Source organism: Sus scrofa, chromosome 7 (genome assembly GCF_000003025.6).
Source record: "Sus scrofa isolate TJ Tabasco breed Duroc chromosome 7, Sscrofa11.1, whole genome shotgun sequence".
Classification (NCBI taxonomy): domain Eukaryota; kingdom Metazoa; phylum Chordata; class Mammalia; order Artiodactyla; family Suidae; genus Sus; species Sus scrofa.
Window position 1 is genome coordinate 24617301 of NC_010449.5, and position 63309 is coordinate 24680609.

The following is a 63309-nucleotide window of genomic DNA, read 5'->3' on the forward strand; positions in this document are numbered from 1 at the left end:
CCTTGTGTCAAGTTGCCACAAACCCCGTGTGAGGTTAAACCGAGACCCTGTTGGGGTAGGGGATCCACGGTCAGGTTTCCGGGTGCCTCTATTTACAACGAGACTGCTGCTGATTAAATGGCAACCTTACTGAATTTGAGTGTGTGTTTTACCTCATGCAGAAGTGCAGCTTTTCTGAATCAAAGCACATGGGTGCTGAATCCAGGAGAGAGAACGTTTCCCCGAGAGAGACTGTTTCTCACCCCATGCTTACTGTGCATCCTCCCATCTGAGAGAAAATATCTGAACGTGCATGTATGAGACAGGTTTTCCGAGCTTTATGAAGAAGGCGTCACCAGAGCGCTACATCTCCGAATGAGTGCTTCTGGAGCGTTTTCAAGTCCCGTCCACTCCTGAGTTAAAGAGGCAGCTCCCGAAACGCCATTCCATTGAAAGCACCACCACCCTTTCCAGAATACTTTGTCACATACAGGCTTATGAAGATTGAAAATATTTCCTGTGTTCGGGTATTACAGAGAGGTGTGGCATCATCTCAGAACACAACTTTGGACTTTAGCTATGTATGATCAGTGTGATTTCCTGAGGGGAAAAGTGCACCCAAAGATGCCAGAGGGCGGTCAACTTGGTGAGATAATAAAGAAATAGGTAACATAAAATGAACGAAGAGTAAGAACTGTGGTTGTAAATTGAAAATAACCAGGACACGTCGGGCAACAATATTTCTTTACACTGGGTCCCTGGAGAGTGTGATGGGCAGACGTGAACTGGCCTGTCTTCAGATAACTTATGCAGGGCATCGGCAGTCGACAGAGTGTGAGCAATCTAAGGAAAAACTCGTCCCTGTAACCAGGGTTGGAATCGGAACCATTCCAGTAACAACTGGGACAAAGTCACATACGACACAGTGGGCACTGCATCTAGATGTCGTGGTGGAGGGCCCAGGTAAAAGGAAGCTTTCTGTGGAATGGAGGAAAGAGCATTCTTCTCAGCCTGATTCTCTTCATTTAACAAACCTCGTAATGAGAGGGTGGCAAGTGCCTGGAAGACAGTGGCTTGAAGCAATATCAAAGGAGACAGAGACAAGAGGGATAAAATACTTCTAGGAAATATATCCACCCCTCCAAAACAGAAAAAAAAAGGAAAGAAAAAAGAAAAATTAAAAGTCGGAAACAAGTTACCTGTTTCTGCCTGAAGTTCTCCTGAAAAGGAAATTTATAAATAGTCATGTAAATGTTCAGGAAACCACGACAGATAGTAATAAGACGAGGACAATTGCCAGGCATGGAGTTTCTTTTTTTTTTTTTTTTTAATTTCCCACTGTACAGCAAGGGGGTCAGGTTATCCTTAGATATATACATTGCAATTACAGTTTTTCCCCCACCCTTTCTTCTGTTGCAACATGAGTATCTAGACATAGTTCTCAATGCTATTCAGCGGGATCTCCTTGTAAATCTATTCTAAGTTGTGTCTGACAAGCCCAAGGTCCCGATCCCTCCCACTCCCTCCCCCTCCCATCAGGCAACCACAAGTCTCTTCTCCAAGTCCATGATTCTCCTTTCTGAGGAGAAGTTCATTTGTGCTGGATATTAGATTCCAGTTATAAGTGATATCATATGGTATTTGTCTTTGTCTTTCTGGCTCATTTCACTCAGGATGAGAGTCTCTAGTTCCATCCATGTTGCTGCAAATGTCATCCTTTTTTACGGCTGAGTAGTATTCCATTGTGTATATATACCACATCTTCCGAAGCCAATCATCTGTCGATGGACATTTGGATTGTTTCCATGTCCTGGCTATTGTGAATAGTGCTGCAATGAACATGCGGGTGCACGTGTCTCTTTTAGGTAGAGATTTGTCCGGATAGATGCCCAAGAGTGGGGTTGCGGGGTCATATGGAAGTTCTATGTATAGATGTCTAAGGTATCTCCAAACTGTTCTCCATAGCGGCTGTACCAGTTGACATTCCCACCAACAGTGCAGGAGGGTTCCCTTTTCTCCACAGCCCCTCCAGCACTTGTTATTTGTGGATTTATTAATGATGGCCATTCTGACTGGTGTGAGGTGGTATCTCATGGTAGTTTTGATTTGCATTTCTCTTATAATCAGCGATGTTGAGCATTTTTTCATGTGTTTGTTGGCCATCTGTGTATCTTCTTTGGAGAACAGTCTATTCAGGTCTTTTGCCCATTTTTCCATTGATTGATTGGTTTTTTTGCTGTTGGGTTGTATAAGTTGCTTATATATTCGAGAGATTAAGCCCTTGTCCGTTGCATCATTTGAAACTGTTTTCTCCCATTCTGTAAGTTGTCTTTTTGTTTTCTTTTGGGTTTCCTTTGCTGTGCAAAAGCTTTTCAGGTTGATGAGGTCCCATGGGTTTATTTTTGCTCTAATTTCTATTGCTTTGGGAGACTGACCTGAGAAAATATTCATGATGTTGATGTCAGAGAGTGTTCTGCCTATGTTTTCTTCTAGGAGTTTGATGGTGTCCTGTCGTATATTTAAGTCTTTCAGCCATTTGGAGTTTATTTTGGTGCATGGTGTGAGGGTGTGTTCTAGTTACATTGCTTTGCATGCAGCTGTCCAGGTTTCCCAGCAATGCTTGCTGAATAGACTTTCTTTTTCCCATTTTATGTTCTTGCCTCCCTTGTCAAAGATTAATTGACCATAGGTGTCCGGGTTTATTTCCGGATTCTCTATTCTCTTCCATTGGTCTGTCTGTCCGTTTTGGTACCAGTACCACACTGTTTTGATGACTGTGGCTTTGTAGTATTTCTTGAAGTCTGGGAGAGTTATGCCTCCTGCTTGGTTTTTGTTTCTCAGGATTTCTTTGGTGATTCTGGGTCTTTTGTGGTTCCATATAAATGTTTGGATTGTTTGTTCTAGTTCTGTGAAAAATGTCATGGGTAATTTGATAGGGATTGCATTGAATCTGTAGCTTGTTTTGGGTAGTATGACCATTTTCACAATATTGATTTTTCCAATCCAGGAACATGGAATATCTTTCCATTTCTTTACATCTTCTTTGATTTCTTTGATTAAGGTTTTATAGTTCTCGGCATATAGGTCCTTTACCTCCTTGGCCAGGTGTATTCCGAGGTATTTGATTTTGTGAGGTACAACTTATAGGGTATTGTATTTTTGTATTCCTTTTCTAATGTTTCATTGCTGGTATACAGAAATGCAACTGACTTCTGAATGTTAATCTTATATCCTGCCACTTTGCTGAATTTATTGATCAGTTCAAGGAGTTTTGGGGTTGAGTCCTTAGGGTTTTCTATGTATAGTATCATGTCATCTGCATACAGTGACAGTTTGATCTCTTCTCTTCCTATATGGATGCCTTTTATTTCTTTTGTTTGTCTAATTGCTGTGGCTAGGACTTCCAGAACGATGTTGAAGGGCAGTGGTGAGAGTGGGCATCCCTGTCTTGTTCCAGATTTGAGGGAGAAGGCTTTCAGTTTTTCCCCATTGAGGATTATATTTGCTGTGGGTTTCTCATAAATGGCTTTGATTATATTCAGGAATGTTCCCTCTATACCCACTTTGGCGAGGGTCTTGATCATGAATGGATGTTGGACTTTGTCAAATGGTTTTTCTGCATCTATTGAGATGATCATATGATTTTTGACCTTTTTTTTGGTAATGTGGTGTATGATGCTGATTGATTTGCGTATGTTGAACCATCCTTGTGAACCTGGGATGAACCCAACCTGATCATGGTGTATAATTTTTTTTTGGTATGTTGTTGGATTCGGTTGGCTAAGATTTTGTTGAGAATTTTTGCATCTATATTCATCAATGATATTGGGCGATAGTTTTCTTTTTTGGTGGTATCTCTGTCTGGTTTTGGAATGAGGGTAATGGTGGCCTCATAGAATGTCTTTGGGAGTATTCCTTCTTCTTCAACCTTTTGAAAGAGGTTAAGGAGGATGGGCAGTAATTCCTCTTTATATGTTTGATAGAATTCACCTGTGAAGCCATCTGGTCCTGGACTTTTACTTGTAGGGAGTGATTTTATGACCTCTTCAATTTCATTTCTAGTGATCAGTCTGTTCAGTTGGTCTGTTTCTGCTTGATTCAGTTTTGGCAGGCTGTAAGATTCTAGAAAATTGTCCATTTCTTCCAGATTGTCAAACTTGTTGCCATACAGTTGTTCATAGTATTCTCTTATGGTTTTTTGTATTTCTGTTGTATCCGTTGTGATTTCTCCTTTTTCATTTCTAATTTTGGTGATTTGGGTTCTTTCTCTCCTCTTTTTAGTGAGTCTGGCCAGGGCTTTGTCAATTTTGTTCACCTTTTCAAAGAACCAGCTCTTGGTTTTATTAATTTTCTCTATTGTTTTTTGAGTCTCTATTTTATTGATTTCTTCTTTGATCTTTATAATTTCCTTCCTTCTGCTGACTTTAGGACTTCTTTTTTCTTCTTTTTCTAATTCGTTTAGGTGGAGGGTTAAGTTGTCAATTTGGGATCTTTCTTCTTTTTTGAGAAAGGCCTGTATTGCTATAAATTTCCCTCTGAGCACTGCTTTCGCAGCATCCCATAGATTTTGAGAGGTTGTGTCTTCATTATCATTTGTTTCAAGGTAGTTTTTAATTTCCTTCTTGATTTCCTCATTGACCCATTGGTTTTTTAGTAGCGTGTTGTTTAGTCTCCATGGAGTAGGTTTTTTCTCTTTCCTTTTCCCGTGGTTGGTTTCTAATTTCATGGCATTGTGGTCAGAGAAGATACTTGAGATAATTTCTACGCTCCTAAATTTATTGAGATTCGCTTTGTGTCCCAATATGTGGTCGATTCTTGAGAATGTTCCATGAGCATTTGAGAAGAATGTGTATTCTGCTTTTTTTGGATGTAGTGTCCTGAAGATATCAATGAAGTCTAACTTTTCTATTGTTTCCTTTAGGATCTCTGTTGCTTTATTGGTTTTCTGTCTAGAGGATCTGTGCATTGATGTGAGGGGGGTATTTAGGTCTCCTACTATGATTGTATTCTCATCAATATCTCCCTTTATGTCTATTAATATTTGTTGTATGTATCTGGGTGCTCCTATATTTGGGGCATATATGTTGACGATAGTAACATCCTCTCCTTGGATGGATCCCTTAATCATTAAGTAGTGTCCTTCTTTGTCTTTCTTTATGTCTTTTGTTTTAAAGTCTATTTTGTCTGATATGAGCGTTGCGACTCCTGCTTTTCTATCATGTCTATTGGCGTGAAATATTTTTCCCCACCCTTTCACTTTCAATCTATATGTATCTTTTGTCCTAAGGTGAGTTTCTTGTAGGCAGCATATTGAAGGTTTTTGCCTTTTTATCCACTCAGCCACTCTGTGTCTTTTGATTGGGGCATTCAGTCCATTGACATTTAAGGTGATAATTGATAGATGATTATTTATTGCCATTTGAACCTCGTGTTCCAGTTGATTCTATGGTTCTCCATTCTTCCTTTCTTTTTTTTTTTTTTGGTTGGATGGTCTCCTGTTATTATCTGCTTGAGTGTATTTTTTTTTCATTTTTTGCAAATGCAATATTTGGTTTTGGCTTGTGGTTGCCCTGTTTTTTAAGTATGCTAACCCCTTCCCATACATGTGTGTTTTAGCCTGATGGTCCTGTAAGTTTAAACACTTCATTACTATATTAAAATTAAGAAGAGAGACATACATCCTAACAAAAACTGTTATTTACCTCCTAATATCCCTTCCCCACATTTTATGGTTTTGATGACTCTTTTTTATTTTTTTCTTTTTAATTTTATTTTGTTTGAAGCATGTTCATGATTAAATCTGTATGCTGGCTTATTTGAGTGACTGCTCTCTGATTGCGGTTTCCCAGTCCTAGTTCTTCCTATTCTTCTTCTTTTTTTTTTTTTCTTTTCTTTTTCATTCACTTTCCTTCCTTTCTTCTTGGTTTAGAGAAGCCCTTTCAATATTTCCTTTAACCTGGGTTTTGTGTTGCTGTGTTCTTTAAGATTTTGTTTGTTGGAAAAAATTTTTATTTCCCCTTCTATTTTAAATGATATTCTTGCTGGATAGAGTATTCTAGGTTGCATATTTTTTCCTTTTAGCTCTTTAAATATCTCTTGCCATTCCCTCCTGGCCTGTAGTGTTTCTGTAGAGAAATCAGCTGATATTCTTATGGGGGTTCCCTTGTAGGTAACATTCTGTTTTATTCTTGCTGCCTTTAGCATCCTCTCTTTATCAATAACTTTTGCCATTTTTATTATTCTGTGTCTTGCTGTGGGTCTGTTTGGGTTCAGTTTGTTTGGGGCCCTCTGTGCTTCTTGTATCTTGAATGCATGGAGTTTCTGACTCAGAAGACATAGCTAATAAAATGAAGTAATGTTATTTCAGGACTTCCCACTGTGGTACGGTGGGTTAGGAACCTCACTTCAGTGGCTCGTGTTGCAGTGGAGGTGCGGGTTTGTGCTCTGGCTGGACACAGTGAGCTCAAGGATGTGGCCTTGCCCCAGCAGTAGTCTTGGTTGCAGCTGTGGCTCAGATTCAGCGACTGGCCTTGGAACTTCCACATGCCACGAGTGCGACCACAAAAAAACAAACACCAAAAAAAAACAAAAAAAAATTATACCCATTGCTCTCTTGGTTGTAGATCGAGGTTACATCTCTCGGTTTAGACAAGTTGCCAGATTAGATAAGTTGTCTTCCAGTGAAAGCACTGCTTTCGTAGTTCGTGTGAAACACACGTGTCACTCCCGAAACAGTCTTTTCCGAAGACACCACAGTGCCTGAGCAAGTGGATGACGTATGTCTGGGTACTGGCTTTTGCAAGTGTGATGGTGTCTAATGCTTTGCATGGCACAAAGCGATGCTAAACTTAATGTAGTTGTCAAGAGGGCTTTCAAAATTGCCTCTGAAGGTGTCGTCTCCTGCAGAAAGGCAACGACCTGGGCGACAAGGCTCTAATCCTACGCTTTCCATTCTTGTCAACTGACATGGTCGTAAGGACGTTCTCAGCGACAGATCAGTTTTATACTCGAAGCGCACAGAAATGGAATCAAATCGATGTTGAGACGGACTCGTGCATTTCGGGGAAATGCAGTTTTCGAAAATGCGTTGGTGGAGGGAAACGAATGGCACGACTGAATGAGCAAGGTGCCAGAAAGCCATGCTCTTGTTCTCTCTCTTTTCTTTGGTGTGACTCGAGGCTTTCCTGGGAGTTCCCGTCATGGCTCAGTGGAAGTGAATTGGACGAGTATCCAGGAGGACACAGGTTTCATCCCGGCCCTCGCTCAGGAGGTTAAGGATCTGGCGTGGCCATGAGCTGTGGTGTGTGGTTCGCAGGGGTGGCTGGTACCCGGCCTTGCTGCTTCTGAGGTGTAGGCCAGCAGCTACAGCTCCCATTCAGCCCCTAGCCTGGGAACGTCCCTGTGCCGGTGGGTGTGGCCTTCACAAAACAAAAAAAAAGGCTAATAATGCCATCTCACCCAACCTCTGGGGAGGAAAGCTAATCATTCTAAAAGTGAGTAACCCAAAAGGACCGAATAGAGGTGTTACGTGGAACTGAAGATTGCTCTAACTTTCCAACAGCCTACGTCAGGGAGAACTGACCTTTCAGAACTCTGAGACACACAAAATGACACAAGTGGTAGGCCTGGCTTTAGCTTAGAACATCAGGCAAACTGAAGAAACATGTTTATACCTGGGAACACTTGGTTCCCAGGGGTAAGGCCAGTGGAAGAGGGGCGCCCTGGCACACTCTTGACCGATGGATGATAGCATATGCTACTTAGGCTTTGAAAGGGCAATGGGCAGAGGGCGTTTACTGAGCCGTTTGGGGGCCATCTCCCATCACTTAAGTCTTTGAAGAGCTATCGCTTGTGGAGGAGTGGCCCCTCTGACTTGGAAGTCCCGACAGAGCCCCTGTGTTTGGATGTTTTTGAGAAACACATGTGGAAGAGAAACCCTCTCCCTCTCAGCGTAATGCTTTGCATCTCACCAACTTCCTGAAACTGTGGCAAGTGCCTGAAAGACCAAAGAAAAGCCAGTCCTTATCGGGAGGGCATGGCGTGCATTGCAAAGAGCAGGAATGGCAGAGCAGAGGAGGTAGGCAAATAGAAAGGGACAGAAGTAACGTGGGACAAGTCCCACGCAAAACATTGAGGTGGAGCTCGTAGACAGGACGTGCAAGAGAAAGACATGCTGACACAAGCGAAACAGATGAAAAGGCAGACAAGATGAAAGGCTGAACCAGTCGCTTCAGAGGGGCTCAAGAGCACTGGGATGATGGGATATCAGAAATGTTACCAATTGTTTTCCAAAGACTGGCTGCAAGAAAAGCAAAAAAAAGGTAAATGTAAACATCATGGGGGAGAACTACAAGGAGAATTCGAACTTATTGAAAATTCCTACTTAAAATGAACCCTCTGCGGTTTCAAGGGACAACCACAGCCACCCCCACAGCCACCCGCACACACATCGGCTCAGAGGACTGCAGTGTTCAGAGATCGTCTCCAGTAAAGGAACAGAGGGGAAATGGGGTTCATTTCGATGAGCTGACGAAAACGAGAAGGATTCGTTCTGGGGTTTAGTTCGCAAAAGCAGTCTGGATCCCTTTGACCATATTTAGGGTCCTGTTGTTCTGCTTGTGAGCTTTAGCATGGCCATGGGCTGGCTGTGCATGTGGAAGTCAGTTCTCATGCTGGTGGTCGGGGGCGCTACCTTGTGTCAAGTTGCCACAAACCCTGTGTGAGGTTAAACCGAGACCCTGTTGGGGTAGGGGATCCATGGTCAGGTTTCCGGGTGCCTCTTTTCACAACGAGACAGCTACTGATTAAATGGCAACCTCGTTGTATTTGAGTGTGTGTTTTACCTCATGCAGAAGTGCAGCTTTTCTGAATCAAAGCACATGGGTGCTGAATCCAGGAGAGAGAACGTTTCCCTGAGAGAGACTGTTTCTCACCCCATGCTTACTGTGCATCCTCCCATCTGAGAGAAAATATCTGAACGTGCATGTATGAGACAGGTTTTCCGAGCTTTATGAAGAAGGCGTCACCAGAGCGCTACATCTCCGAATGAGTGCTTCTGGAGCGTTTTCAAGTCCCGTCCACTCCTGAGTTAAAGGGGCAGCTCCCGAAATGCCGTTCCATTGAAAGCACCACCACCCTTTCCAGAATACTTTGTCACATACAGGCTTATGAAGATTGAAAATATTTCCTGTGTTCGGGTATTACAGAGAGGTGTGGCATCATCTCAGAACACAACTTTGGACTTTAGCTATGTATGATCAGTGTGATTTCCTGAGGGGAAAAAGTGCACCCAAAGATGCCAGAGGGCGGTCAACTTGGTGAGGTAATAAAGAAATAGGTAACATAAAAATGAACGAAGAGTAAGAACTGTGGTTGTAAATTGAAAATAACCAGGACAAGTCGGGCAACAATATTTCTATACACTGGGTCCCTTGAGAGTGTGATGGGCAGACGTGAACTGGCCTGTCTTCAGATAACTTATGCAGGGCATCGGCAGTCGACAGAGTGTGAGCAATCAAAGGAAAAACTCGTCCCTGTAACCAGGGTTGGAATCGGAACCATTCCAGTAACAACTTGGACAATGTCAAATACAACACAGTGGGCACTGCATCTAGATGTCGTGGTTCAGGACCCAGTAAATGAAAGCTTTCTGTGAAGATTGCTCTAAATTTTCAACAGCCTACTTCTGAGAGAACTGACATGTCAGAAATTTAAAATACACAAAGTGACACAATTCCATAGGCTGGGCTTTTTTTCGAACCGCAGGCAAACCGAAGTAACATGTTTATTTCTGGGGATACTTTATGCACATGTGTAAGAATAGAAAACATGAAATGATGACAAGGTAGACAGGGTAGGGCATTACTGAGGCTGGAGGCTTTTCTCCTCATCATTACTGCTAACCAAAAAGGGAAAACACTCAAAAACCATTAAAAATGAGGACCTAAGGGAGGATGAGACAAGGACAAAAAATTTGCAAAACATCCAGGCTTTTCTCTGTGGTTCGACTTGACCCAACTTTCTTAAAGGCTTGAAGCCTTTTCAGAAATCAGAGGAAGCTTGTTTTACCTCCCCTCACCCCTTGGTGAGTCAGAGGAACCAGACTGGAAGTGACAGCATGGGAGGAGGTAGGAAAGGACTTCCCCTGGGATGAGCATGATCCATCACTGGTTCTGCACTGGACTTTCTACCTTCTCAGAATAAACTGCAAACACACAGTCACACACAAGAGAGGTACTTACCAGAGAGAGAGAGAGAGAGAGATGGAGAGAGATGGATGAAAAAGCAAGGAGAAAGAGCATCCATTTTTCCAATCAAATGTACAGCAATCGTCCTATGAAACCTGCTACAGACAGTTAAGAAATGATCCTCAATACTATCCATTTGAAAACAGAATCATAACTGGAGCATTTCCTTAGAGGCAAAGACTGCTATGTTTTTAACGACTCTACCAGTGTGGTAGAAAACAAACAAAACACCACCACCACCCAAAGAACCCTTTGGCTCTCTCTGCTGGGCGGCTGACAGAATTGGGAAGTGCTTTCTGAGCTTAGGCTATGTCTCAAAGGGGCCAATGTTTTTAGAAATGGAAGCCTAGATGTTCACAGGACATGGTGTGAATCGGTGGCAGTGTTGTCTCACCTCCCCCACCCCCTCACCGCTTGAGGCAAAGCTACAAAGATAGAAAGTGATGGCGTGAGAGGAAGAAGAATAGGACTTCTTCTGGGATAAACAGTAGCAATCATTTATCTTTCACTTGGCTTTCTCCTTTCTCCAGAATACAGTGTAAATATGGACACATACGGGAGTCCCATACTTATGAGGTTGTGAGGAAGTCCATAGTAAGAGCATCCGTCTAGCCAAAACTCTCTCCATAGCCGTATTATCTTAGTTTATATCAGTGTTTCATTAAAAACACCGAGGAGTATCCTAGGGCGATAGCCTCTCATGACAGTCATAGAAAATTGCAAGTTGGAGAACTAGAGTATAAATAAATTTTCCCTAGTGTACACAGTGCTTCTACAAACACTTAAAGCTTGTCTCAATGTGATAAATTAATAACTATGTCAATATCATGCAAGAAGATGACAGAGGAAGTGGTATGACATAAAAGAAAAGAAATCCATGAAATGGTGTGTAAAATCTCTGTGCACCTGCGAAAAGACTGCAGGAAATGACCGGGAGCATTGGAAGTAAGAGCCCAAAGCCCACCTGGATCAATGGATTAGAACTGAGTCTACACACTCTTTAAAAGACAAGCTTTGGGAAAACATCACTCAGCAAATTTGCAATCTTGTTTTATTTCATTAGCTTTGGGGAGGCATCAATGGCATGAGAATGGCCCCTTGAACCTTATTATATGACAGAGAGTCTAAGTTAATGGAAGTGTTCCAGAAGCTAAACGTGGAACAGAAGCCACATGTCCATCAGTCTCTCCCCTTCTTCTCACAAAATCAAAACGAACCTGCCAAGACTCTGGATGCCAGAGTAAGACCATGTTTACAGGAAGGGCCCTGTGAAATGAAGTGTGAAGCACCGAGAAGGAATCAGGTCTTGGGTAAAAGAAACGGAGAGAACTTAGGATGGGAGACGTCCATAAACAGAAACCTTGAGGGAGGAGAGGGAAGACATGGAGATGACATGTGAGCCAAAAGATGGCATATAGGTAAGAAGAGAGGGGATGCCGAAAGAACCAAAAACCTGAATGTTTAATACAGGCTGTGGAAACAAAGAGGTTGTCAGAGATACTTACCGAGTTTTTTTGAGGATCATCTGAAAAATAAAAAGGAAAGTCCAGATAATTACAATGGGATTCACAGCACAAGGGGAATTTATGTATTTATTCAGTTATTTTTGATTTTTAGGGCTGCACCTGCGGCACATGGAAGTCCTAGGCTAGGGGTCTAATCAGAGCTCAGCTGCCTGGCTATGCCACAGCCACAGCAACGCAAGTTCTGAGCCACATCTGCAACCTCTGCTTCAGCTCAGGGCAACGCAGGATCCTTAACTCACTGAGCGTGGCCAGGGACCGAAGTCGCAACCTCACGGTTCCTAGTTGGATTATTTTCACTGTGCTCTGATGGGAACAAGTTCACATGCAATATTAATTGCATCCAGATGTAGTGAAAGCGCACCAGACACATAGGCACGCACATATGTACCAGTGTGCCTGGAAACTTCCTTTTGTCCTGAGAATACTGGTCCAAAATTAAAGGAAGGACAATGATGTTACTGACTGGTGGAAAAATTTCAGGATCATTAGTGATGGTGGTTACCTTTGTACAAAGCTCTTAAATTATCTGGACAATGCTCGGGCCCTTACTCTTTGGTTGGATAACTTTAAGGCATTCTTTGTCACTGCCAAATACAAATCACCACTTCTCTTCCTTGTCGTAACTTTGTTTTATAAGGTATCCATGAACAATGGATTAGAGGATACTCAAGAACTGCTTCTAGAGAAAATGCAGGGTTTGGCTCTTGGGAACCTGTCTGCCTTCACATTTCACTCTGCAATGATTACATAACTTTGTTTTTAGCAAATATCTATTTTCACTCATGGCAAAATAAAGCTCATCTTATTTCGGTCCCCTTTTGAGTCTAACATGCAGATACACACTCGCACAAGGCAGAGTTACTTGAAAAGAGAGGAAGAAGCAAAGAGGAAAAACTTCCATTGGTTCCAAGCAAGGCCTGTGGCAGGGGCTACATAAAGCCAGCTACATGTATTGAGAGGTGAATTTGATTCCCTCTGAAAACTAAAGTACACTGACAAAAATGTCATTAGAAAAACAGGATATTAAACTTCTAAAGACTACGTTTGTGTTTTATGAAAAGCCTTCTGGGAACACTGTAGGACAGTAGTCTCTTGTGTCATTTGCCTTAAAAACTTAGAAATGAGAAATGTATTATTATTACTACTACTATTATTATTATTATTATTATTGATCTTTCCTTAAGCTATGAAGTCCTTCTACAAATATTTGAAGTAGTTGGAGTTTGCAAAATTGACAGCTGTGTCAATGAAGTAAAAAAGAATGAATTAAAACTGCTTTCATTGGCTTTCAAAAAAATTCTAGGAAAAACCATGTGAGGTCTTTGAGTACCCAGGGACCTTTGGGTAATGTGCTCAGAGGCAGTGTAAGAGTACCCCTCAAGTTTACACTTGACCCACAGACTATGTTGGAATATACAGGCTTTGCAAGAGCAGAGAAGGGAGGGATATGGGAGAGTCCCTAACTGCAATATTGTGCTAGAATACTAGAGATCTGGGAGAGGGCAAGCCAGTGGTGACACGTTGGTTAAAAGCTGGGATATCTTTACAACACCACAAATGCAGGTGTTCTACAGTGTTTGGGGGGTGAAGGGGTATAAAAGGGGCTTTACCATACTTTTTTTGAACTACATCTGTAAAATGAAAACAAAATACAATGTAAATTTCATTGGAATGAAAAAAATGAAATTCAGATTCACTGAAAAATTTATATGCAAAATTAAATTGTCAAGATGCAGACAAGTATAAAACACAGACACAGACAAATAAACATATGCAAGCCAACATGCAAACTGTATCTGAAAGCTCACTTTTAAGAAATGAATGGTATTAAATACACGAAGAGGGGAAAATGAATACACATTTTCCATTGAGATAGTGAGAAATATTATTTCTGGTAATGAGCCTGATAAAAGTTTTCATGATTCCTTTTGAAAGTATTTACTCTTTTATTACTCAGTTTTTCATGTTTATAAGTCATTTGATTTCTGCTAAATAAATACACTCACTGTTCCTACAGTGGTAGTAGCATTCGTATATAAACTCACCAAACACTGGATTACAGAATCCTGAACTACTGCTTTTATAGGACATTCAGGTCAGGTCAGTTCAGGTTGATGGGTTCCTCTCTTCATGTCATTTTTCAGGAGATTAATGTTTAACTGTGTTTTATGGGAGTTTGATTTCTAACCTTTCTTCAAGGATGCTTACTTTCAGGAAGTCAGAGAAAAGGAAAAGAAGTGAACTGTTAATTGGCAGTGAATGGGCTTCTCAATCAAATGAGTCAACCATCTTAGACAAAGAACTTTAAAAATAGCAAAATTTTTACAAGTTAATTTGTATCAATATATATTTGACAAAAAGGAAATTTCCACATGAATAGGAAGGATAGGATAAATCAAAGGAAAATGGGGCATTGAATAACCTACGAACATGATAAATTTCAGTTGAAATAACATTGAAATGAAAATATTATGAGGTAGTGTTATATATGTCGGTTGGAGTTGAGAAAGAATACCGCGGAGCATCAAAGACACATGGTGAAGAAACAGACAAAACATGAAAAAATATAAGGTGTAAAATATTTAAAGGAACTTGCCGTTATTCTGTTCACTCTTAGCTGAAAGATAAAAAGAAGAAATAGCCATTTAAACTACAAATGAAGGCACAACATCAGGAAAAGGAAAGGGCAATGATTTGAAATCTTTTTGTTGTTCATTTTCCCTTAAATGTGACCCACATTCCTAAGAATTGGAATCAAAGGTTTCCAAATGCCATGTACCCCATGAACGGCAATGCTGTTTTTTATATGGCTTCATATTTTGTGCCAAAGGATTTAGGAGAGGAAAGGAAATAATGAGAGAACATAGAGTAGAACTTCCTCTGGTATAAGTTAAGGCCCATCTTGCCTTGGGCCTTCCTGCTTTTTCACCATAAAAGACCAAGTTGCTCACATATATGGGACAAGTATCCAAAAGGTAATGGAAAAGTGTGCAGAAAAGTACCCCCTCTGACAAAAACTGTTATCTGTTGCCATAGTCCTAAGAAGTCTGCTTGATGCATTGACTAAATGTCTTCCTAAATTCCATTCAATCTATAGACCAAAATGTAATTGAAAATATGATTATAAAAAGGGATGGTAAACTTTGAATAGTTATTCAACTATATTAGTGCCTTATTAACATATTTTGGATTTATCCTAGGATAATACCATCTCTTTTCATTCATATTCATATAAAAAATTCTGAACTGAGATATGTATTGTACACAAACTTTCCTTAAATGGTACTGTTCTGTGCAAACATTGAAACAGCATAGCAGTTTTTAGTATTAACAATTGTTTGAATAAAAAATGAAAAAGAATAAAAAATATTTAATGTAGATGGGAAAAAATCCAGGAAAATATGATGAAGTACTTGTAAAATTAGCAGCACTTGGTTAATATGATAAAGAACACTTAAACAGTGAGACTAATGTCATCTTTCACCAGTGGATGGCATCTGAATTTATACATTCTTTGACAGTGAGATGGAGGGAGAAACTTAATTCCACAAACTTGGAATCCTCTTTTCTTTTCAGGTTTGGGGAGGTATCAATAGCATAGTAATGGCCCCTTCAACCTGGATACTTTAAAAGGTCCTAAGGTCATGGGCAGTTTCCGGAAAAATACATAGAATGTGAAAATCCTGTGCCTATTAGTCCGAACCCATTTAGTCTACAAATTCACAATACAAATGTAGCAAGTCTCTGGAAGGTAAAGAAAGTCAATGTTGTAGGGAAGGAAAGGTATGGATTTAAAAAGATGCAATGGGAGTTCTTGTAGTGCCTCAGCAGTTAAGGAACCCGGCTAGTATCCATGAGGTCTCAGGTTCAATCCCTGACCTCTCTCAGTAGGTTAAGGATCTGGCGTTGCCATGAACTGTGGTGTAGGTTGCAGAAATGGCTCAGATCTGGTGGTGTTGTGGCTGTGGCATAGGCTGGCACCTGTAGCTCTGATTTGACCCCTAGCCTGGAAACCTCAATATGCCACGGGTGTGGCCCTAAAAACCTAAAAGGAAAAAAAAAAGATGCAATGGGAATTGATGGGACACTGGGGAAAAGAGTGGAAATAAGAGAATAAGGAGGAAGTTCATATCCAAAAATTGGGTAGAGAAGAACGGACATGCAGGGGAGGAGGAACCAATGGGTAGCATAATGACAAAAAAAAGCACAAAATGTTAAAGATATCATAGAAACAGTCACTGGAGGTGTAACTGGAGTGGAGACTTCTAGAAATTTACCATTTTTTCCCTGGAGATCATCTGAAAGATAACATGGAAAGATTAAGTTAAATACCTTTGAAAACAAGCATGAATAAAAATCTAATTTTTTGAAAAACATGAAAGCAAAATACAGTATATTGGCAGCAGACAAACACATTTACACATTTAATGAACCTACCAACAATGGCTGAAGACTGCTCTGTTCTATTCAGAGAATATCGTACAAATAAGAGGGGAGGGAAGACATCAGGAGAGAAATACAAGTTAATTCTGTAACCAAAAATTTGAGTTACAATAGTAGATATCTCAAGAAAGTGTAAGCCAATGAATAACGTATTGATAAAAGGCTGGGAATATTAAAGACAACAGAAGAACCATCATTACAAAGTATTTTGAGGCTAAAGAATATCGGAAATAATTCACCAATGTTTTTTCTGAAATATTTCTGAAAATTGAAGAGAAATACAACAAAAAATCACTGCAATGCAAAATTTATACATAAATTAAACCCATCAGGAAGCAGATAAGTATCAACACAAACATTCAGTGCAAACACATATCTTATCATCACATAAACACTCACAAATATACACAAATACAGTGCTCGAGAGCTCAATTTTGTCCAAAAAATTGTTCTCCTCAGATGGAAAATGGGCATAAAATGAATGATTTCACTGAGAAAAAATTTAGGAAGAGTAGTTTTCTTAATCGCCTTTTAAAAATGTTACTGATCCCTTGGAGTAGAGGCATTTATTATTGTTTGTAAGATTGAATCAATTGATGGCATTTAATTAATATGTATAGTTAAATCGAGTTTTGTGATAGTCAAAGGGTATAAAGTAGCAACAGTAACTAAATTAGAGCATCCTGAGCACTGCTTCCAAAGGCGCACAGGGACATGTTTTCTGGGCTCTTCCATCTGCAATATTTTCATCCATTGACAATATATAACCTCGTGTTTTGTGAATTACTATTTCAGCTAATGCCCAAGTGAAGGTCTTCTCAGTTAAACCCCATGAAAGGAAAGGAAAGTAAGCTTAGCTTGTAGGGAAGCAGGTCTAAGTCAAACGATTTTTTATTTTTTAATTTTTATTTTTTTGTCTTTTGTTATTTCTTGGGCCGCTCCGCGGCATGTGGAGATTCCCAGGCTAGGGATCCAATCGGAGCTGTAGCCACCGGCCTACACCAGAGCCACGGCAACGCGGGACCCGAGTCGCATCTGCAACCTACACCACAGCTCACGGCAACGCCGGATCCTTAACCCACTGAAGGAGGCCAGGGCTTGAACCCACCACCTCATGGTTCCTAGTCAGATTCGTTAACCACTGAGCCACGACGGGAACTCCTAAGTCAAATGATTTTAATCTTGGACAAAACCTTCACACAGGCTACAGAGAAAATGCCAATACCCAGAGGTGTGTGATTAACCCTGAGGATTTCCTGAAACATAAAAAGTAAGGAGATCAAAGAAAATATAATGGGTAAATACAAATAAAATATGAAATGAATACAAAATTGATGTTTAAAATAAAATTAAACTTTTCAGAATTCAGATGAACATACACTCACACACACACACAAATACTTTGCATTTTGGCACATGTACACAGGCACACATAAGTACAGTGTTTAAGGTCTCAATTTTGTCCATAGTGTGTATTCTTCCCAAAATGAAAATTGGCACAAAAAGAGCGAATTTACTGTTGAGAAAAAGTTTCAGGAATATTACTTCTCATGTTCAACTTTTTTGTTTGTTTGTTTGTCTTTGTCTTTTTAGGCCAACACCCATGGCATATGGAAGTTCCCAGGCTAGGGGTTGAATTGGATCTGCAGCTGCCTGCCTACACCACAGCCTTGTCTATGACCTGCACACACAGCTCACAGCAATGCCAGATCCTTCACCCACTGAGCAGGGCCAGGGATTGAACACACATCCTCATGGACAGTAGTTGGGTTCATTACTGCTGAGCCACAATGGGAACTCCCTCATGTTCACCTTTTAAAAATGATCCTGATCCCTTTTGTCATTAGTTAGGCTTTTTTTATTTGGTTGTGATATTTAAATAAGGTTTTTTTTAACCAATATGAATATACAATTCTGTATTGCAAAGGCTATGTGGTATAGAATTTCTACAAAACTATATTAGAACATATTGAACCACTGCTTTTAGTAGTATTACAGGGCAATTTTCTTGTGCTACCCTATTTAGAAAATTTTCATCAACTGATGGATATATAAAATTGTGTTTTATAAATTTATTTTTTAACTAATGCCTAAATTCAGTTCTTTATAATGAAATTCCATGAAAGGAAAGGAAACAAAGTCTTCAATGGCAGTAGATCAGATCTAAGTCAAATGTCGTGAATATATTTTGGACAAAACATTCACGTCAGCCACTCTGAAAAGGCTTGGTACTTCGGAGGTGTATGAGTAATATAATTCACTTGATTCAAAAATGTATCTGGGAGTTCCCATTTTGTACAATGGAAAAGAATCTGACTAGTATCCATGAGGACATGGGTTCGATCCCTGGCCTCCTTCAGTGAGTCGAGGATCCAGCATTGCCATGAGCTGTAGTGTAGGTCACAGATGTGGCTCAGATCTGGCATTGCTGTGGCTGTGGTGCAGGTTGGCCCCTGCAGCTCTGATTCGATCCCTAGCCTGGGAAATTCCACATGCTCCAAGTGTGACTCTAAGAAGAAAAAAAAAACAGTAGTATCTGCATAAATTGTAGCAACATAACAAATCAAAGAATCAATAACTTGAGATAATAAATACATCAACTATTGATCTTGCATTGAGTCTTCTACCTTTTTCAGAATAAAAGGAAAACCTCTGCTCATACATGGGAGAGGTGCTTAAAAAGTGATGACGAAGAACAGAGTAAAGGCACTCATGTGTCCAAAACTATTTGAGCAGTATTCGTCAGGTAAATTCCCCTATATACATTGATTGACTTCCCTTCAAATTAAAAAAAAATTGTTGAAAAAAATGCCTCCTTGACATTACAAGGAGGATACTATAGTTCTAAGGATTGTATTCTTGTAAGAAAAAAAAAAGGCAGCATTCTAGAGTAATTGCTTCATGCATCTTGCTGGTACTTGCAGGAAAATTTAGTCACAGGACACCCAACGTACTTGGCTCCTCCTTTTTTGACCCACAACTGATAAAAGGAGAGATGCATTAGATCATCATCCCAGCCAGAGTATATTATCTATCTCCATTGCAACATTATTTGGCAATATAATTAGCTCTTGCCAATGGAATGTGAATAAAAGTTATTGAGGAGGTTATTTCTTGCCTGAAACAGGAATCCCCTGTGACTTTCTCATGATCTCTTCTCTTTCTGCAGTAAAAGTGAAAAAAAAAGAGAGAAGAGTTATGTACTTCATAACTTTTGCTGAATTTATTCAATTTCCCCAGTTTTTATTGTGATGAAATATACACAAGATTTACTATCTTCACCATTTTTCATGTGTAGCGCTTAGTTGTATTCAGCACATTCCTATTGCGCAAACGTCATCAACAACCATTTCCAGAGCTCTTTTTATCTTGCAGCCCTGAAACTCTGTACCCATTAAATAATAAACTTCCCACGGTTCCCTCTCCCCACCTCCTGCAAACAGTCACTCTCCTTTCTTTTTTCTTTTTCTTTCCTTTTAAAAGACATGTCTCCATTTTCCCCATGCTCCAGTTTCTGGTAGCCACCATTCTACTCTGTTTCTATGGGTTTACTTTTTTCTTTCTTTCTCATTTTTTGTGTAAGAGTCCACATATAAATCAGATCGTGCAATATTTGTCTTTATATGTCTGGCTTATTTCCGTGAGCAAAATGTCTTCCATGTTCATCTACCTTGTCACAAAAGCTAGGATTTTATTCCTTCTTTTTCTTTTTCTTTTGGTCATTTTGCCATTTCTTGGGCCGCTCCCGCGGCATATGGAGGTTCCCAGGCTAGGGGTCAAATCAGAGCTGTAGCCACCGGCCTACACCAGAGCCACAGCAACGCGGGACCCGAGCCGCGTCTGCAACCTACACCACAGCTCATGGCTATGCCAGATCCTCAACCCACTGAACAAGGCCAGGGATCGAACCCGCTACCTCATGGTTCCTAGTCGGATTCGTTAACCACTGCGCCATGATGGGAACTCCGGATTTTATTCATTCTTAATGCTGAATAATATATCATTGTACACCTATCCACATTTTCTTTGTACATTCATCTGTTGTACACTTAGGTTTTGCAGTATCTTGGTTATTGTGCATAATGCAGCAGTGAACATAAGAGTGCAAATATTACTTTTAGATTCTGATTTTAATTCCTTTAAGTGCATATACAGAAAAGGGATTGGTGGATCATATGATAGGGGGTTGTTGTTCTGTTTGTTTTTTGCTTTTTAGGCCTGTACCCATGGCATATGGAAGTTCCCAGGATAGGGATCCAATTAAAACTGCAGCTTCTGGCTTATGTCACAACCACAACAATGCCAGATCCAAGCTGTGTCTGTGACCTACAACAGAGCTCGTGCAAAGCCTGAACCCATTGAGCGAGGCCAGGGGTCAAACCCACATCCTCATGGATGCTAGTTGGGCTCCTTACCACTGAGCCATGATGAGAAGTCCTGTTACCTGACTTTTAATTTTTGAGGTACTTCCATACTGTTTTCCACAAGAACTGCACCACTTTACATTCCCTCTAGCACACAAGGGTTTCCTCACCCACATTTGCTATCCTTACCCACATTTGTTATTGCTTGTCTTTGTGATGATAGCCATTACAGCAGGTGTGAGGTGATCTCTTATTGTGCTTCGTTATCTGGATGATCAAGGATGTTGAGTACCATTTCATATATTCCTTGCACATTTCATATCTTTCTTGGAGAAATGTTTATTCAGGGACTTTGTCCAATTTAAGTATAAAGTGTTTTTTGTTTGTTTGGTTTTTGTTTATTGTTTTCCCTTTTGGATGTTTGGTTTGCTATGGAGTTGTTTGAGCTCTTTATATGTATTCACTATACTAATCCCTTATCGGATATGAGTTGCAATTTTGTATCCCAATTTTGTATCCCTTTTCATTGTGCTGATTGTTTCCTTTGATGTACAGAAACTTTTTAGTTTGATGTAATCCCATTACGTATTTTTGCTTTTGGTGTCAAATTCAAAAAATTACCACCAAGACCAATGTCAAAGAGCTTTTCCTCTGTCTTCTTCTAGTGGTTTTGTGATGCCAAATCTTATTTTTTAGTCTTTAATCCATTTGGGGTTGATTTGTAAGATAGATTTCCAATGTCGTTTTTCTGCATGTGGTTATCCCATTTCCCCGATGCCGTTTATTGAAGAGCCCCTTGTGTATTATGCACATCTTCATCAAAAATAATTTAACTTCTTTATGGGTTTATTTCTGAGTTCTAGGTTATGCGCTGTTGGTCTACGCTTTTGTTTATATGCCAGTATCATACAGTTTTGATTACTATAGTTTTAGAATGTAGTGTTAAATCAGGAAGCATGATGTTTCCTGCTTTATTCTTCTTTCATGAGATTGCTTTGACTATTCAAGGTCCTTTGTGGTTCCATACAAATGTTAAGACTATGATTTCTCTTTATGTAAAAAATCCCATTGGAATTAAGATAGATACTACCTTGAATCTGTAGATTACTTTAGGTTATATGGACATTTTAACAAATTAATTCTTCCAACCCATGAATATGGGCTATATATTTTATGTGTGTCTTTTTCAAATACTTTCATCAGTGTCATTATAGTCTTTAGTGTACAGATATTTCACATTCTTGGTTCATTTTATTCCTAAGTATTTTATTCTACTTGAGGCTATTTTAAATGGCAGTGCTTTCTTAATTTCTCTTTTAGATAGTTTGTGGTTAGGATACAGAAATGCCACTTATTTTATATGCTGACTTTGTTCCCTATAACTACCGAATTTATTTATTTTTTAGCTCTAACAATGTTCTTATGAAAGCCCCATGGATTTCTACATATATTTTTATGTCATCTGAAAACAGACACAATTTTAAGCCTTCCTTTTTGATGGGATACCTTTTATTTTTCTTATTGCCTTAATGCCCTGGCTAGGATTTTGAGTACAAACATACCTTGGCGATATTGCAGCTGCAGTTCCAGACCACCATAATGTAGGAAATATTCAATAACATATGTCACATGAATTTTTGGTTCCCTAGTGCATATAAAAGTTATGTTTCCACTATTCTACTGTCTATTAAGTGCACAATAGAATTATGTCTAAAAATGTGCATATCTCAATTAAAAAATACTTTACTGCTGAAAAGTGCTAACCATCATCTGACAAGGCAGGGTTGCCACAGATGTTCGGTTTGTACAAAATGTGATATCTGCAAAACACAGTAGAATGAAATGCAGTAAAAAGAGGTATACCTGAACTATGTTGAGTGGAAGTTGCAAGAGTGGACACACATCCTTTCTGATCTTAGAGGAAAGCCTTTCAGCTTTTCTCTATTGAGATGCTATCTGCACTTGTTTGTATGACCAATATTATATTTATATTAGCCTATTGAGGTACATTCCTTCTTCATCGAATTTGCTGAGTTTTTTTTACTATAAAATATGTATTTTTACATTAAATCCATATTTTCAAATATTCTTAACTCCATCATCCATCGGAAGAATGCAAATTAAACATGTGATAATGCTATGCATTCTCTAGAATATCTAAAGTCAGATGCTGATAATGCCAAGTTTTGGTGAACATGTGGAGTAACTGGAATTTTCATATCCTGCCAACAGTGTAAATCACTGTGAACATTTAGGAAATAAATTTGACAGATATTAAATGGGCTGGTATGTTTTTAAGCCCTAACAGTTTGCCTCTATAGAGAGAAATTAGCCTGCTAACAAATTGACCCTCCTCGTAGAAGGTAACCATAAACTTTGGATGAAATATACGAAGCAACTACTTGAAGCCCTGGAGAGTGAACAAATGCAGACCAAATTTGTTGGCGAGTCAAACCGTGAAGCAAGTGACCAGCATAAATCAGGCTTCCTAATTGTTGTGCGTTTACCCTGAGGGCACCCAGTTAACAATGTTGCATATAGTCTAATAGAAAGTCTCTTATTTTTGTATCTAGGGACCAGAGAAAGAACTAAGAACACAGGAGAATGAAAGAGGAATGCAGGAGAGGAGAACCAAAAAAGAGAACCCCAGAGAGACATACGAACTTGTCCTAAATCCCTTTGAATTTCAGCCATGAGCTTATGGGGATGACTTATAATAAAACCCAAACTGAGACCCAATTGTCAACCACCACAGGCATTGTAGTGCTTGCAGTTTGAGTTTAAACAAGTTAAGTGTCCGCTAAAGCAAATAATTCCATACTGTTTAAGAATATACAAAAGATTTCATGGAGTTCCCGTAGTGGCTCAGTTAACAAATCTGACTAGGAACCATGAGGTTGCAGATTCAATCCCTGGCCTCACTCAGTGGGTTAAGGATCCTTCGTTGCCATAAACTGCGGTGTAGGTTGCAGACGAGGCTTGGATCCCGCATTGCTGTGGCTCTGGCGTAGGCCAGCAGCTGTAGCTCCAATTGGACCCCTAGCCTGGGAACCTCCATATGCCGTGGGTGCTATGCTAGAAAAGATGAAAAGATTAAAAAAAAGAGAATATATAAAAGATTTCAGTGTTTCTGTGACATATAACATTCAAACAGTCCAGGTTACAGTCCAATATTATGTGATAAATGAAGCACCAGTAAAGCACCTTGACTGAGAAGGAATGTCTGCATATATTGCAAATATAAGACTAGTCAAAGAGCAATATTTTGGGATAATTCAATAGCGAATAAAAGTGGAAACCTACCGTTGTAAAGATAAGATTCAGATTTGACAGAAGAGCATGTAAAATATGCAGATGTTGGAGTTGAGAACTATAATCTTTGGAAGTGAAGGGAAAGGCACAAGTAACAGATGAAACCATGTTTAGGTATACAAGGAAATGCAATCATGGGACTCACCCTTTTCTTCTTCATGTTTATTAGTAACTAAAAGAAAGAAAGGAACAGTTCATTGAAAGGGAGGGCACAGTGTCAGAAAGGAGAAGGTCAAATCTTTCAAACCCTTCCAAAGTTGTTTCTGAGAACTGTCTTCTGAGAATGAAAACTGCCAAGTTCAAAGACCACCTCACTTCAAAGGAAATGAGATTTCACTTTCGTGTCCTTCCTAATGGCAAGGAGGCTAAGCTGCACATCGCAGAATGCAAGGCAGTAGAATTGGCACGCCCTCTGGTTTAAAGGATATGGAATGTGCCAATCACTGGTGTGTACTGGGTCTCAAACCTTTTCCAGAATAAAAGGAAAAGACACACTCATACACAAAAAGAGGTACTTCAAAAGAGAGAGAAAGCATAGATTGACTAAAGCCACCATTGTGCAATACCCTGTGACTTATATACAGCTTCAAACAAACATTAAATCCAAATATACTTAAAATGTATTCTCTTGAAATAAAAATTATCGTTTAAAAATAACGTTACTTGGAATAAACACAGACACCCAGGAGAAAGACAAGACAAAGAAAAGCATACAGATTAAGCGATTTAGAATGTTAAGCCCGCGAGAAATCAGTCATATGAATGAGGTTTGAGTAACGAGATTTTAGAATACTTACCATTTCTTTCCTGAGGTACTTTAGAGAAATAAAATGGAAAGTTTAAGGTCAATGTCATAGAAATGAAACATCAAGAAAAACGTTTTCACAAAATTCATCTTTTAAATTAATAACTAACTCAACACACACACACACACACACACACACACACACACACACACACGACTCAATATGGTTGAGAGCTCATTTTGTTAGGGGACTATTCTCCCAAAGGGAAATAGGATAAAAAGATAAATGTATTGTCTTAATTGAGAAAAAATGACTACAATAATAGCTCTGAAGTTTAACTTTAAAATATGTTCCTTACCTTTTTAGACATTTAGGGTGAATATTATTTTTATTAGCTCCAATAAGTTCTTCGGCAGTTACTAACTAGGTGGAGTCAACTTCATTATTGTAAAACATTAAATGTACTAAGAAGACATGAACAATGAAATAACATCATGAAGCACTGTGTTACAGAAAACGCAGGGTTCATTTCCTGGATAATTCAATTCACACTTTCGTCAGCTGATGAATATATAGACCCCTGTAATGTGACTTCTTATGTTTAGCAAAAAACCTAAGTGACTCATGTCTTAACAAAACCACATGGAAAAAGGATTTAATTACTACATGATAGTGGAATTGGTTTTAAAACAAACAACTGAGCACATATAAATGTCACACTTCAGAAGCTTGAAAATGGCAAAACTTTGAAATATATCATTAGTAAGCTTTAGACACAAAAGTAATGCCTGCCTGTATTGAATCAAGAAGAGAAATCATGGAAGAACTAATGCAGGATATTGAATGACAAATGCAAAAGGCAAACTTCTAATACTCACTTTAGTACCCCTCCTCTGTACAAAAATCCTAATAAAATCAGGGCACATTACTGGGGACATTAAAAAAATGAAGCAAACCCTACTGTTTACAGAGAGGAAAATGTATGCACTGACAAAGAAGAGCCAGAAAGGGATGGAATTTGGAAGAAGGGATGGGGAAAATTAATATGGTGTAGACCATAGCCAAAACACTGGGGAGGGGAGAGGGGAAGGGTGAGCCAATGGGTGGCATTCACATAGAAAGACAGGAAATGTTAGCATTCCTTTAAAAGGTTGTGGGCCAAAGGCTGTCAGAAAAATTTACCAATTTTCCCCCCAAAATAGGAGAAATAAAATGAAAATATCCATGTTAACACTTGTTAATATCAAAAGAAACAAAGGAAAAGATAGTTCAATTTTATTGAATGTTTTGCATTTATAATAAATTTGCTAATGGTCAGATACAAACCCTAAATAGGAACACAATTATAAAACATGCAGATATACGAACACACACACACACATGCTCACACATCCACATTGTTCAAACCTTACTCCTGTTCATTTCTTATCCAGAAATGGAGAGGAGCATTAACTGAGAAATTTATTGTATTTGTAGAGATATTTAGACTCTTAGTCCTAGAGTTTACTTTTAAAAATTTCTCAACTGACTTGTCATTAGTTTGGTTGTCATTTTCAGTTTGTACGATCCAATAAGCTCTTTGGCTGCTGGTACACATGATCGGGGTTTGGGGAAGCCATGGTCAGTAAACTGGACACAAACACTGAATCAGAAGATTAGAAACCATGTCTAGAGGTTACTCTTGGTTATGTACTGGATGTCTCTGTTCACATTTATATCAACTGAGGAATACTTGATCTTGTTTTTGTATTTCAACCCAAGCCTAAATGAAGATGTCCAAATTAAATCTCATGAAAAAGAGGGAAATAAAACATTCGATGCCACTAACGCGTGTTTAAATAGCAGGACAGGAACTTTTCTTGGACAGACACATTACACACCATCCACACTGAAAATGACAGTGCTTCAGAGGGATGTGATGACTAGCATTACTGTATAGGAAGAAAATGCCTGCAGATGTTGCAGCAGCAGCACAAATCACAGAAATACCAATGCGGGAAAGTGAATAACAAAGGAACGTGCAGTATACCTTGAAAAGACAAAGAGCTGAGAAAGGAGTCATGTAAGAATGTTAGGATACAGTTTTTGAAAGAGATGGTGATGAGTGTTCCTATTGAGGCACAGTGGAAAGGAACCCATCTAGTGTTCATCAGGATATAGGTTTGATCCCTGGCCTTGCTCTCTGGGATAAGAATCCGGCATTAAGGAGAGCTGTGGTAATATTAACATTAATAATATGTAAATAAATAAATTTATAATAAATAAATAAAAAAGAGAAAAAAGAAAAAGATGGAGATTTTCATTAATGACCAAAATACTGTATCAGATGGAACCATGGCTAGGGACACAGGAATACACATTAACGGGATTTGCTTGTTTTCTTTTCACATTTACTCATAAAAGTCAAAGGAGCAAATAAGTTCATGGCCAAGCAAGGAAAAATAACAGAATACACACAGCTTTGAAGGGTCAATGAATTGGCCAACTTCACTCAGCCCACTGGACATGCTATCTGATTTCTGTGGGTTTGGGGACATCTCATTGGCATAAATGTGGGCCCTAGAAATGGGCATATGATGGAAGTCCTAACTGGGCATGTGTCCTGGAAGAGAAACAGAATGGAACCCTCTGCCTTTTAACATAATGTCTATCTCTATGTGTGCCTATAACTTGTATCTGGAAAGCAGAAAAAAAAAATGGTAATTTTTATGGGAAAGAATGATCTAGAATGGGAAAAGGAAGAATTGAAATGGACTTTAGATGGGGAGATGAGATGGCAAGAACTTTCCATCAGGAAGTTTATAATTAAATTTGTAGACATAAAGGTACACATTCAAGGGAAGGGAAATACCAGCAAAAGCACAGAAATTAAGAATCTGGGAATGTTAAGACATCAAGAAGTCTGTTATGTTAAAGAGGTTGGTGAATAATGATTTTTAGAGTACATACCATTTCTTTCTTGAATTTCTAAAAAGAAATAAAAATAAAATGGGAAGTTTAAGGTCAATATGGAAATGGAACACCAGTACAAAATTTATTGCAAAATTCATGTCTAAATTTATAACTATCTGAATGCCAGAACACACACAGACACACAGAGACACACAGACATAGACACACACACACACACACACACACACACACACACACAAACACACACACACGCACACACAGTGGATAAGAGCTCATTTTGTTAAAAAAAAATATAAGACAAGATACCATCAAACTCCTCGAAGAGAACATAGGCAAAACATTCTCTGACATCAGTCTTACAAATGTTTTCTCACGTCAATGTCCCAAAGCAACAGAAATTAAAGCAAAAATAACCAATGGGACCTAATCAAACCGACAGGCTTTTGCACAGCAAAGGAAACAAAAAGACAACTTACAGAATGGGAGAAAATAGTTTCAAATGATGCAACTGATAAGGACTTCATCTCTAAAATATATGAGCAACTTATACAACTCAACAGCCAAAAAAGCCAACAACCCAGTGGAAAAATGGGCCAAAGACCTGACCAGACATTTCTCCAAGGAAGATGTACAGATGGCCAACAAGCATATGAAAAAATGCTCAACATCCCTGATTATTAGAGAAATGCAAATCAAAACTACCATGAGATAACACCTCACACCAGTCAGAATGGCCATCATTAAAAAGTTCACAGAGAGTTCCCGTCGTGGCGCAGTGGTTAACAAATCCTAGGAACCATGAGGTTGTGGGTTCGGTCCCTGCCCTTGCTCAGTGGGTTAATGATCCGGCGTTGCCCTGAGCTGAGGTGTAGGTTGCAGACGCGGCTCGGATCCTGCGTTGCTGTGGCTCTGGCGTAGGCCGGCGGCTACAGCTCCAATTCGACCCCTAGCCTGGGAACCTCCATATACCACAGGAGTGGCCCAATAAATGGTAAAAAAAAAAAGAAAGTCCACAAATTACAAGTGCTGGAGGGGGTGTGGAGAATAGGGAACCCTCCTGTACTCTTGGTGGGAATGTGAGCTGATACAACCACTATGGAGAACAGTATGGAGGTACCTTAGAAAACTATACATAGGACTACCATATGACCCAGCAACCCCACTCTTGGGCATATATCCGGGCAAAACTTTTCTTCAAAAAGACACATGCACCTGCATGTTCATTGCAGCTCTATTCACAATAGCCAAGACGTGGAAACAACCCAAATGTCCATTGACAGATGATTGGATTAGGAAGATGTGGTGTGTATATATACACAATGGAATACTACTCAGCCATAAAAAAGAACGAAATAATGCCATTTGCAGCAACATGGATGGAACTAAAGACTTTCATACTGAGTGAAATATGTCAGAAAGAGAAAGACAAAAACCGTATTATATCACTTGTATCTGGAATCTAATATACGGCACGAATGAACGTTTCCACAGAAAAGAAAATCATGGACTTGCAGAATAGACTTGAGGTTGCCAAGTGGGAGGGGGAGGGAGTGGGATGGATGGGGAGCTTGGAGTTAATAGATACAGACATTGCCTTCGGAATGGATTAGCAATGAGATCCTGCTGTGTAGCACTGGGAACTCTGTCTAGTCACTTATGATGGAGCATGATGATGTGAGAAAAAAGAATGTATACATGTATGTGTAACGTGTCACCATGCTGTACAGTAGAAAAAAAATAAAAGGTAAAAACCAAAAAAAAAAAAAAAAAAAGATTGTACTCCCAAAAGATTATAGGAGTAAAATATAAAAATATTCCCTTATTGGGGAAAAGTCTTAAAATAATAGCTCCAAGGTTACTTTAAAAAAATATTCTTTCCTATTTTGGCAATGGTAGTGCCATAATTATTCCATTTATTAGTTCTAATAAGTTCCTTGGCTGTTACTTATTGGTCGAGGTCAACTTCATTATTTTTTTAAAACCCAAAATTTCTTAAGCCATTACAGCAATTAACATCTTGAAACAGTGTTGTAGAGAAAATGCAGGGTTTGTTTCCTGGATGAATCTATTCACATTTTGTTAAATGATGAATGCCTAAAATCCTACAATGCAAATTTCTATCTTAAGCCAAGCCTAAGTGGAGCAGGTCTTATTGAAATCATATGACAAGAAGGTATTACAGTCCTAAAAGCCTGGGAGAGTGTTTGTAAATCAAACAAGTCAGCCCACATTGAAGAAAACTCACACCTCAGAAGGTTGGAAATGTATTATTACTCACATTTAATGGACACAAAAACTAAGTCTGCCTAGATGGACCAAAAAGAGAAATCACAGAAGTGCTAATAGTGAGGAGTTTCCACTGCGGCACAGTGGGATCAGTGGCATCTCTAGAGTGCTGAGATATGAGGTTCATTCCTGGGCCAGGCACAGGGGGTTAAGGATCTGGCCTTGCCACCACTGTGGTGTAGGTTGCAACTGCAGCTTGGAGCTGATCTCTGCACCAGGAACTCCATATACCATGGGGTGGAGAAAAAAAGAAAAAAAAAGAAAAAGAAGTACAAATGGTGGAAACTGAATAACCGTGCTGGGTTCACAGTGAAATACCTTATGAGACATATCATTTTCCTCTTCACACCAATCACTCAATGGAAGGAAGAAAACTCCAATTCATTCCAGGTAATAAGAGGACCATGTTAGGACGGGAGGAGGTCAAAACACTTCCTTTGCTTTCTCTTGAGTTCAAACTGACTGACTGTTATGAGAATTTAAAACATAAGCATCAAAGTCCATCTCACTGAGGAGAATGAGTGTAGTTTTAAGAGTCTGAGACTGGAAACAGCCCCCCAAGAGGAGGTAGAATGGGAGTTCCTCTGGGTTAGTGAATATCAATCACTGGGCTTGTGCTGGCCCAGGATGTGCCTTTTTTTGCCTCACATTTACCAATAAGGCAAAATAACTAAGAAACAATTCACTCAAAAATGTGGGTAACATGTCAGGAAGGGAGGAGGACGAAATTCTCAAACCCTGACATGGTTTTCTCTCCTGGGTTCAAACTGACACACATTTCTGAGAACTGGAATCATGAGATTCAAAGTCCATCTCACCAATTAGAGGGTGATATTATTATACTTCCATATATGCCTGGGTGCAAAAGGGAGTAAGAGACTGAAAATGACACCATGCAAAATTTAGTATAACACTACCTCTGGAAGAAAAGACTTAACAATCATTGGTCTTTCTTTGGGTCTATAACTTTTTCAGAAGAGAAAACTTACATGAACATACATGATATACAAGAGATATATTTTAAAATAGTGTAGTATTTAATAATTACTTAAATGATAATATAAAATAATGGGGAAACCTACAGTAAAGGGGCCCTGCTCTGCATATGGGTTACTATAGCAGTAGCCACTTTAGCCTCTTGCAAACTTCAAAGCAATATATTGCTAAACTCCCTTTCCCCTGAGACAAAAGTGTCAATGAAAATATCAAGAGGATAGATGAGGTAAAACTTTTGGTTTTGAATCAGTGCTTTCTGAACAAATCTTTTAAATTTCCAAGGAAAATCACTTCTCATTTCACTAACATAACATTTTCTTAATGAGAGATATGTTATCAGACAACCCTCTGTTAGCAGGTGAACATACTGCGGAGAAAGTCTGCAGTTTGCAGAACTAATGATTTTGAAATCAAAAAAAGAAAAGGCCACACCATAGTAGGTAAAAAGAAAAAACAAAACAAAACAAAACAAAATACATTGATAACTAGCACTATTGGGTCGTATGATCAATGTGAATGTGAGAGGTTTGACTTAGAGCTCACACTTGACCGGGGAATGACATCTGAAATTTTAGTCTTTGAAAGAGCAGAAGGTGGAAGACATTTATTTAGCAGATTTGGAGCTTTCCACCCAAAAAGGTTGTGGGTCAGTGTCAGTTGCATAATTACTGTCCCTTGAATTTGAAATGTCACAGACATTCTACATCTCTGGTGATTTGCAAGAAAGTATATAGAGAATTGAAGGGAGGTAGTGATCAGCCTAACACTGCTATCCCTCCAAAAGTCATAATTAAAGCAGGGCAATTCTCTGGAGACATAAAAGGTGTTTTTTGTTGTTCGTTTTTACACCTATGTTTAAAGACAAGAAAAGGCATGTAAAGGAAAACAAGTATTAGGAAGGGATGGAATCAGGCAAAAGAGAGGGAAGAAATTAATATGGGAGTAGTCCGTATTCAAAATCTTTCTTCCTTCCTTCCTTCTCTCCCTCCCTCCCTCCCTCCTTTCTTTCTTTCTTTCTTTCTTTCTTTCTTTCTTTCTTTCTTTCTTTCTTTCTTTCTTTCTTTCTTTCTTTCTTTCTTTCTTTCTTTCTTTCTTTCTTCCTTCCTTCCTTCCTTCCTTGCTTCCCTCCTTCCCTCCTTCCTTCCCTCCTTCCTTCCTTCCCTCCCTCCCTCCCTCCTTTCTTTCTTTCTTCCTTCCTTCCTTCCTTGCTTCCCTCCTTCCCTCCCTCCTTCCCTCCTTCCTTCCCTCCTTCCCTCCTTCCCTCCCTCCCTCCCTCCCTCCCTTCTTTCTTTCTTTCTTTCTTCCTTTCTTCCTTCCTTCCTTCCTTCCTTCCTTCCTACCTTGCTTCCCTCCTTCCTTCCCTCCTTCCTTCCTTCCCTCCCTCCCTCCATCCCTCCCTCTCTCCCTCTCTCTCTCTCTTTCTTTCTTTCTTCCTTCCTTCCTTCCTTCCTTCCTTCCTTCCTTCCTTCTTTCTTTCTTTCTTTCTTTCTTTCTTTCTTTCTTTCTTTCTTTCTTTCTTTCTTTCTTTCTTTCTTGTCTCTTGTCCTTTTTAGGGCTGCGCCTGTGGCATATGAAGGTCCCCAGGCTAGGGGGTCAAATAGGAGCTGTTGCTGCCAGCCTGTGCCAGAGCCACAGCAACCGCCAGATCCCAGCCACGTCTGTGACCTACAGCACAGCTCACGGCAACCCTGGATCCTTAACCCACTGAGAAAGGCCAGGGATCAAACCTGCAACCTCATGGTTCTGAGTCAGATTCATTTCGGCTCAGATGGGAACTTTTATTTTTTTCTTCATATTCAAAAATCTTAAATATGGAAGAAAGGAAGGATGAGCTAATGGATGGCATAGAGAAAGAAAGGCAGGGAATGTTAGCAGTTGTTTAAAAGGTTATGGGGCAAAGGGTGTAAGAAAGACTTACCAAATATTTTTTCAGGAACATCTGAAAAATAAAAAAAGAGGTCCATGTAAATAACATATCAGGGTGTTAGGAGGACACAGTTTTCAAACCCTTCCATAGGTTATTTTGAGGAGTCCTAACTGACGAATATTTCTGAGCATCAGAACCATGAGATTCAAGGGACATCTCAGCAATCAGAGGATAATATTGTTCTACTTTCGTGGATGCCTGGTTGCCAAAGAATGAAAATGAACCAGGCAAAGCGGAAAACAAACACAAACTAACTCACAAGAGAGGTACTTGACAATTGAAAATTGCCTGGGAGATAAAATTCATCTACAAGCATTAAAGAAAATTTAGGCTTCCAAGATGACTAATGTGTCGTGCAAAATCCAAAAAAGAAAAAAGAAAGAAAGAAAGGTGATTACTATTGTTGGAAGAAACAATTCCAAGAAAAATACAGGAACTATTATTATACCTGGGAATTACCCCCCAAAGAAGTAATATGTCAGGAAAGAAGTAAGGTAAAATTTTCAAACACTGCCATAGTTTTCTATGGGGTCCCAATCAACACACATTTCTGAGTACTGGAACCGTGCGATTCAAAGACCATTTCACCAATTAGAGGGAAAAGTGTTGTGTTTCTGCATGTCTGTGTTCTAAAAGAATGACTTTGAAAATGATGTCATGCAAAGAGGTATTATAGCCTGTCTTTAGCCATGAAAGTCACATCAATCACTGGTCTTGCCTTAGGCCATTGTCCTTTTTGAGAATACACAGACAACGAGCAGAAACTCATTCACAAGGGAGGTACATGAAAGGACGTAAAGAAGGACAGAGTAAAGATGCTCATCTCTCCACAGATCTGCTTCTAACAGTAGTCATTTCAATCCTGCCAAATACATTAATTTGATATATGTCCAAAATGAATTATATTTTATTATATTGGAATATGTAAGCTTTGAAAGAGCAGAAAAGGGAAGAACATGGAAGAAGTCCGTAAGCAAAATATCTCACTAGAATAGTAGAGATCTGGAAGAGGCGAGCCAATGATGACCTGCTCACTAAAAGCTGGGATATATTTACGACATCAGGAAAGCTGACATTTTACAGTGTTTGGGGAGTAAAGGGATATAAAAGAGACTTTACCATCCTTTTTCTGATGTTCATCTGTAAAATAAAATGAAAAGCCAAGGTAAATTTCATTGGAAAGAAACATAAATGAAATTCAGATTTATTGTAAAATCTGCCCATAAAATTAAATTATCAAGATGCAGACAGATACAAACACACACACACTTACACACATAAACAAATACGTGCACACATTCCATGTCTGAAAGCTCCCTTTTTAGAACTGAATAGTGTGCGATAAATGAAGAGGGGAAAACAAATACATGTTCTTAATGAGAAAACGAGAAATACTATTTCTGGTTATGGACCTGATAAATTTGTTCATGATTTCTTTTGAAAGTATGTAGTCTTTTACTCCTCAGTTTTTTATGGTTATATCTCATCTGACTTCTCCTAAATACATTCTTTGTTCCTAGAGTGGTAGCGTTGGTATATTAACTCACCAGACACTGAATTACAGAATCCTGAACTACTGCTTTTATAGGACATTCAAGTCAGTTCAGGTCAGGTTGATGGGTGCCTCTATTCACATCATTTTCTTGGTTAATTAATGTGTATTCGTATTTTATGGAAGTTTAATTAACTTTACCTCAATGACGCTTACTTTCACAAAGTCAGATGAAAAGAAAAGAAGTGAACTATTAATTGGCAGTTTATGGGCTTCTCAGTCAAATGAGTGCAACCATCTTGGACAAAGAACTTAAAAATAGCAGAATTTTACAAGTTAGTTATCATTAGAATATATTTGAGAAAAAGGAAATTTCTATATGAGTAGCAAGGCTAGAATAAATCAAAGGAAAATAGGGCATTGAATAACATATGAATATGATAAATTTTAGCTAAAATAACAATGAAGAAATGAAAAAATTATGATGTGACGTTATATGTGTAGGTTGGAGTTGAGAAAGATGATCACGGAGCATCAAAGACAAATGATATAGAAACAGAAGAAATGTGACAAAATACAAGGTGTAAAGTATTAAAGGGACTTGCCATTATTCTGTTCACACTTAGCTGAAAAATAAAAAGAAGAAATAGCCATTTAAAATACAAATGAAGGCACAATATCCAGAAGAGAAGAGACCAATAATTTGAAACCCTTCCATTGTTCACTTTTTCCTTAAACTTGAACCACATTCCTAAGAATTGGAATCAAAGGTTGCAAATGCCAGGTAGCCCATGAAAGGCAATGTTGTTTTATACTCCCATACTTTTGTGCAAAAGGAGTTAAGATAGAAAAGGAAACAATGACAGAACATAGAGCAGACCTTCCTCTGATATAAGCAATGACAATCATTGATCTTGCATTGGGCCTTCCTGCTCTTTCACCATAAAAGACCAAGTTGCTCACATATATGGGAAAAGCATCTAAAATGTAATGGAAAAGTACAGAAAAGTACCCCTCTGTCACAAACTGTATCTGCTGCCATAGTCCTATGAAGTCTATTTCATGCGTTGACAAAATGTGTTCCTAAATTCCATTCAATCTGTAAACCAAAATGTGATTGAAAATATAATTACACAAAACAGATGTAAAACAAGAATGTATGTACGTTGACCTTGAAGAAGATGGTGATCGAGCACCGAAGACTAAGATACAAAACAGATGAAACTGTGAAATTACACAGAAAAAATGACCACATAATTTGCCCTTTTGCCTAACATTTGCTGATAAAGTCAGAGGAAGAAATGAAAAATTCACCCCCAAAGAAGTAAGATGTCAGGAATGGAGGAAGGTAAAGTTTTCAAACACTGCCATAGTTTTCTGTGGGGTCCTAACTGAGGCACGTTTCTGAGTATTGGAACCATGAGACCTAAAGTCCTTTTCACCAAGTGGAGGGAAACGTGTTACTTCCATACATGCCTGTGTTCCAAAAAGAATAATGTCAAAATGATACCATACAAAGAGGTAATACAGCCTCCCTTCAGCCATAAAAGTTACGTCAATCATTGGTCTTGCCTTAGGCCATGTCCTTTTAGAGAATAAATAGACAATGAACAAAAACTCATTCACGAGAGAGGTACATTAAAAGAACTGAGAAGAACAAAGACTCATCTCTTCACAAATATACCTCCTACAGAAGTCATTTAAATCCTGCCAAATATATTAATTTGATACCTTTCTGAATTGAATTATCCTTGAAATAGAAATTTTCACTGATAGAATTCCTGACATGGCTCAGTGGATATCAAGCCTGCTAGCATCCATGAGGACATGGGTTTGATCCCTGGCCTCGCTCAGTGGGTTAAGGATCTGGTGTTGCAGTGAGCTGTATAGGTCCCAGACACGGCTTGGATCATGTGCTGCTGTGGCTGTGGCATAGGCTGGCGGCTTCAGCTGCAATTCAGCCCCTAGCCTGGAACCTCCATATTTTGCAGGTGAGGCCCTAAAAAAAAAAAAAAAAAAAAAAAAAAAAAAAAAAAAAAGATAAAAAAAAAACTATTACTGAAAAATATGACTAAAAGACATTAACATTATGAAAATTTTATGCTGTCTTAGGAAAAAAATTCTCGATAACTTCTTAGGGCAATGGTTTCTTTAGGTTTCACATCAAAAGCTGAGAATTGAAAGAACAATTGAACAGTTCTTGAGATTTAAAATTCTTCTACAATTGTTAAACAGAATTCAGGCCACCAAGGTGATCATTCTGTCATTCACAATATAAAACCAAAGACAACAACAACAGCAAATTTCCATAGTTAGAAATAAAATTCCAAAATTAATATTGGAAATATTCTTCTAGCTTGGAGTGCTTGAATTTGGTTTTCAGGCACAGTTGGAAAAATGCTCCTCAAGTTTCTGGATGAAAGAAAAAGCAGGATTTATAAAGGCTTTGAAGGGACAATGAAGAGTCATACTTCAGGTAGGCTGCTGGGCATTTTCTCTCACCTCTGCAGATTTCAGCAAGTCCCACTGGCATAAATGTGGAACCTTGAAATTGGAATGTCACAGGGTCCTAACTAGGGGTGTGTCCTGGATGGTAAACAGGATGGAACCTACTGCCTTTCAACTTAATGTCCTTCAACTCATGGACTTTTTAATGAGCCTGAAACCATTCTCTAAAAAAACATAAAAGTGCTATTATTGATAGTGAAGAAATAATAGAAAGAGCAGAGTTGGATGTGGATTTGAGGCTGGAAAGCTTCATGGAAAGAACTTTCTATGGGGAATTCTATAACAAAACTTTCTATGGGGAATTCTATAACAAAAAATTACAAGTGGAAAGATACACATTCCAGAAAAAGACGAGACAAAGAAAAGCATGATGATTAAGAGATTTGGAATGTCGAGACCTCAAGAAATCAGTCGTGTAAAAAGGATTAATGAGTAACAACTTTTTAGAACACTTACCATTTTTTCCCTGAGGTTCTGAAAAATAAAGTGAAAAGTTTAAGGTCAATATCATGGAAATGGAACAACAGGAAACACAAGTTATTAGACAATTCATATATAAACTTATAACTAGCTGAATAATGATACACACACACACACACAGAGTGGATGACATCTTATTTTGTCAAGAGAGCATTCTCCCGAAGGAGAATAAGAGTAAAAAATAAACGTCGCCTTAACTAAGGACAAAATATTCAAGTAATAGTTCCAAATGTTACATTTTAAAAATGTTCTTTACCTATTTTGCCATAACTACTGCTTTATTACTAGGATTATGAGCTCTAATAATAGATGGAGTCAACATCACTACTGTAATAGCTAAGATGTCTCAAGATGCTCTAACTATTGCGTTGACATCTTTGGCCAGTGTTGCAGAGGAAATGCAGGGTTTGTTTCCTGGATAGTTCTATTCACACTTTTGTCTACTGGTGAACACATAAACTTTTGTGATGCAAATTTCTATGTTAGATAATGCCTAAGGGAAGCCCTTCTTAATGAAATCACGTTCACGTGAAAGAAGGGATTTCAGTCCTAAATGAGAGTGAAAGTGGTTGTAAATCAAACAGCTGAGCATATTTGGAAAAAACCTCACTGCAGAAGCTTGAAAATGGCAGAACTTTGCAATGTATAATTACTAATGTTAGTGACATTTAGCTGACACAAAGAAATGTCTGCCTAGATTGTATCAAGAAGAGAAATCACGGAAGCAGGAATGGAAGTAAACTGAATAACAAATGCAGAAGGCAACTTTGATCTGCAATGACTAAATAACAAGAAAAATCATGTAAGTTTAATGTCTGTAGGTGTTGGGGTAGATGGGAACTGCGTGTTGAAGACAAAGTTATGGGAATCGTATGAAACCTGCTTAGGTACAAAGTGATATAAGTTGTGAGATATACCTTTTTCCTCTTAACTAATCAGTCAAATAAAATGAAGGAAACACCTATCCACTAAAAACAAGAGGTCAATGGCAGGAAGAGAAGAGGTCAAAAATTTCAAATTCAAATGGCCCTCCACTGAGGAGAATCTAAATCATGAGGCTCAATGTCCAAGTAAGTAATGGGAAGTAGTGCAGGTTTTAAGTCCATACTTTCTGGTTCCCACATGAATGTAAGATTGGAAATGGCCTCATCAGAGGAAGTAGAATAGGAGTTCCTCTCGATTAAGCATTTTCAGGCATTGGGCTTGTGTTGGGCCGCCTACCTTTTTCAGAATAAAAAATGTTCCATGAGCAGATATACTAGAGATGTATTTAATAAGGGATGATGGAGTTCCCTGGTGGCTCTGCAGGTTAAGGACCTGGTGTTGTCACAGCTGTGGCCCAGGTCCTAGCGTGGCTTGGGTTTGATCCCTGGCCCTGAAACTTCTGCATGCTGTGGGTGTGGCCAGAAAAAGAGTGATGAGGAAACATACAGTAAAGAGTAAATCCTCCTCTACACATGCGTTAATGGAGACTTAGGCACTCTTAGCTTCCTACAAAGTGTAAAGAGATAGATGGCTAAATGCAATTTCTCCAAAACAAAAATGTAAATGAAAACATATCAAGAGTATAGAGGTTGGAAAATCTTAGTGTTTGACTTAGCGTTTTCTGTAAAAACTCATTACAGTTTGCCAAGCAATACCACTCTTCATTTCACTAACATAACATTTCATTAATGAGAGATCTGTTATCACATGACCTTCCCTGGACAGATGATATCCTTCTAAACACAGTAAGAACATTTGCAGGTTGCAGAATGAGTAATTTTGAAAGCTAAGATGCCACACTATTTTAGGTAAACTATTTATATACCTGGGAACAACTGACTAATAAGATCAAGGTTTGTTGGAGAGTTAGCTTAGAGCTCACTCCATTCTTGACCAGTGGATGACAGGAGAAAATGAGCCTTTGACTGAGCAGAAGGTAGAGAAACTTCATTCAGCAAATGTGGAGTTTGCTTTCCACTTCAAGTTTGGATCAGTATCAGTTGCATGGTTATTGTCCCTTGAACTTGAAAAGTGACAGTGATTCTACCTCAGTGGTCATTTATCAGAAAACGTACACAGGATGGAAGAGGTGTGCTGATGAGCCTAATACCTCTTGTTTTTTACATTACATTTAAAATCAAAGTCAAATCAACAAGTCTCTGGAGATGTATAAATTAGGGAAATAAATCTAATGTTTATAGGAAAGAAGAGATACTCCATGAAAATCAAGGTGTGGGAAGGCATAGAATGGGGAAAACCAAACAGAAGATATTAAAATGGGAGTAGGTCCATATCAAAAAATTGGAGGGCAAAGAAGGGAAAGAGAAGCAGTGGATGTCATGCAGATAGAAATGCAGGGAACATTAGAATCATTTCAAGGTTATGAGGCAAAGAATGTCAGAAAACTTTACCAAATACTTTCCAAAGTTCCGCTGAAAAATAAAATGAGAAGGTCAATGTAAACCTCAAAAAACAAAGATAATTCACTCTTACTAAAAATTTGCATTTAAAGTGCATCTCATTCATAGCCTGGTAACAAAAACACAAAACAGTAATGCACATATGGAACCATTTGTATATGGGAGCACCCAGACCCGCGGAGACACACACACATGCTAACCCATTCAGAGTGACCAAATAGTCACTTTTGCTAAGAACCATTTCCAGAAATGGAGAGGGGCATAACCTGAGTCATTTTACTACATTGAGAAAGGATTTTAGAAATGTTAGTTCTGGGGGTAATTTTTTTCATAAAGTTAGTAATCACTTTTTGTCAGTAGTTAGGCTTTCACTCTTCAGTTTGTATGATTAAGTGAGGTATTTGGCTTTCAGTGGGGAAACTAAAGTGTACAAACTAGAAATGTTGGATAGGGTGTGGAGAAAAGGGGACCCTCTTTCACTGTTGGTGGGAATGTAAATTGATACAACCACTATGGAGAACTATACATAGAACTACCATATGACCCAGCAATCCCACTCTTGGGCATGTATCCGGACAGAACTCTCCTTGAAAAAGACACATGCACCTGCATGTTCACTGCACCACTATTCACAACAGCCAAGACATGGAAACAACCTAAATGTATATTGATAGATGATTGGATTAAGAAGTGGTGTATATATACACACCAGAATACTACTGAGCCATAAAAAAGAACAAAAGAATGCCATTTGCAGCAACATGGATGGACCTAGAGGTTATCATACTAGTGAAGCAAGCCATACAGGGAAAGACAAGTATTAAATAACATATATGTGGAATCTAAAAAAGTAATACAAATGAATTAGTTTTCAAAACAGATACAGACACACAGACATGGAAAACAAACTTAAGGCCACAAAAGGGGAAAAAAGATGGGAGAGGGATCATTAGAAATATGGAATTAGCAGATACACTGTTTTACATCTAAAATAGATAAGCAATGAGGATTTCCTGTATAACACGGGGAAGTATATTCAATGTCTTGAAATAACCTATAATGGAAAGTAATCTGAAAAAAGATTATATGCATGTATATCTGAATCACGTTGCTCTACACTTGAATCTAACACAATATTGTACATTGAGTATAGTTCAATAAACAAAAAGTTTATTCCTGTAGTGTGAAAAATACTTGATATCATATTAGGTAATTGCATGTCATGAAATTTTAATGAAAAGTGGTATTTTAGAGGTATGTTATAATGGACCAATTCCTGAGGTATAAGTGCTATAATTATTTATCAGGAATTTCAATTTGGCTAAATTAATATTGTGTTACTGAAAGTGCAAAAATAGAACAATATGATTTTTCGTTAAAATTTTTCTATGAGAATCAAGTATAAATTTTTTTAACCTGGAAATACTTGGATAACATGTTAAAGAGCAGTGGATAAATGAACCTCAACTTCATATTAACTAATAATTGATATTTACAAATGATAGGACAGTAGATCGACAAATATCACTCACATGATAGACATCTCTCATCTCTACATGTTTGAGGAAGTGTCATTGGCAGGGAAATGGTCTCTTGAACTTGGCATATGTGACAGAGTTCCTATCTTTGGATTGTGTTTCAGGAAGACAAACAGTGTGCCTGTCAACTTAATGCCCTTCATCCCAGCAACTTCTCAGTGAAACAACTGCATGGCTCTAGAAAACAGAATAAGCCAGTGTCCATCGGGAAAGAAAGGTAAGGAATGAAAAGAGGAGGAATGGGAAATTATGGATGGTTGGGAGATGATGCTACATTGAGGTAATTAAGAATGAAATGCATACACATATAATTGGGGAGGGAAGGGCCGACATCCAGGAGAAGAGCAAGGCAGAGGACGGATGTAGATTCAAAGGCAGGAAATGTTAATGCCAGGAGAAAACTGTCATTTTAATGGGTTTGGAAGCAATGGGATTTTTGAAAACTTACCTACACTTTTCTCAGGTCTTTCTGAAAAAGAAAATGGAGATATCAATGTAAATATAATGTAGAAAAGGGAAGGTAATACAAATTTAACGCACTATTCATATTTCATATTAAACCCACGTGGATGCACCCACAAATAAACACATATACACGAAAGCACTCGCACACTCATACACGTATACGCATAGGACTCAGTGTTATCTGAAGAGCGTTCTTCATAAATGAAAATGGGCAGAAAATGAGTGAGTAGTCTGATTTGAGTGAACGTTTTAGAACTGGAACTTCTCATGCTAACCTTTAAAATGTTCCTCATCCCTTTGGATACAGTTAGGCTTTTATCATTCAGTTTATAGGATGTCATAAGTACTTGGCCCTTTAATTAAAGTGTGTATACAATCTGTTTATTATGCTATCTACATGACATATACAGCCACATACGCTGAATTGGAGGATCTTACATCATTGTTTCTAGAGGTACTATAGGGTATATCACCTGGGCTCCATTACTAAGAATACCTTCATTATCCAATTAATATATAATATTGTGGATGTTTCTCTTTTATCCATACTTAAATACGATTTTATTATGTTCAGCAAAAAGACGTGTTAATGGATTTGAAGTAGGTCTAAATCATGTGACTTGAGCATGTCTTGGACAAAATTTTCACTTTGGCCACTTTGAAAAACCATTACTTCAGAGGCGTATGATTAGTAAAAAATGCTCGACTTAAAAGGAATGTCTGTGAATACACTGCAATAACAGGACAAATCAAATAGCAGTATTGAGGGATGATTGAATAGCAAATAAATAGGGAAACTTCAGGTGCAAAGGTAAGATCCTAGGAAAAATCATGTAAAATATGCACGTATTGGATTTGAGAAAGATGATCTTTGGAAGTTGAAGGGAAAGGCACAGTTAACCGATAAAGTCATGCTTAACAACACGGGGAAATGCATTCATGGGACTTATCAGTTTCCTCTTTATATTGGTCAATAAATGAAAAAAAAGAAAGAAAGAATTCATTCAAGATGAGGGCACAATACCAGGAAGTAGGAAAACAAAACTTTCAAACACTTCCAAAGTTATTTCTGATCGTTGTCTTCTGAGAATTGGAACTGCAAAATTCAAAGACTATCTCAGCAATCAAAGGAAGCATCATTTCATTTCCATGCACCTTCTGATGACAAAGGGACTGAGCTGGAAATCACAGAATGGAAGGCAGTAAATAGCCCTCCCTCTGGTTTAAAAGATACAGAATTATTTCAATCGTTGGTTTGTACTCAGCCTTGTATCTTTTTCAGAGTAAAAGGAAAACACGCACTCATAACACAAAACAGGTGCTTGTAAAGAGAGAGGAAAAACAGACTCAAGTCACCATTGAACAATACTTTGTGTGTAGACGTACCTATATACAGCTTCATACAAATGTTAAATCTATATGTACTTGAATTGGATTCCCTTTGAAATAGAAATTATCATTAAAAATATCATTCCATGGAGCATGTTAAATTTCTAATTGCATTTGTATTGTAAGACACCAACTTGGGCAAAATTCCAAAATAAGAGTTTCCATGTCTTTCACATGAAAAATTGAAAATTGAGAGGTAAGTAGCAATTGAAAATTCCCTGTGAGGAGTTCCCATTGTGACTCAGAGGGTTAAGGATCGTCATAGTCTCTTGAGGATTCATGTTCAATCCCTGGCCTCGTTGGGTGGGTTAAAGATCCAGTTTTGCCATGGCTGTGGCATAGGCTGGCAGCTATAGCTCTGAGTCAACCACCAACCCAGGAACTTCCATATGTCACAGGTGCAGCTCTGGAAAAAAAAATGGTAAAGAAACGAAAAAAAGAAAAATTCCCTGTGGACTAAATTCCTTCTGCAAATATATAACAGGAATTGAAGTTTAATAAAATTAAATAGCTTCATTGAAAAAGTTAAAGAAAAAGAAATGTTCGTATGGTTGTCTGTATTAAAATTTCAATGAGAATCATAAAAAAATTTTTGTATACTTTGGCATGCTTGGGTAATATGTTCCAAAGCAGTGGAAAAATGAGCCTCAAACTTGTACTTGACAAATGGCCAATAACAGAACTTACACATGCCTTCAAAGGACAATGGATGGACAAACTGAACTCAGCAAGTGGGAGTCCTCTCTCATTTCTTAGATCATGAAAATATCACTGGTATCAAAATTGGCCAGTGAACAAGAAATGTGTCCAGGTGTCACACTAGATATGGTTCAGGAAAATACACAAAATGGAAAGGGTGTTCCTATCAACCTAGTGCCTCTTATCTCACCACCTTCTAAGTGACATTATAGCACATGTCTGGAAAACAGAAAAAGCCAATGTCAATTGGGAAAGACTGCTATAGAGTGGGAAAAGAAGGAATTGGAAATCATGGAAGGTGGGAAATACAAAGAAAAAGAACTTCTCTGGGAAACATCCATAAGCTATCAGTTGAGGAAGTAGAAGCAGATGTTCAGGAGACGTGTGAGCCAATGAATGGTATCAGATTAAAAGGCAGGGAATATTAAGGTAACAGGAGAGCAGTCACTTTGATTGGGGGCGATTTACAGATTTTCAGAAAATTTACCATATTCCCTCTAATGTTGTTCTGAAATTAAAATGGAGAGATCGATGTAAACATCATGGGAAATGTGAAGAAAATTCAAATTGAATGCAAAATCTATACATAAAAATAAACCTATGAGGGCACAGATACGCACAAAAACACACACTCACACACACAAACACACCCACACACACACAAACACATCCACACCCACACACTCAAAATATGAACACATAAATATGGTGGTATTGGGCCGGTTTTGTCCACAGAGGATTCTCCCTGAAGTGAAAATGGTATTACGCTAGTGAATTTAGTGGTCCATTTCTTATCCTTTTAGACATTAATAACATTTATTATTCCGTGTGTATGATTTTATAAATAAAATGCCTTGTAATTTATATGTATTATTGAATATATATTCTACAATAAGTACAAATGGGAGGATCTTGAAGCACTGCTTCTAGGGATACTTTAGGGAAACTTACTTGAGCTCCCTTTAGTCACAACATTTTCACCAACAGAGAAATGCACAACTTTGTGGGTTTTTTTAATTTCTATTTTGATCATTGCCTAACTAATATTATTAATCAAATTCCATGAAAAGTAGGACTGGAAGTGTCACATGGCAGTGAAATTGTCTATATCAAATCACCTGACATACCTTGGACAAAACTTTCATATCATTATTGAAAATGCCAATATTTCAGATGTGTATGTTTAATAAAGCTTATGTGGCTCAAAAGGAATATATGTATAGATCACAATCAAAAGACAAATCCAAGAAGCAACAATGTGAGATAACTGAATAGCAAAGGAAGATGACAGCAGTCAGAGCAAAGACAAGATAGGGGAGAAAATCAGGTAAACATATAAGGAAGCCCAGTGAGAGAGATGTCTATGTACTTTAGGGAAAGTGCAAAAACAGATGAAACTTTGACTACGTATGTACACAGACAAATACATTAATGAGAATTACCATTTTTTTCTTCATATTTGTTGAGAAAATAAAAGGAGGAAAGAAGTAGTTAACTTGAAATGAGGGCGCAATGTCAGGAAAAAAGGAAGACAAACATTTCAGACGCTGCTATGGTTTTCACTGGAATCCTAATTGACACATGTTCCAGGGAACTGGAACCACAGGATTGAAGACAACCTCACCAATCAGAAATATGTGAGTTTTTTTTTTTTTAAACTTCCATACACCCTTTGATGAAAGGCAATAATTGAACATTCCCTGTGATTTAAAGTCCTCCCACACACTGGCAATACACCGATGCAAGGAAGTAGAATGGAGTGCTAACTATCCCTCTGGGATAAAAAATGTATCAATCACTGATTCTGCTTTTGCATTATAACTCTGACATTTTCATCATAAAATGAAAACACAAACTTAATCACAAGAGAGATATTTGAAAAGAGATGAAAAGGACAAAATAAAGTTACCTATCTGTCCCCAACTCTTCTGTAGCAGTAGTCATATATTCTATGTATGTTAAATCAGTATAATTGTAAAATGAATTCTCTTTGAATTAAAAATTGTCACTGCAAAAAGATGACTAAGAGGCTACTGACTTGCTATGAACTATATGTGTGTGTAAGGAATGTATTTGACAAAACCCACAGTTATTGGTGCTCATGTACTTCACATGAAAAATTGAGAATTGAGAGATATACAATAATTGAACATTCCCTGTGATTTAAAGTCCTCCCACACACATTTAATAGGAGTTGCAGTTTACGTAGACAATAAATGTGATATTGAAAATGACAAAAACACAGAATAATTTCTGCAGTGAGAAAATATTCTGAGAATATTCGTGGGACATATTTTCATACCTGGGATTCTTTGGGCAATAAAAATTCTGTCACAGTAGGAGAATAAGCCTCGATTTTGCATTGACTGGTCAATGAGAGCATAAATTTCATAGGCTTTGAAATTAGTTTGGGAAATCTCTATTAGTTTGGGAAAGTTTCATTGGCATCAGAATGAGCCCTTGAACTTGAAATATGTGATAGACTTCCCATCTTGCGATGTCCTGGAAAAATATACAGAGTGGAAACAGTATGCTTTTCAAGTGAGTGCTGTTCCTCTCAACAACTTCCTAGTGAAACCAGAACAGGTCACAGAAAGACAAAATATTAGTGTTTACAGGAAGAAAATGATACGGAACAGAAAAAGTAAGAATTGAAAAGGATTCAAGAGAGAGAAACCAAGGGAAACTAAGAACATGATATGAGAATCTATATGTTAAAAATTAGAGAAAGTTAGCGATTCAGGAGTACAAAACAAGGAAAGGTGTATGAATTAGCAACAGGGAATCTCAAGGCCTCGAGAAATCGGTAGTGTAAAAGGGATTTGTGAGTTAACATGTTTCCAAAAGATTTAGCTTTTTTCCCCTGAGGATTTCCTGAAACATAAAATGAGGAGATCAAAGAAAATATAATGGGTAAATACAAATAAAATATGAAATGAATACAAAATTGATGTTTAAAATAAAATTAAACTTTTCAGAATGCAGATGAACATAAACTCACACACACACAAACACACATACTTTGCATTTTGGCTCATGCACACATAAGTACAGTGTTTGAGGTCTCAATTTTGTCCATAGTGTGTATTCTTCCCAAAATGAAAATTGGCACAAAAAGAGCGAATTTACTGTTGAGAAAAAGTTTCAGGAATATTACTTCTCATGTTCAACTTTTTTGTTTGTCTGTCTCTTTTTAGGGGGGGAGCCACACCCATGGCATGTGGAGGTTCCCAGGCTAGGGGTTAAATTGGATCTGCAGCTGCCAGCCTATACCACAGACACAGCAATGCCAGATCCTTCACCCACTGAGCAGGGCCAGGGATTGAACACACATCCTCATGGACAGTAGTTGGGTTCATTACTGCTGAGCCACAATGGGAACTCCCTCATGTTCACCTTTTAAAAATGATCCTGATCCCTTTTGTCATTAGTTAGGCTTTTTTTATTTGGTTGTGATATTTAAATAAGGTTTTTTTTAACCAATATGAATATACAATTCTGTATTGCAAAGGCTATGTGGTATAGAATTTCTACAAAACTATATTAGAACATATTGAACCACTGCTTTTAGTAGTATTACAGGGCAATTTTCTTGTGCTACCCTATTTAGAAAATTTTCATCAACTGATGGATATATAAAATTGTGTTTTATAAATTTATTTTTTAACTAATGCTTAAATTCAGTTCTTTATAATGAAATTCCATGAAAGGAAAGGAAACAAAGTCTTCAATGGCAGTAGATCAGATCTAAGTCAAATGTCGTGAATATATTTTGGACAAAACATTCACGTCAGCCACTCTGAAAAGGCTTGGTACTTCGGAGGTGTATGAGTAATATAATTCACTTGATTCAAAAATGTATCTGGGAGTTCCCATTTTGTACAATGGAAAAGAATCTGACTAGTATCCATGAGGACATGGGTTCGATCCCTGGCCTCCTTCAGTGAGTCGAGGATCCAGCATTGCCATGAGCTGTAGTGTAGGTCACAGATGTGGCTCAGATCTGGCATTGCTGTGGCTGTGGTGCAGGTTGGCCCCTGCAGCTCTGATTCGATCCCTAGCCTGGGAAATTCCACATGCTCCAAGTGTGACTCTAAGAAGAAAAAAAAAACAGTAGTATCTGCATAAATTGTAGCAACATAACAAATCAAAGAATCAATAACTTGAGATAATAAATACATCAACTATTGATCTTGCATTGAGTCTTCTACCTTTTTCAGAATAAAAGGAAAACCTCTGCTCATACATGGGAGAGGTGCTTAAAAAATGATGATGAAGAACAGAGTAAAGGCACTCATGTGTCCAAAACTATTTGAGCAGTATTTGTCAGGTAAAGCCCCCTATATACATTGATTTGATTTATTCCTTAGTTGACTCCCCTTGAAATTAAACAAAATTGTTGAAAAAAATGCCTCCTTGACATTTTTTTCAAGGAGGATATTATAGGTCTAAGGATTGTATTCTTGTAAGAAAAAAAAATGGCAGCATTCTAGAGTTATTGCTTCATGCATCTTGCTGGTACTTGCAGGAAAATTTAGTCACAGGACACCCAATGTTCTTGGCTCCTGCTTCTTTTGATCCACACGTGATAAAAGGAGAGATGCATTAGATCACCGTCCTGGCCAGAGTATATTATCTATCTCCACTGCAACATTATTTGGCAATATAATTAGCTCTTGCCAATGGAATGTGAATAAAAGTTATTGAGGAGGTTATTTCTTGCCTGAAACAGGAATCCCCTGTGACTTTCTCATGATCTCTTCTCTTTCTGCAGTAAAAGTAAAAAAGGAAAAGAAAAGAATTATTTACTTCATGACTTTTGTTGAATTTATTCAATTTCCCCAGTTTTTATTGTGATGAAATATACACAAAAAATTTACTATCTTCACCATTTTTCATGTGTAGAGCTTGGTTGTATTCAGCACATTCATATTGTGCAAACATCATCAACAACCATTTCCAGAACTCTTTTTATCTTGCAGCCCTGAAACTCTGTACCCATTAAATAATAAACTTCCCACGGTTCCCTCTCCCCACATCCTGCAAACAGTCATTCTCCTTTCTTTTTTCTTTTTCTTTCCTTTTAAAAGACATGTCTCCATTTTCCCCATGCTCCAGTTTCTGGTAGCCACTATTCTACTCTGTTTCTTTGTGTTTGGCTTTTTTCTCATTTTTTTTAAGAGTCCACATATAAATTAGATCATGCAACATTTGTCTCTATATGTCTCGCTTATTTCCGTGAGCAGAATGTCTTCTATGTTCATCTATCTTGTCACAAAAGCTAGGATTTTATTCCTTCTTAAGGCTGAATAATATATCATTGTGCACTTATCCACATTTTCTTTGTACACTCATCTTTTGTACACTTAGGTTTTGCAATATCTTAGGTATTGTGTATAATGCAGCAATGGACATAAGAGTGCAAATATTACTTTGAGATTCTGATTTTAATTCCTTTAAATGTATATACAGAAATGGGATTGGTGGATCATATGATAGGGGTTTTTTTGTTGTTGTTGTTGTTTTTGTTTGTTTTTTGCTTTTTAGTCCCGCACCCATGGCATATGGAAGTTCCCAGGATAGGGATCCAATTAAAACTGCAGCTTCTGGCTTATGTCACAACCACAGCAATTCCAGATCCAAGCTGCATCTGTGACCTACAACACAACTCATGGCAAAGCCTTAACCCTCTGAGCGAGGCTAGGGATTGAACCCATGTCCTCATGCATACTAGTTGGGTTCCTTACCGCTGAGCCATGATGGGAAGTCCTGATACTTGACTTTTAACTTTTGAGGCACTTTCATACTGTTTTCCATAGGAACTATACCAATTTTCATTCCCACCAGCAGTGCGCGCGAGGGTCCACTTTTCTTCACATCCTCACCAACATTTGTTATTGTTTGCCTTTGTGATGATAGCCATTTCAACAGCTGTGAGATGATATCTTATTGGGGTTCATTATCTGGATGATTAAGGATGTTAAGCACCTTTTCATATATTCTTTGCATATTTGCATATCTTTGGAGAAATTTTTATTCAGGTCCTTTGTCCATATTTAAGTAAAGTTTTTGTTTTTGTTTTTGTTTTTTTTTTCCCTTTTGGATGTTTGTTTGCTATGGAGTTGTTTGAGCTCCCTATATGTATTCACTATACTAATCCCTTATCTGATATGATTTGCAGTTTTGTATCCCACTTTCTCAGATGCCTTTTCATTGTGCTGAATATTTCCTTTGATGTACAGAAAGTTTTTAGTTTAATGTAATCCCATTACTTATTTTTGCTTCTGGTACCTGTCCTTTCTGTGTCAAATTCAAAAAATTACTACCTAGACTGATGTCAAAGAGCTTTTCCTCCATGTCTTCTTCTAGTGGTTTTATGATACCAAATCTTATTTTTTAGTCTTTAATCCATTTGGGGTTAATTTGTAAGATAGATTTCCAATGCCATTTTTCTGCATGTGGTTTTCCCATTTTCCTGATGTCATTTATTGAAGAGACCACACTATACCCCTTGAGTATTATTCATAACTTAATCAAAAATAATTTAACTTCTTCATGGGTTTATTTCTGGGTTCTCGATTATGTGTCGTTGATCTATGCTTTTGTTTATATCATACAGTATCATACAGTTTTGATTACTATAGTTTTAGAATGGAGTTTGAAATCAGGAAATATGAAGCTTCCTGCTTTATTCTTCTTTCTTGAGATTGCTTTGACTATTCAAGGTCCCTTGTGGTTCCATACAGATGTTAAGACTACTTTTTCTCTTTATGTGAAAAATGCCATTGGAATTAAGATACATACTACCTTGAATCTGTAGATTACTTTGGGTTGTATGGACATTTTAACAAAATTGATTCTTCCAACTCAGGAATATGGGATATATTTTTTATGTATTTGGGTCTTTTTCAATTTCCTTCAACAGTGTCATTACAGTCTTTGGTGTACAGATTTTTCACCTTCTTGGTTCATTTTATTCCTAATTTTTATTCTATTTGAAGCTATTTTAAATGGAGCTGTTTTCTGAATTTCTCTTTTAGTTAGTTTGTTATTACGTAGAAATACCTCTGATTCCTATAACCACTGAATTTATTTTTCAGTTCTGATGATGTTCTTATGAAAAACCTCATGGTTTTCTACATATATTTTTCTGTCATCTGAAAACAGACAATTTTACGTCTTTTTGATGGGATTCCTTTTACTTCTTTTATTGCCTTAATGATCTGGCTAGGATTTTGAGTACAGACATACCTTGGAGATATTGCAGCTTCAGTTCCAATATTCAATAACATACGTCACATAAATTTTTGTGACTTATGTTCCCTAGTGCATATAAAAGTTATGTTTCCTTTATACTACTGTGTATTACGTGTGCAATCAAATTATGTCAAAAAAAGTGCATGTCTCAATAAAAAATACTTTACTGCTAAAAATGCTAACCATCATCTGACAAGGCAGGATTGCCACAATATTCAGTTTGTAAAAAAATGCAATATCTGCAAAGCACAGTAGAATGAAATGCAATAAAAAGAGGAATGCCTGAACTATGCTGAATAGAAGTTGCAAGAGTGGACACACATCCTTTCTGATCTTAGAGGAAAAGCTTTCAGCTTTTCACCATTCAGTAAGATGTTAGCTGTGCTTGTTTGTATGAACAATATTATATTTAATATTAGCCTGTTGTGGTACCTTCCTCTTCATCTAGTTCGCTGAGATTTTGGATATAGAAAGTTGTATTTTGTCAATAAATCTATATTTGCAAATATTTTCAGCTCCATCCACCATCAAGGAAATGCAAATTAAACACAATAGGTGATAATGCTATGCATTCTCTAAAATACCTAAAATGAAATGCTGATAATGCCAAGTTTGGTGAACATGGGGAGTAACTGGAGTTTTCATATCCTGCCAACAGTGTAAATCATTTTGGAATAAATTTGACAGATATAAAATGGGCTGGTATATTTTTTTAATTTTTATTATAGTTGATTTACAATGTTTTGTCAATTTCTGTTGTACAACAATGTAACCCAGCTATACATATATTGGCCTGATATATTTTTAAGGTAAAAAAATGTTTGCCTCTCTTTAGAGAATTAGCCTAGTAACAAACTGACCCTCCTCACAGAAAGGAACCTTAAACTTTGGATGAAAACTAAGAAGCAACTACTCAAGAGCCCTGGAGAGTGAACAAAAACAGACAGGATTTGTTGGCAAGTAAAAACTTGAAGCAAGTGATCAGCATAAATCAGGTTTCCTAACTGCTGTGCCTTTACCCTGAGGGCACCCAGTTAGCAATGTTGCTTATATTCTAATAGAAAGTCTCATATTTTTGTATATAGCAACCAGAGAAAGAACTAAGAACACAGAAGAATGAAAGAGGAATACAGGAGAGGAGAACCAAAAAAGAGAAACCCAGAGTCACATACAGACTTGTCCTAAATCCCTTTGAGTTGTCATCCATGTCCTTTTGGGGATGACTTCTTATAAAATCTGAACTGAGATCTAAGTGTCACCCACCACAGGCATCATAGTGCTTACAGTTTGAATTCCAACAGGTGTCCGCTAAAGCAAATAATTCTATACAAATTAAGAATATGTAAAAGATTTCAGAGTTTCTGTGACATAACATTGAAATAGTCCAGGCTACATTCCAAATTAAGTGATATATGAAGTGCCAGTTAAATGTGACACATTCTCCAGGTAAAAGATGAACAATGAGCAATAAATTGCATCCTGCTAATGAACTAAGTGTTGGAAATATCTAACAATGACTCTAAACCTGCTGTAACTATGACTGGTGAGATAAAGAAAAACTTGTTCATTATGAATAAAAACAGGAAATTCACAGAAAACAAGTAAATATAAAAAAGAATCACATGGGAATTTTTAAACTTAAAAAGTACAATATCTAAAAAAAAATATATGAACGTAACAATGATCCAATCCAATAAGAGAGACACAGAATGAGAAAAAGAACAACAGAGACTGAGGGACCAGTAGGACCACAGCAGAGGGCACTACGTATAGATATGTGCACTCAGAGAAAGTAGAAAGAGAATGTGTCAGAAAAATATTTGAAGAAGTAATGGTTCTTCTTCAACTTCTCCTCCAAAATTTAGTCAAAAACAACAAATTTAAAGTTCCAATCGGTTCAGTGGAGCCCCAAAAAGAATAAATATTATGAACACCATGCATAGGCATATGAAATTAAAGCTGAAAAATCCAAAGATAAGAAGACTGTTAAAGTATCCAGAAAAGTGACATATTCCATAAGGGAAACAAAGATTTGATGGTACAGAGTCTTATCAGAAACTCTGAAAGGCCAAAGGCAGTGAAACAGTATCTTCGTAACATGAAAGAAAGTTAAAAAAAAAAATAATTTCCAACCCCAGATTCTAATGTAAGCCAAAAATATCCTTCAAGGTTAATGACAAATAAAGATATTTTGTGGTAATTAAAAGCTATGAGTCATCAGCAAACTCCCTCTTTAAGAAATGCTAAAGGAAATTCTTCACTCTGAAGGTACATTGCCAGAAGAAAAATCAGAGCTTCAGAAAAGAATGAAGGGTATCAACAGTGTTAAATATTTAGATATATGAAATAATCCACTTTTCCCTTCTTTTCTTTTAGAGACATACATACCTGTTTAAAAAATATATAAGAATGATGCAAAGAGTTGAAGCTAAAAAGTCAAAAGACAAGTGAAAATCGTATCCTAACCTAAAAATATTCAAGTAATCCAAGGAATACTGAAAAGGGAGTATAGAGCACAAAAATCAGAGGAGACAAGTAATATTGTGTGTGTGTGTGTGTGTGTGTATTTATATATATGTGTAAACATAAATGCAATCATATCAATAATTACACCAATCTACTGCAGAATATATTCCAGAAGCAAAGTTATTGCAAAGTGTAAGAAAGAAGGTACTTACATTATTTTGAGTTCTTTGGTATCAGCTTGTCAATTTCACAAACCAACAGAAATCTATAAAAGCAAAGAGGTGAATGATTGAGAAAAAATTTTAAAAGCCAAAAATTGGTTCTTTGCAAAGACAGCAAAATTGATAAACTATTCATTTATCAGATCAAGAATTGAAAAGAGTTAACACAAATGACCAGTATTAGGAATAAAAAAAGATCTGTAACTATAAATTCTACATATATTAAAAGGATAATGGAAGAATATTTTTATCAATTTATAGGAACGAATTGGGAAAGCATGATTAAATTTCCTAAAAATTCTTTGAAAATACAATTTACTATGGGTAATACGAGAGAAACATAAAATATCATTTTCCCTAAGTCTTTTAAAGAAATGGAATTTGTCAGCAAAACCTTTCCACACACAAAAAAGTTCAGAAGAGTAATTTCACTTGTGAATTCTTTTGACCATTAGAAGAAAAAATAACACCAATCATTCAGAAACTCTTGAAGAAACCGTGAAGGAGGGAGCATTTATCAATTTGTTTCATGAGATCAGTATAAAACTAAAAACAAAACCTGGCAAAGATGTTACACAAAAAGTAAGTTCCACACCCAACAGCACGCATAAACAAAGACAAAGAAAGCCTTTACAAAGAAATTGCAATTTTGAATCCAAAATATATGAGAAGATTGGAGTCAATAGAATGTATCCCAACAATGCGAGACCAGTCAATATTCTCAAGCAATTAATGCAATTCATCATATTAAGAAAATAAAGGAAAAAACAGGTAATCATTCCAAAGGACAAAAAAAAATTGGACAAAATACTCCATCTGTTCACGGTTTTAAAAATTAAAGTGTCACTACAATAGTAATAAAAGGGAATTTCCTTTATCTGATCAGTGAAATCTGTGGAAAAGCCCTAAAGCTTATATCAATCATACTTAATGGTGAACTATGGAATGTTTTCCTTAAAGATTAAAATACAGAAAAATGGAGCTCATCCTCATGACTTCTCATCAATAATTTACTTGAAGTATTAGCAGTAAAAAGAAAAAAAGCATAAAATCAGAAAGAAAAAAAGTAAAACTGTCTCTATTTGCAGATAATGTGCAAAAAAATAATCAATGCAAAAAAAATCTAAGGAATCCACAAAGCAAACTAACAACAACTAATAAGTCTATATGGCAAGGTTATAGAATAAAAGTTAATGTACAATTATCAATTTAAGTGTATGCAGTAGCAATAACCATGATAAACACAGAAGACTCCATTTGTATTAGCAGAAGTGTAAAATACTTTAAAATATACATAATAAAGGACATATAGGATCTCGTCTATGAAAAATTAAAGAAAGTGTGAAGGGAGAGAACTTCCATAGTTTATGTGTTGTAAGACTCACTATTGTTAAAATCACAGTTCTCCCCCAAATCACCTATTGCACCAACATAACCCCCATCAAAATTTAGCTGCCTTTTACTTCTTTGGAAATTCACAAAATGATGCCAAAAGCCCTAGACCAGTCAAAGAAATATTAAAATGAAGAAAAAACCCAGAGGGCTTATATATATTTTTAAATTTCAGTAAGCTACACTAACTCTGAAGTATGTTGTTAGCATTAGCAGAGATATATAGACTAGTGTACCTGAAGGAGTAATAGAGAAATCCATCCGTACGTATTTGCTTCAACGATTTGCAACAAAAGTGCCAAAGGCATTCAGTAGGAGAAAGGATAATTTTTCAATGAATAGCATTGGAACAATATGGAAAAAAGTAATCATGAACTCTTATCTCACAATATTGAAAACTTTTCAAAAAGGCTCATAGAGCTTCATATAAAACAAAAGTTATAAATCATCTAAGAAAACACGTAGGAGGAATTTTTTTGAGACTTTGGATTAGGCAAGAATTTCTTAGGACATGTAAACCATGAGTCATAAATAATCTATAAATTGGACCTTAACAAAACTTTAAATATTTTTCCTTCCGAAGACATGATCAAGGAAACAAAAGGAGGAAATATAATACATAGCTGGCAAATGCATATGGTATAATATAGACAGTTCTGCAGGAAATGTATTCCCTTTACAGAATGACAGAACATAGTGCTGGGAAATAGGCAGCAAAAGTCTAATTGTTGCAATTCTTTTTACAAAAGATAACGCTTTTACTAAGGCATTTGTAGGAGAGGAAGAGAAGAGGATTATGCTTCTATATCTTAGTGAACTCTTTTTACATGCATTTTAATAGTACCTGTTTTTCATATTCTGTTTTAGATTTTATTATAGTAAGTAAGTAAGTAAGATTACAAGGATGAAGTCCCATTTTCCTCATCTGTTTAGGAGAGGCTGAGTTTAGGGAAGGAGGTACAGGGAAGGAGCAGGACTCAGAATGTTCTCACCTGACAGAAAAAAAAAAAAAAAAAAAAAAAGAGCCGTTGGACAAACAGTGATGAAAGGGGAACTGAAATACGAAGGAAGAGACAGAGGCCATGGGATGGGTACAGGCCCAATCGGAACAGAGCCAGACAAGTTCTGAAGACCAGAGAGAGCAGGATGAAAGCCCAGTACCCAGCGCTGGAGAGCATACAGCTGTTCCAGATGAACCCTTCAAGTTTTCTAACCAGGGAACGAAAAAAAAAGAAAAAAGAAAGATGGACAAATTATGAGAATCAAAGACACTAAGTTTGGGCCTTTTAATATAAATTTGTCATGTCTCCATTGACCTTTCTCAGGCTCTTCTCTTTCTAATTCCCCAGGAAACACCCTTTACTTTTAACTCACCGGGCTTAATCATCAACAAAATAGGTCCGTTTCTTCGCTTCTCTTGAGCCCCCTCTGAAATACTGAAGCCTGCCACCTGCAAGTGTCAGTCACAACACCCAGTTGTCTTCCTCCCTGTTCTGTAACCAGCAGGGGTATGAGAGGGGCACAAGGGCAGGAAGCCCCAGAGAAGGGGACTCTGGACTGTACTTTACTCTCCTTTGCTCACATGATGGCAATAAATTTGACTTCACATAAATGTAAAGCTGATATATATGCTCACACGAAGACACATACACACATGTTAATATCCTCTGATGAATGGCTGTCCTTCTTCCTGCTTTTATTATTATTATTGTTTTCAAGAGAATAGCATAGACGTTTAAGTGAAATATCAGTATACCAACTTGTTATTTCCTTTTTTTTTCTTTTCTTTTTATGGCCACACCTGTGGCACATGGAATTCCCGGGCCAGGGATCACATTGGAGCTGCAACTGAGGCTTTTGCCACAGCCAGGACAACACTGGATCCAAGCTCCATCTGCAACATATGCCAAAGCTTAGAGAAATGCCTGGTTCTCAACCCATTGTGGGAGGCCAGGGATTGAACCCACATCTTCACAGAGACAATAATGGGTCCTTACCACTGAGCCACGATGGGAATTCCAGTATACCAAATTTCTAGTTTTATGTTCTTACACTTTTTCAGAGTTGAGGATTGTGTGTATATATATATATACATATATAGCCACTATAGTTTTTGCAATCTAGCCTTACTGATATTACAGTTTATGGAAAATCTACCTGGGCCATTGAGGGTAGCTGATTCTTAATTTTACGTCTCCAGCCCCATAAATGTTTATAGCTGGTCTGTGCAAAAATCTCCAATAGATACTTACATTTGTCAAGAGTTTGCTTTCTCCAGGATACTCCCATACCTTAAATGACATCAGCCCATAAAACTAAATTAGAAATTCTAATGCTTGTTGTACAGAAGAACTCAGAAATAACCCACCATTCATTTATTGTTGGATCACTTGCATTCAGTTTAAACTCATAAGATATATACAAAATTCTAGGGATGATTGTCTAAATATCCTAGACATGTCTTAATTCCTCAGATTTGATCTCTGGACTGAAAACCTTATTTGGCCCTCATGACTGTCAGTCCCCACAATGATGCCAGCATCATACATTTCTTTGGCCTTGGAGCCATTCACTCCATGTCTGCGAATGCTCTGTGTGATCTCTCTTCTCAGATGGACAATTTGTTTTTTTGTTTTTTTGAGTTTTTTTATATTTTAATTTTTGTTTATTTCTTTATAATTCAGTGAATTTTTATTATATTTATAGTTGTGTAACCATCATCACAACTTAATTTTTTTTTTTTTTTTGTCTTTTTAGGGCTGTACCCACGGCATATGGAAGTTCCCAGCTAGGGGTGGAATCGGAGCTGTAGCCACTGGCCTACACTGCAGCCAGCAATGCCAAATCCAAGCTGTGTTTGCAACCTACACCACAGCTCACGGCAATGCAGAATCCTTAACCCGCTGAGCGAGGCCAGGGATTGAATCTGCCTCCTCATGGATGCTGATCAGATTTGTTTCTGCTGAGCCAGGCCAGAACTCTGCAACCTAATTTTAGAACATTTCCATCCCAAATCCCCAGTCCACCCGTCCCTCCCACCTCAGATGGGTGATTTGGATGACTCAGTGCAACAAGTTCTCAAACCCACCCCCTCCTCCAGTCAGGCAGACTAGTGAAAATATGTACGCAGAACACTTTGCAGATGAGAAATTCAGAACAGTGCTATTTGGAGGAAGTATTTTGATAATGTAAAAGATTTAAAACGGATTTTAATGGTCTTGTATGCTCAAGGAGCATCAGATGAGCCAGCTCCTCCGAAAACTCTCCCTCACTTTGAAGAACTGTAGGAACTTAAAGCAAACTGTGACCTTGTGCGAATGCCAGGAAGTCCAAGGTGGTGATGTTCACATTCCTTTCCCTCTAGGAGTCTAATGTTTGCTATTTACTCTCTCACTACTGGTGAAACTGTTGTTGCTTATGAATATTTGAAAAAAGTAAAATAGGAAAAAAAATAAAGCCAAAAATATCATCCATGCCCTACCATAAAAATTCTATTGAAAGTAAAATAGGGAAAAAGTTAAGCCAAAAAATAACATCCATGCCCTACCATGAAAATTCCATTGAAAGTATCAGGAGTTTCTACCAAGTAAACCTACTGTAATTCTAGCTACTGAAGTGAGATACCTTGGCCTATCGCTGACCAGAGAAGTGGGGGATGGTTTCTCTGTTAACTCATTATGGAGGCCAGAAAAAAAGTTAATAATGATAAAGGCATTTCTGGAAAATCACTCAGATCCTTACTTTAGATTCTGCCTTTATTGGTAAAAAGAACTGGTTCAGCTTCCCTACTTTAGACCAGCCCATGTCACCTTCAGGTATGTCAATACTTTGTGTACCATTCGTTCAAGTTCAGTTTTTGGCAGTTCTTCTAAGTTTTGCTTTTCTTTTTTTCTCTCTCTCCCCCTTTTTTTTCCCAATGTTTTGCTTTTGAGCTGTATTGCCCTTATTGTGAATGCCATGGCCCAAGCTTCTGGTTTCAGCCAGGTGCACCTGTCACAGAGGCAGATGAGGAAGAACCATGATGTACACTCTTCCAAGTACACATGTTGTTCTCAAAATATATTTCCAAAAATATATTAAATCACATACCAAATGAAAGGACAACCGTTTGTTTTTTCCCTTCTAATGCTCAGAAACCGGTTTCCTTGATATCCAGCTTCTTTTAGTTTTGTTCGTTTATACGTGCTTGCGTAGTGTGAAAGAGAGTAAAAACCTACTAAACAAAACGCATTTTTAAACTCTCTTGTCACTTATGTTTTCAAAGTGACTCAGATAAAATAATCCATATATCTTCTTTTTCCAAAGTTCACTGATTTTCCCATCTCCATTCTCTTTCCATGAATGTTCTACCTAGGGTAATAAGGAGCTTGTGCTTCTGTGTTTCTCTTTCTCTTTCATCCCTTCGTGGTTTGTTGATGATCTTTGAACATATCACCTTAGAAAAAACAAGAAAGTTATTCAGAAGCTTTTATTGCCCAGATAAGAATGATTGCAGAAATAAATCAGCCACAACTAATGACTTACTGATACATCGGTTCACCTTTGTCATTTAGTCCATGAGGCTGAGGAGGGGTAGGTATTGTTTTTACTGCTGGAAGAGTATTTTGGTGCAGAAACTTTTTGTGTTTCATTGATGAAAATTTAGAGAATCTTCTAGGGTTCATAAAAATAAGTAAAATATTGGTTCATTTCAGAGGCAAAGTCATGGCAAAAATGGTACGCAAGAGCATTAGAGGAAGGATTTGAAAAGGACCTAATGAACAAATATACAGGTCAGAGGGACTTTCAGAAAGATTAAAGGGAAACTCTATGCAAGGACCCCACATAATGTTGGGTGACTGTTTCTGCACAGAGATGTATAACATTGGCTGTGAAGATTGTTAGTAACTGGTGGAGCATGAATCAGGGTTAAGTCTGGGGTTGTGATAATTAGATACAAACCTGTGGGACATAGTAATGTGTGAGCTCCCCTCTCGAAAAGACCAAAGGTGACAAATCCAGACCATAATTAACTGATAAGCAAAAATCACTGGAAGAATTTTTACAATTTAACTGCACAAACAATTCCGTGGTTCCTGTAATTTCTCATCATCTCAGGCACTCAGAGGTGTCCCTCTTCTCCAGAGCCTGCTGTTCCCTTTGCTTTCATAATATCTCCCCCAGTTTTGTAGGGTCTTGGCCTCCAGTGGCATTAACTCTCCACTGGATCCATCACTTATGCTGGTTATTTTAGTCAACGCCTAAATGCAGCCTGAGTGAATATTTTAAACCATGATTTGGCAATGCTGTTCTTTTCCCTTAAAGACCTTTTACACCTTGTGTTCTCTTATGCAGTCTTCATTTGTGGGCTTGAATATCACCACCTCCATTCTTTCCAGGCATAATCATTTCACGTGGTAGCTTCTCTCTAATCACTTCCATCTCTCACTCTCCAATCTCCTTTCTGCATAAACATACTTTTTGGTGCTTCTCATTTTAAAACAAAACAAAAGTAAGCAAAGCAATCAAAACAAGCACAAACTAAATTCCTTCCTTCTAACCTGCATTCTGTCACAGATTCTGCCGTCTTTTGTCTTCCCTTGACAGCCAGTTTCCTTTGAAAGAGTGGTCTACACTCAGCCCTTTCACTTACCTAATATATCCATTCACTTTTCAAAGCCAGCAGTCCATTAACCATATCCATCGTGCTCTGCTTGGACATTTTTCAGCCTTCACCTAATTTGACCCTCCACGGCATTGGACACGTGTCGTCACTAAGCCTATGACATTCAAGTCTTGTTTGAGTGCCATGAAATAGCACTCTTTTTCATTTCCAAGGGTCTTTGTGAGCCAATTACAGGGTCTTTCTCTTCATCCCAGCCCTTATCCTCTTTCCTATATCCCAATTATCTATGTTAGGCATTCATCTTGAGCACCTGACAGTTCTTTTAACAACCTCCAGAACATTTCCTTTTGGTCATCTTTCTTGTACTTCTTTAAAAAAAAAATTTTCTTTTTGGTTGAGCCTGGAGTATCCAAAACTTCCTGAGCCAGGGATCAAACGCGTGCCATAGCAGTGACAGAGTCGAATCCTTGACCTCCAGGCCACCAGTGAACACTTAGCTGTACTTCAAGCTCATCATATGCAGACATGAATTCACTATTTGCTCCTCAAATTTTGTCTTGTAGCTTGTAATATCATTCTCAGAGAATTCCAAATCATCCAAGGAATATTTAGCATGTTCATTATTTTCTGATCATTGTTCTTTAGAGAAAATACATTTTTAAGATATAATATTTTCTATTTTTACTTTTCAGTGTTTCAATAGAATTTCAACAATTTTGCCCTAATTTCAGAGGATTATTTCTGGCAATGTGGATATCTCTGTTGGGTATCTCCATGCTGTCTACCCAACCTGATATTGAAGCAATCATAAGAGTGCAAGTGGTCATGTTCTTTAAACTAGCAGGGTTCAAGTCCTGCTATCTTGGGAGACATGATCCAGTTCCTGACATTTGCTGAAGTCTTTTGCTACCAGGAAGAACACCTCAGAGTAGCAGGAAATTTTACTCTGCCCTCCTCTTTACCCCTTCTGCCCCTGCCAACCTCTTGTACCGACCCAACACTTAATAAAATGTTCTGTTAGAAAAAAAATTAACCTTCAGTATGGGAACCTCTGGTTTCTAATTCATTGCTCCAGATTCACCTAACTGTAAAAGGCCCTGTGGTTTTTCTCCACTAGTATCCCTCTGCTCAGGCAAGCCCTTCTCTGAATCAGGAAATACCCCCCAGGAACTAAAATGTTCAGAGAATCAGCTCATTAGTTCAAGTCAATGTTTCTTCCTCAGTTTTTGACTTCTTTACCTACATGACTCAACTTTCAATTTTTTCCTTTTTCAATTTACTCATTGCATTCATTCTCATTTTGTTGGGATAGGAGTATTATCCTGCTGATACACACCACAGTCTGCCTAGAATCACGAGTCACTAATTAATTATGTTTTTAAGTGGAATAAATTTTAATCTGAATCCCCCTGCTCAACTAGATTTAATTTCATGTGAAAGAGACAGCAATCTTCATCATTCTTCCTATACGACATTGGAATAGAAAGAATTAGAGAAACCTACTTTCAAAGTTTGTGATTTTAATATATACCATTCATTTAAATGCCAAATAGAGAAAATAGATTTCTTTGTTAAGAACAAACACACAGAAACCTTCCTTGCTGTAATTACTTTAAAATGAGGGGAGTTAGGATTTGCGAATTGTTAAGTATTTACAGTAGAACATGTAGGTCATAGAGAAGTTCAGTCCTCCAAGTCTCTTTTGAGGATTGCTTTTTTGGTTTCTTGGTATTAATTCTCCTTTCTACTCCCTTGTAGGTAGCTTTGTTTTCCTTTGCCTGCCTTTCCTTCAAGTAATCCCTGTGCAGACCATTTTCAAACCCGAATGCCCTTTGCACTTTCCTCTGCATTGATTCATATAAATTTCAAAGAGACCTGTAAATTTTTAAATAGGAGATCAGTTTTGCATGTAAAATTAATAAGTATCAGCAGTATAAAAGGTAATATATCAAAGAATATTGGAAGAGTCTGAAAGGAAATCTAATACCAAAATACCTGTGTATTTTTATATATGTATAGAGACAAATATATAGATAGGGTAGATAACTGGATGCCACTGTAAAGGAACCACAAAAGATTGAAAGCCATAAAGTGTCTGATCATGACCTGTATCATGAGGCCCTGGGAAGTGTACATCCCAAAAGCTTTCTGTAAACCCCCTGCTACCAGCAGGATAAGGTAAAAGATGAATCCTCAGTGGAGAAGAGCATCCCCACCACCTCCCCAGACCTGCCCTCATGGGCACACTACACCCACTACATCTGGGACATGGAGCCCATACACATGTAACTAGGAAATCAAGCCGATGGCTTCCCTCTTTAGAAAGTGAGGTACTGTCCTGACTTGCTCCAGGTAACTGGCAGTTCCTAGGTGCTGGCTCCACATTCAGGAGGTAAAGCCACTGCCAAATAATTTGACTTGAGCTATGGAAAGGAATTTCTAATATCATTATTACAGCCTAAGAAACAAAAGAAGGTCTTCGTAACAATTTTACAGCCCCCATTTGACACATTAAGCTTTACATAGACACTGGAAGAAAAATATCCTCCACATAAATTAGAGGCAGATCCATTCATATATCTTGTACACCAACACTGCTTATAAATCTCGGAGAAAAAATAGTGTTGTGGACTCACTGTCTGTGTTCCCACTA

The 63309-nt window shown here is 37.7% G+C and overlaps 1 protein-coding gene across 8 annotated transcripts; it reads right to left on the reverse strand.

The window, feature by feature from the left end:
* Window positions 5547-56702, reverse strand: LOC106504370. Of its 8 annotated transcripts, XM_021098476.1 has the most exons (16): window positions 56426-56689; window positions 53651-53703; window positions 48439-48483; window positions 41611-41631; window positions 39616-39636; window positions 37196-37213; window positions 33859-33879; window positions 32731-32751; window positions 27567-27584; window positions 24669-24686; window positions 24017-24043; window positions 19314-19358; window positions 16030-16050; window positions 14349-14369; window positions 11732-11751; window positions 5862-8278 (listed from the first exon to the last, which is right to left on the reverse strand). In XM_021098476.1, exons 3-16 carry the CDS (start codon window positions 48467-48469, stop codon window positions 8210-8212), a joined length of 372 nt encoding a protein of 123 aa, XP_020954135.1. In that variant the 5' UTR covers window positions 48470-48483; window positions 53651-53703; window positions 56426-56689; the 3' UTR covers window positions 5862-8209. The 8 variants fall into 8 exon arrangements, with proteins under 8 accessions (XP_020954137.1, XP_020954129.1, XP_020954131.1 ...); XM_021098478.1 differs by lacking the exon at window positions 39616-39636 and having other exon boundaries at window positions 5547-11492; window positions 56426-56688; XM_021098477.1 differs by lacking the exon at window positions 24017-24043 and having other exon boundaries at window positions 5877-8278; window positions 56426-56687.

What these genes read in the sequence shown, in the direction of transcription:
- LOC106504370 (XM_021098470.1), bottom strand. Translation starts at nt 48,469, where the DNA reads ATGAGAAAGTCACAGGGGATTCCTGTTTCAG. An exon ending in TGAACATCAGAAAAAGGATG is followed by an intron (nt 32,752 to 33,858) that starts GTAAAGTCTCTT and finishes TTTATTTTTCAG; the next exon opens with ATGTTCCTGAAAAAATATTT. An exon ending in ACAGGGGATTCCTGTTTCAG is followed by an intron (nt 16,051 to 19,313) that starts GCAAGAAATAAC and finishes GTTATCTTTCAG; the next exon opens with ATGATCTCCAGGGAAAAAAT.